The sequence below is a fragment of the Chelmon rostratus genome, chromosome 15, assembly GCF_017976325.1.
Source record: "Chelmon rostratus isolate fCheRos1 chromosome 15, fCheRos1.pri, whole genome shotgun sequence".
Taxonomy (NCBI): Eukaryota; Metazoa; Chordata; class Actinopteri; order Chaetodontiformes; family Chaetodontidae; genus Chelmon; species Chelmon rostratus.
The window spans coordinates 16161643-16223425 of NC_055672.1; the positions used below are offsets into that span (position 1 = coordinate 16161643).

Below are 61783 nucleotides of genomic sequence, written 5' to 3' on the forward strand. Positions count from 1 at the left end.
CCTCAGAATCACCACCAGTTGTCTGGCTGGTAAGCTTTATAGCTAAGCCCCTCCCCGGTCGTTATGATGAAATCACGGGCAGCTGCTGTGTGGCACGGCAAGAGAGGCAACCAAATTCACCAGGGAAGCGCCAAAATGGATGCCGACCACACCGCTCCACCACAGTTCTCTGCTGCGTGTGGTGGGAAACAAATGAGCTACGGCGTGTGGGCGAAGGCTCCATTAAGGGCCATCAAATATTCATCTGCCATACGGCACCGAGCCCTCGGCTCTATCCCCACAGCATCGTGTGGCAAACCACCAAGAAAACTGCTCCTCAAAAACAACAACAACACAGTGAAGGGCCTGCAGAAACAGAAGAAGCTGCTAAGTATGTTTGACTCACACCAGGCAGCCCTGCTGATGAGAGAGAGCAATTTACAAATCACTTAACACACCGATGACAAGCATCGCTAACTTAATGCCTGTTCAATGCACAACAGCTTCACCTGACAAATTAAGCAAAGCAAGCTTTAAAGGGGTGAGAAGTTTGCTTTCTCACCTGCTCACATTATGCAGCGCTAACACCAAGCTAATGGCCACACAGGCATTAATGAGGCTAACAATGACATCACCAGACTGACCACATGGCTCAATGCGCTGAGTTAACTCCAAACTGTCAATAAAAACTCCATCAATGAATCCAGCCAGGCCTATCCAGACTGTGATCAAGTCTTAAATGCGTTTAGTGCTGCTGGTGGGACGGTAATTGCCTTAGCAGGCTAGCAGGCTGGCTGTAATGACATTACCAACCCGTTAACAACCACAGAGGAGCTCGAGTTGTTCCTCTAAAGGTTCTGTCATCCGTCAATTTATAGTCAGTAGCAGTGTTGTTTATCTGCAGTGCTATTTTTTCAGGTCTGTCATGCTTTTGGGTCGCCTTTGTCTTCATCAGTCAGATGTTGGCAGCATGACAGAACATATCAAAAAATGTTTTCAGATAGAGATTATCAAAAAGGCGTGTAATTCTTAAAAATGTGTTCAGTGAGGCCGGGAAACATACCAGGAGCATTAACATTCCAGTTTTCACCAGGGGGCAGCATCAGCACATTTTTCAGACATCAAATTCATATTCAGCCTGACTCATTCATCCCTTCCCCTGTCAGTCCTCCGAGGTTATGTGCCTGATAATTCAAGAACACAGACCGGGCACTGCTGCTGTAGACAGTTATGTTAGATGCCTGTCTTTACATATCTGCACAAAAATGCAAACAGTGCTTACCGCCACTTTCTTTGCTAGGCAGTGTGTCTGCAATTTGTTTAGCCCATTTGCATCACACAGGCCTACAGTATACACATCTAAACCCTGTGAGAATGACAGGATTTGCATTTTACATAAGGTAAGTAGCAGTGAGATATAGATTTGACTACAACATGTACCAGAGAGAGAGAGTGGAGAGGGATTAAGTACAGAGGAGTAGATTGTAGGATTAAATGTAATTGCGATCAGTTGCCTTATAAACATTTCTAAGTAAATTAGCAGGCACATTGGTTGTCTTTGAAAAGTTGTTTGTAGTTTTGCTGGTATTTGGTTATAAATCAAACGATCTGACAATGGTGTTAGATTTGAGGTCAGGGGATCAGTTATCTTGCCATCCATCTAAATATCACTCAAAACCACAAATGTGAACTTCATGGAGGCCCTGGAGGAAAAGTCAGGGAGTCCGAAGAGTTGGCCTACTGGAGAGAAAGGTCATAGTACAAAGACCCAAAGCCTAAATGCAATGTACAATTGGAAAAAGTAAGTTCAAAATAAACTATATCCTGTATTTACCACGTATTTGTGGTCCATCTGGTCATGAGAATACAGAGATGCGAAAATTAAATGCCTGAATACTGTAAAAGAACAACAAATTCTACAGTCCTTCATTAGAGGACCACTGAGGAGGAATAACAGGAAAAAAATGCTTTGAAAGGGGAAAAAAACTAATATTTGGATGATGGTTTCAGCAACATCTATGTTCAGACCTGCAGGTACACTTCACTCCAGTCCATGGCTAAATGTGGCAGCTTGCCAGCTGTTTACTGAGAAAGCAGACACGTTGAAGAGGACAGGCTTTCTTTGCAAGGCAAATCAGACAGGACATCAGTGGTATATCTTTCAGTGGCATGTGATGACTGTAAGGTGGATGCGAGTCAGTGTGGAGAGTGACAACGCAGATCATCGCCTTCCACAGGTAAAGGAAGCTTTAATAAAAATACATATATCTTTAGGTCTGATAACTTCATCCCATACCTCACGCTGTCTTCACTGCGCAGGATGATGTTTCTCCTGGATGGAAAGTGTCGCTGGATGTTTGTAGTGGAGGTAACAGTCCTGCTCTGTGGGATATTCGTCAAGAACAGCATATGTGAGTGATCAGGTGACTTACCAAAAGCGAACCCGAAACAGTAATTCTCAACACAATTCAGCATTAGCACGTATGTTAGAGCTGTCATTTTGTGTTCTTTTTTACAGGCACAAATGAGTCCTGCAGACTAAAACATATACTGCTTGTCAGCTCCAAGTGGCCAAATGGTACATTTACTGTCTCAACAGGTAAGCTTGAGAACACTGTAGGGAGATAGATGCCTGCAGCTGATAACAGGAAAGATCATTCAGAGTAAACGGTGGTTTCACATCATATTTCAGAGGTCTATCATGATGTCAATGGAAGCAAAATCTGTTTCAGTGTCTATGGAAACAATACAGGTAAAATGAACTAACTAATAGCTTGATTTGAGCCCACTGGAACCATACAATTCTATTTGTGTCACATTTGATGAATGTGGTGTGTTGTGGCTTGCATTTTTAGACTGTTGTAACACAAGCGAGTTCAACTGTACCTTTGAATTAAGGAGTAATCAAAGCAACACCTGCAGCCTAATTGTGGATGAAGAGGTGCTATCGAAACAAGATATTGTAGTGATGAGCAAACCCGATGGTGGCTTCAATTGCATGACATCGCTGCTCCACAGCAACAATTCAGGTATTGTTGACAACCCCCTTCGTAATGTTAACTCTTAAAAAACACACAACCAGCACGTTGTCAGGCTGAGTTAATCTGGTCACGTCTCTATTTAACTTGTGTTTCTCATCGCGCAGTTAAGAGATACTCATGCAAAATAGAACATGATTCCAAGTAAAGGCTGTTCACACAAAGGGAGGCGTGATTGAAGAGTGAATATTAGCACGGAAGAGCAGTGAGAGACTGCCCCCTATTGGTTAAAGAGGTTTTTACTGAAACAAAACAGCAATGCTTCAAAAGTCCTACATGCAGTGAACGTTTGCTCTTTTTTAGATTTCCGTTCTAACATTACCGACTGCTTGGAAACAGGTAAAATCACAAATCTACCTCAGCTTTACTTTCCCTATCAGCACACGTCTAACAGCAGTGGTAGTACTCCTAACAAGACCCATGTCTAATACAACATCTGTAAAAAGAGTGCAAATTATGATGAAGAAGCTTGCAAAGGTATCATTTGTTCATTGCATCATATTATCTCTTAGTTATCATTTTAGCAAAATTCAAAACGGCTATGAAAATCAAGCATCTCTGGTGTGTGTGTTTTGATATGCAGGTTTAGCAGAAACAAAGTACAAGCTCACCATCCATCCACATGAAAAGATACACTGTGTGTCATGTGAGCCACCGAGAAAAAATTGTACTGATGCCCCCCCGATTGAGTGCAACAACGTCAGCAGTAGCCTAGAAAACGCAGTGTAAGTATCCAACTTATTGATGCAGTAATGCCTCAGTGGCATGCACGCTACTGGAGTCAGATGCTACATGTTGGTGTGACATTGTTAGGAGGTGCGATGATGACTGTAGTTTGCAGGAAATAATCCATTATTTGTGTTTGTGTTTGTATTGTGCAGAAATATCATGTCGAATCTCGCCTCCATGCAGAAAACGATGGGCAATTCCACCACAGCAGCCATTCAAATAGGCGACATTAAAGGAGTGATCACTAAACTGTCCCGCACAGACCAAACCAACATCAACACTGGCATTACAACAAATACAGATTTCAATGTACGCAGTTTGCCAGGATACAAGAGTAAAACCCAGCATTAAGCAGGGTCACCCTACTTTTCTGGCAGTCTTCTTTATTTCTTTCTTTATTTGTAGGTTCTCAAAGAGGACACTGATTTGGCGACAGACTACTCTAGAGTCGTGCACATCCCCAGAGAGGCCTACAACATGGCAATACAAGGAAAGGGTTCATTTGCAGGTGTTCTGCTTTTTCAAGGAATCCATCAGGTAAAAGTGAAGTTGACCTAATAACTTGCTCTTCAATCAGATTAATAATGATTGCAGCCATTTTTCCCTTTGCCTGTCACGATTCTAAACAGGATGACCCCAGCAGTTCTTTCCTCAACAATGAGATGATAGGAATTGAAATGGGAGCAGAAATATTCAATCTCTCACACACCATAGACATTCATTACAAAAAAGTGGACAAGGTAAAAGAGATGACAGCTAAAAGACATATTTACAGGTTAATAACAATTGGCTATGGATAAAATAAGTATACTGATTGGTCTTTTTTGTTCTAATACAGAAAGGAAACATTGCTTCTTGTAGGTCATGGGACGGCAAAGGTACTGTGAAAATGTTCTTTTGGTACTTTAAAGCAGCGTTTAAGCAGGACTTGCGCCTCACCTCAGCCATTAATGTGAAAAAGACCTTGGGTACTTTCATGTCTTCTGCCTTCGTAGGAAGAAAACCAATCTGGGTCACGGATGGCTGTCGGACAAATGAGGCTGATGACAGCATCACTTGCCAGTGCTCTCATCTAACGTTTTTTGCCATACTCATGGTAAGATGATGGCTTTACAAGTAATTCCGGTTTTATCCTCTCACAGAAAACCTAATACGTCTTTCTCTAAATCAGTCACCTCCACCTCAGAACTTGAGCTCTACAGATTTTACAGCTCTTTCCTACATCACGTCAGTCGGCTGCGGTCTGTCCATGTTCTTCCTGATGGTGGCTCTCTTCATGCATTGTCTCATCAGGTGAGGAATCACGTAGCAGCTTTTATTTCTAACCTCCCATTTAAAGGCCTTTGCTGACGCAAAACTGACTCACTCCACAGAAAAATAAAAGCAAGCCAAGCAACTCTGCTCCTGATCAACCTCTTTGTTGCCATGTTCTCCCTGAACTTGTCCTTCCTGGTAAACGAGAGCATTGCGGGCCTGGGGAACTTTGCCGCGTGTGTGGCGATCGCGGCAGTCATGCACTACACTATGTTGGCCACTTTTACCTGGTTTTTCATACAGGCTCTGCACCTGTACTTCAATCTGTGGAAGATCTCGACCGAAATCAAACATTATATGACCAAGATTTGCATCACTGGATGGGGTAAGACAGCTGAACCTGAACAAAACAATCATATGTGCCTAAATTCATAGTGCAAACAGAGCATTTATGCTCCACTGTCTTTCTCTTCAGTCACACCAGCTGTGGTGGTGATTGCTCTTCTCGCCTTGGGAAAATATGATCACATGGTCACATATACTGATGATGGGAATTCAGCTAAAATGTAAGCGACTCTTACTGACTGCACGTCTCATTCTTATTCACAGACTTCAGTTCAGTTACTAAGTGGGTTGTTATTTTATTCATGCTTTTCAGGTGCTGGATCTCTGATACCGTTGTCCACCAGGGGGTGAACATTAGTTATTATGGTATAGTGTTCATATTTACCTTTACCGTATTCATCATAACTGTACGGCAGATTGTTTTGTTAAAGCCCACGGCAGGGAGAGGCCAGGACATCAGCTCCATCAAGACAAACTCCACCTCCATCATGGGCCTGCTCCTCCTGCTCGGCTTGACCTGGGCATTCGCTTTCTTCAGCTATGGACCTCTGCGCATACCCTCCTACTACATCTTCACCATCCTCAACTCCTTTCAAGGTAGACTAGAAAACTGAGGCGAAGGAATGATCAAACAGTCTAATTTACCTTTCAATATTTTAAATTTCATTGACATGTCATGCTCAATGACAATGAAGAAATCTTGAATTAAGCACAAAAGTCAAAGAATGGTGCAATGTTTGTGAGCCAACTGCCCCGTTTTTGCAGGTTTCTTCCTGTTTATCTACTATTACAAGTCCAGCAAGAGTGGAGAGGACAGAAACGTCACAGCCAGCAGCAGCAGCACAGCTACATCAAACACTGCTGTCGTATCTCCATATCAGTAAAGCTTTGCACTGTTCTAAGATGATCCTGACACAAGAGGGCAACATTTCATTTCATGTAGTCCAGTATAGTTCTCATTCTTCCTGACTCTCATGCCCCCCGCCGCTATGAAACGCCTTGTGCTCTGGGCCACCCTGACCAGAAATAGCTAATCTAGATTACCTTCATTGAGAAAATTGCTCAAGCGAGCAGAGCGCTGACAGAGGAGACGGAGAAGCCACTCGTGCCGATGACTGTGTTGCAACAGAGGCCCCCGTCTGACTCACTGAGAAACTCTGCAGAGAAGTTTGTGATTCACTCAAAACTATGTCACAGAACGCTTAAATCAAAGCTTCAGTCATACACTGGAATGCAGGGTGTAAATGTTTAAGAAGAAAAATATTGCCCCTTTATGACTGATGCGGTTGTCATATGCACTGAAGATGGCAAGACTTAGCAAAAACAAGGTGAAGGGAAGGCTTGTCCCTCACATGCTTCACAGTGTCGGGGGCCGAGCTAGCCAGCTAGCGCTTTGCGTGCCTGCAGATAATTACCTTGTGCCTACAGAGAGCAGTATCCACTGTGCGTGGAGCCTTTACTGGCTAACAAGAAATGAGCTCATGGTTACCTAGTGATAAGAGGCCTCAGGGCATGCCATTATGCTGAAACTATTCTCTGAAATATGAATATATTTAACTAGCGTTTATACCACTTAGCAAACTGGGATATGGCAAATAAGGGAAACATGTAATTTTTTGTGTTGTTATCCATTAATTTGTACATTTTGTCTCTAAGCCTGACATGATTAAGATGTGTGTTCAATATTCTTTTTAAAGAGTTTTAAAGTTCATTACAGTTTCGGTCTGAAAACATTTACCATGTTATGTAATGTTTGAATGCATAGATATCAACCTTTGCTGCTCATTCATTTTTCTTCATTTGTTTTATACTGGCCTTGGGAACAGAGTCTCATCTTTTGTATAATTACGTGTGAACATGGTGGCTTGTTGAGGTTTATTCTGATGTAATGTTTTAAGGCTTGCATCTCAAAAAACGCAGACCTTCAGTTAAACATGTAATAAATTTTATGGTATCTTAAGCGGACACCAGAGCAGTCTCCGCTCTTGCAGCGCTGTGGGTGCGGCGGGTTGGGGAGTGATATTCAGAGAGCAAAGCCTGTTTATTTATCTATGACTGATTAATCTTCTCAATGACCGCAGCGTGCCAGCCCAAAACTAGGGTAATTACTGCCATACACATCTGATTTGTGTTGCCCCCAAAAAAAGGCCTTTCATGCAGAGCACAGCAGGCTTCTATGATGTACCTGTGTGCGTCCATACGTTCTCTAGGTAAGCCACAGCACAGCCTTCAGCCAGGAACCAACGCTGATCTGCAATCACACATCACAGCACTGGGGCAAATGATGGTGAAACACGCTGTAGAAAATAGACAAGAAAAAAAAAAGAACTAGAGATTTCACAGCTCAGCATGTGGCTCTATTTGAACCAAAGATCAACAAGACTGCTTTTTATTCATTAATTTACAAACTCAAAAGTCAGCAAATGTTTCCCTCACAGAGATTATGATTTGTGGTGTGTGGTTTAACAGCTTTTCTAAAACAAAATTAAAAAAACTAGACATTCTAAGAAATGTGTGAAACGTATGAAAAGAAGCTCTCATGCTGCGTCTGGGAACATTTTAATAAGTGTGTCAATCTTAATGGTTTCGAAGTCATCCCATAAAAAGTGTCTGTTCAGTGAAGTGAAAATGTGGCCACCAGAGTAAAGTGCTTCTTTTAGTGGAGGGAAAATGAGAAAACACTTATTTGCTCTCAGTCTTAAAACCACAGTAGTGGATGGGAGAAGCACCAACACATTGGCATGCGTCTTCAGATTCTGTAAAACCAATGTCATAAAACACTGTCCCTATAATACTGAAATAAAGGTGAAGGAAATCATGGGTGGATTTCCCCGCTCCGAGCGCCTTGGAAACATGCATGCTCAGATAAAAGCAGTTATGTTACGCCTAAGCAAGGGCAGTATTCTTGGAAAAGTGCAAAATTTCCACCATGCAGCCCTTCTAACCTCAGTTTCCTTTTGATGGGAGATCATTAGTCTTCAGCAGAACAGGAATAATAATACTAACACTGTTCCTAATCACAGCCAAAGTGTGAATCGGCTTGGTTTTATGATTGGCGTAGTTCAGGTGCAGGAAAAGACACATCGGCTTTGCGTGTGTTTTATTAAATGGAGTCTGGACTGAATCCTGGCCCATAAAAGCCAAATTGCTGATCTCAAATGACCTATAAAGCCTGAGGTCTTGTTCCTGGAACCTTGTGCGTCTGCAGGAAATCTGAAGAGTCAAATACAGCTACCCGCGCACCTACATGTATCCTTCATTTAACTTAAAAATAATGCACGGCTATATAACTGCCTTTTACCAGCATGGAGTTGAAGATCTAAATTTGACCCCCCTTGCATTCTTAAGTTCTGCGAAGGCTAACTTGGACTTTAATGCATGCACCCCTGTTTTGCCATTCTCTTTGGGTCAAAGCAGCACACTTCCAAGCAACCCCCCTTCTCGTTTTTCATAAATCCCCAAAATGATTTATTTCCTCCTAACTTTGCTCGTGAAATTGATGTGGACCCAGGGCCTTTGCAGCGTCTGGTTTCCCTGCTGGCTGCAGTAAAATCGGGCTGAGGTCCAGGCGCGGGGCAGCGCTTGCGTGACTAAGTGGCCCCGCCTCCTCGCATGTCACGATGTGGCCCCCGGACTCAAAGCACTCAGGCTGATAGATTTGAAGGCCATACTTAAGTGTGCAGATTTATGACTGGCGGTTGCGGCATGTCAGAGAAACTGTGTTACTTTTGCAGGGAGCCCAAAATGAGGCCTCTTCCTGCAGGAAAACGGGGAGAGAAGAGGAAAAAAGCAATCCAACGTGCTTTCAGGTGACTCGCCGTGACTTGGGAACTACGCCTGGGAAACCCTCCAAACGACGCACCGCCTTATGTATCGGGAGGGGTGGCCAGATGGCTGCAGACACTCACACAAAGCACCTGACTGAGATGAAGCGTCTCGCCTGAGAGCTGGAAGTCGGCTCTAGCTCTGTCTTTGCTGTTCATCAACATCTTTCATCAGGTGGGAAGACGACACGGTGAGAATGGAGGGGTCACGAAAGGGGAGAAGAGGAAGGGAGGGGAGGTGGCCGGGGGCACGACCTGTTGAAAACTTGCCTCTCTCCCCTTCTCACGTCATGTGCAACAGCAGGAAGGATCATTCCCCGTTCACGTCACGAAACAGGGTTCTCTCTGTCCCCCCGTGACCTCTCCTCATCGCTCATTCGGCGCTGTGTGGGGCAGAGGGCCCGGTAAAAGTGGGAGAGCTAAAGACCTCTGACATCCAGATCTGCCCATCAAATGCACCAGGTTTATCACAACCCCTTCATCATGCAGCTGACACAAGTATGAGGTTTTTGTTGCACGCTTTTGCATGCAACAGTGCAAAGAATGCTGTGGTCATTTCTGCTCAACCATCAGAAAGGACAAATAATAATAGAAACAAGATGAGAATTTATGATGTTTGTTACTGTACGCTGTTTGAATGAAACCACTAGCGAAGTAACGTTCAGTGGCAGCAAGAAACGTTGTATTTCACAATTGCAGCGGAGCCTTAAGAGCAGGCTGAATAAATAAAAACAGTTGTCAACATCTAATATTGATCACACATGGGATTAATCTCTAAAATTTCCTCAGTAATTTAATCTGTAAGAGATACATGTCATTGTATCATTTTTGGTTCACTGTTGCCAGCATTTCACTCTTAAGTATTTCCTCATTCAAGCAGGATTTAAACAGACCTCATAACTACCAGTTTGGTCCCACACTTTCTAGACATGAAAGCTTATGGTTAAGAAGCTAAAGCTGTCTGGATTCACTCACGCTGCCCCTAGCTTGCTTGCTATTGACTTGGCTGCCGTTTGGCCTTTAAAATTCACACTTGGTGAAGTTGTGGTATTCGCTTCACACAAATGGTGCAGGCTTTCCCACAATGCTGAAGAGTTTACCGCAGGGACTGATTCACCCGCTGGTTTAATGCTGCAGAATTACAAAATCTTCACAGGTAGAAAATGAGCAGCTTAACGGCAAAGTTTTCTATAGTGGTTGCCGTCAAAGTTGTTAATGTCTCCAGTCTGAAATCTGAAAATAAAAGTAAAATAAAGCAAAACAGTTCTGCCAATTTCACCCAAATTTAAAGGTGTTCTGATCTATATTTCTGGCTGGACTACAGCAAAACAGGCCAACCTCCTCTGTAGGTGCATTTTTCTCACTCTTTCTACTGCGTCACTTGTCTTTAGATGACTCTACCTTGCACATTGAAAAGTGATGCTAAAGGTGCAGCCAGTGCCTGAGAAAGTGACACCAAGGTGTCCTGAGCATGTGACGAATTGGGTTTGAGAACACGTTGACTAAAACTGTGTTGAATCGCAGAGAGAGTGTGTATGAGTGTGTGTTTCTGTGTCTCAGTAGTAGCAAGTGTGCGTGTCTATGGCATATGTGCACAAAGGGATCTGATTTCAGTTAAGCTACACTGTTGCCCAAGCGTGATAAACTCTGTCTGCTTCCTCAGCCTCACTCCACAGGGAGCCCTTAATCACCCTATAGTGCTTCCCTCTACACATCCAAGTGTGAGAATATGTTCCTTTGTGTAAATAAGCCAACCAACATCACATGAGGAGACAAATACGGAAGGCATCCACTCTCGTGCCAGTCCTAATCAAATCTTGTTTGTATCTGTGTGTTAGCATTTGGGTTAGTGGTGGTTTAATGTGAGGGACCACCAGAAACGTTTGTCTCCTGGAGCAGCGGAGGAAGGTTGTTTTTTCATCTTCTCCATGGCTCATTTTTAGTGTCTCTTGTTTGTCATTTATGGCAGCCTCAGAACATAAAGGATGTGGCTCTTCTAAGTGATTCGTGTATTGTCCCAATATGTGGTCCAGCTCTTTCACAAAATAGTATTGGACAAACCGCACAATTTAGGCTTGATGAGTGTTCATTTGGAAAAAATAAATCTTCTTAACATGCTGCTTTAATGTGTCCATTAAACGCATACAATAAAAGACGGGCTTTTACCCCTGTGATGCAGCAGTCGGTCAGCAACAACGTGTTTAAAAATCATCATCATGCGAAAATTTCACAAGTCTTTGCCGGGAAAATACGTTACACAGACCCAAGAGTCCCAAGTGTGACTCGGTGGGCTCCCTCCTGCTCCACAGCTCCTCGTTAGAGACTAGTGTCTGTGTTTACAGCCAAAGCATGACTTCCAGCTTTCAGAGCAGACAGCTCCAAGTGATTCCATCCCAGCAGAGGTATTGACTGAAGCAGAGGTTAATCTGGAACATACTTGAGACGATGTCGGCCTGTGTTAGCCCGCTGTCCCGACATCCTGCTTGATTTATGGGCCTCATCTTGCTGCTGTTCACTATGTCTCGTCTCTGATTTAATGGATTAGTGGGAAGTGACATCAGCTGAAGTTTCCTGCCTCTCTGGCTATGCTCATAATTTTCAGAAAGGTCTGTGTGTCAAGGTGTCCATATGTAGGTGTGCGTGTTTGTGCGCGAACCTGCACCACGTGGGATTAGATCCAATAGCTCATGCAAATCATTTCCCACACCTCCGCTTCGAGATAGAACCGTCTTCTCTTCCAATCTTGATATGCTGTAATGATGGTCCACTAAACACTGTGGAGAGTAATATCAACACAAGCAGTGAAGCTCAGTCCGCATCCAGAGAATTGGGACCACATGTGCCTCCATGCTGTTTTCTCCTGCTCTCGGTGTCTCTATTTATTTAGTTCTTGCAAAATTGAAAATTGCCCAGGGCCTATGCATGCTGACTGCTCTCGTGTGTGTGTCTTGTCTTGTGCTGTGTAGGGTTTCACTTCCTAAATTGCCTATAAGAGACAACTCAAGCTAAGTCGCGTCAGGGATAAGACAATAGATGTATTAGCAATGATTTACGTCTAATGTCATCGCTCAACACAGGTGGAGTGCAAGCAGAAGCGCACGGCAGAAAGCATGGACGTGGAGATTGGAGTGGTGGACGGGAGTGTTTTATTTGCCATATCCACAGATTTTTTGTTCAGATGTAAGATAAAACAAAAAAAGTTGCCATTGAATATAATCCTGGGTTTTGTAGGATTGTCTAAGAAAGGCCTTCTTGGTTCACTAAAACACAGGTAGCCAGTTGATTGGGGTTGACCGGAGCTGAATCAGAGCACTCGACCATGTCCTGGCAGTGGAGGACCAAATGTGTGAAGCCCTGGCCCATATATGGCTGCCAGACTCGGATGGTTTTTTTAGGGGGTGGGCACTTGGGATGAATCAGCTCCAGTTGGCAGCACTTGGCTGGCTCTGGAACAGTATCAACCCCGACTCTGGTGCATTATTCATCACTGGTCTGGCATAAGTCTGGAAATGAGCGGCTGGGTCAAGCCTTTTTGGCTACCTGGGAAACGACAGGCCATTGGCATCACTTACACTGTACGAGAAAATGTCCTTCATCCTCCATAGATTCTGTGTCTGTTTTTCTGTAAGATCTTCAGTTGTTTTCTACGCTTTCTCTTCTGGCTTTTGTAGCTTCTCATGATTTCAAGAATTGTGTGATAATAAGTTTCGCATTTAAGCAATTCAAACATTTCTTAAAAATAATATTACATTTAAAAAGGACCTGTTCAGTGCTGTGTCCTGTGGTCCTTGGACCTCGACTGATTTGCAGAATAAGTTACACAAGGAAAGAGTTTTAAACTTGAATTTGGAGTGAAGGCTGATGTTGAGATAAGTAAGTTAAGTTACTGTTACGGTCACCCCAAAGTCAGAACTCAATATGACACATTTTTTTATAATGTGATTCAATAACTTCAAAGATGTTTTACATAAGTTTTACTCCCCCCGTATCATCACAATGTGTTGTGGGACTGCAGAATCTGTACAGGTTCAGCAGCGAGTGTGGGAGAAGCCTCTGAATGCAAACCTTGCACGAACCCTACTGTGCAGGTTCGTGTTGGTCCCGTCCCGTTGCTCCTATCTATATTGGTATACCCACTCAGAATACAATGGAGGAAATTTGGCAGGAGAGAGAATGCGCAGGGACATGAATGTTAGCGTGAGCATTTGCTGGATTACATCAGTGGGAACAAGCGAAATCTCCACACACTCTCTATGGACGGCAACCAGGACGGTAAACTCTGAGTGACCTGCCTGTGCATGCCATTCCTCAAAAGCAGTTACAGTGGGGCATATTTCCCTCTGACCAGGCAGGGATGTCACACACTCAAATATACCAGCCACACGTTATCACGCACATGCAAAGCACAGAGCTCTTTCAGTCGCTCATCCCACCGCCCCCGCTCAGATTGTCTCCACCTCCACATACACACACCAACACCTCTGCCGTTGCTCAACTCTAAGATGACCCCTCCCTGAGCGTGGTCAAAATGTGCCTTTCACACGTTCGGCTGGCCAAAGCAAATAAACCAGCCACATGCCAGCTAACGAGGACATGAACAGGGTCAGAGGGGGGTTTGCCGGGAGGTGCCAGGAGTGACAGAGGGAGGGACATGGTCACGCAAAGAAAACAAGCCCAGCAAGAGCGAGCCAGCCTTCTCACGCAGGGGCCCAGACATGTGTCTTGTCATGCAACAGCCACCCCATCAACCCAAATTAGGGCTGACGGAGGTAATAAAGCGAGGGAGCAAAGGAGGAGAAAAAGAGGAGAGGAGCAATCCCCTCCTTCTCAGTGAGTGTAAAAGTGAGAGGGAGGATATATTGTTCACCTTGTAAAAGAGTCTTACAAAACAACTCTGCTGACCTCAGTGTACCTCAGAGTGGCAGGCTGCCTTCATGGTAAAGCCTCAGCAGTCAAATCTGTCTGTCTCACACACACCATGTCCTCAGCTAACCTTCTAAAAAGAGCAAACTTAAGGAACACAACAGCCTGCCACATCATTCTTCTCAAAAGCGCTATGGAAAACTTTGGAAAAGCCCATTTACTTGACCATATGCAGCCGCTCCACTCTGAACTCTACTGTCAGCAGTTATCCCTTATATTCAGTTATATCATAGGCTATACATAGCCACGCCGTAAATCCTTAATGCAGAACTTTGCATCCACCTGTAAGAACATGTGCCATGCTCTGACTCTTTTTCCATCCACGGAGGCCAGAAGAAATGTCAGTCCATGCTTGTATTTTCTGTACCCACGTGGAACTGGCGCAATGAAAGGCTGGGACACATTGTGGACAGGTTGTGAGAAACACACGGAAAGACAAACACTACGTGGGAGTGTGACCAGGTATGAATGGGAGCATCTATACTGTAAACAGCTCAAAGGCCCCTTTCAGATGATTTAGGGTCATTAGTTCACCTCAGTTGCATGTCTTCAGACTGTGGGAGGAGACCAAAGGACACGCAGAGGCAAGCAGAGCCTGAGATTCAAAGACAAGACCTCTTGCTTTTGGGGTGATGTGGAAAGCACTGAGCAATCATCCCATAATTTCTTAAATAATAGATGCGATGCCACTTACAAGAGAAAATGTTAGTTAAAAAGTGAAAATCCATTTCCCCCGATCATAGCTAGATAAATCCACTAACCCTGGATGTCTTTAGTTTGGAAATAGTCACAAAGATCAGAGGAGGAGGAGATCATTGAGGAGGCCAGCTTCCTTCCACTGAGAGGGAGCCAGTCTGATGGTTTGAGGAGGAATATGTCAGCTAGCATAGGTGGTCTGTGCCAGATGTGAGGTATGGGGTGCCTCTTGGCCTCCGAGTGAGCATATGGAATACATTGTGCACGGGGGACTCCTTCAAGATTGGGTTGTGAGGCAGCCCATGCGTTTCCCTGCAGAACCTGTGGGATTTAGAAATGTATCACCGTCAGTGGAGGGTGCAACGAGGAGCAGGGGTTCGGCGGAGCACGTAGGGGGGGCAGGGTAAGAAGGTCAAACGTTAGGGTTGTTTGTGTCTGGGTCTGAATCCATGGGAAGCCTGCGGATGGTAGGGCTCATGTCTCAAGTTACACCATTCATAAATCTAGCTATAGGCCTGCTTTACATACCTTATTACATGACCTCTTTATTTGGCCATCTCTGTGTTTGTCACAAATATGGGCCCCAGTCTTCACGTCTGCCTCAAATGCAGCCCCTCCCTGAGGTTTCTATAATAATGTCAATGAGCTACCAAAGCATATCGAATGGGAGGAAAAGGCATATCATCCCATATGAAATACAGGGCCAGCATCCGTCCTCATTGCACTTCCCTGTGAAATTGTTCCCAAACAATGACAGAGCGCCACTCGAAGCATCTATACCTGCAGGGCTCATTAAAAATGCAGTAACCCCCCCCCCCCCCCCATTGAACTTTTTCGGGGGCTGTTCTGCAAATTAACAGGAATCCAACAGACTCCTCAGAGAATTTGGACTTCTTCACGCTCTCTAATGAAAATTTACTACCACCTCCTCCCACTCTGTCCACTCCGCTCAAGAAACAAGTAAAACATATCCATCTGAGAAGATGCAGAGGAGGGAAGGAGAGAGGCGTGAAACCCGTACGAGATAGTAGTGCTTCGCTTCTTCTGCTGTGAAATCAGGACAACCATATCGCTCGAAATCATCGACAGTAGAGAATCTCTGCTCATGTCAGTTCAGACACTGTCTCCTTTAACAATAGGGCTGCTAATAGCTATTAGTCTGCTTACAGCTATGTGTTTACATTCCCCCATAAATGACTGTAACACTGAAAAGAACACGCCTTATATAGTCAAAATCCACAGACTGTAGCATTTGAACTTGTCCCATACCTAAACAGAGGATATGGCCGAGATACAATCACTGCAAATGCATTTTTTCTTCCTCCAGCATGAAATTCCTGAGACTCTCAGGCTGACTCTTCATGAAAGGGAAGGTACAGAGATATAAGAGCTTCAAACATGCTGTCTGACCTTGTTACACAAACAGCATGTGTCTCTGCGGATGTGAGCGACTGCTTGAAAGCATCCTTATGTCTGCTTGCATTGCACACATACATATGCATGAGTGTGCGCGCCCGTGCAGCTTGTTTCGGCCAAACAGCTGAACAGGTCAACGCTTCCAGGTTATAATTCCGCGTGGGCCGGGCCACAAGGTGCGCTGCAGGCCGACAGAGAGGATGTGATGGAGTGCAGTGCAGCTGGGACTGCGAACATGCCAGAGTGAAGTAAAGTCTGGAGAGTAAGTGGTGATTTGTATGAAATGATGCACAGGATACATGTGCTGCAGAAACTGCATTCTCCAAGACATTAATCAGATGTCAGTCCTTATTTCTCCTCAAGAGCCAGACTTACTGTCATAAAAAATGTCTGTGCAGAGCCGTCTAATTCACCCAGGTTGTAGCCCTACGTCAACTTACAAAATGCCCACTTCTGAATCGTTTTTCCGATTTATACAAGAGTTCAGTATAGCTGTATTGCTCAAGCGGACAAACTAATCACCAGCAACGAAACCACAAAAAGGAGGCAGAAAATTAGGAGTATCTGGGATTAATTTGTTACTTGTAAATCAGAGGATGTTAGTTTATATTCTAAATCATTGTCTATGCAAAACAAGGAGAGAAGAAAGGGTCCGCAGGGCAGACAAATTCATGAAGTAAATCATTTTAGAGCCACACGGTGCTGTTCTCTGCCTTTCTGCTGCACAAAAATGCTCTCTGACGCAGAGGAGTTCAGACCCCTTGGAAACGCGAGGCACCCGTGGCCGTCTGTCACCCGAAGCCAAACATGACCACTCTCGCTCCTGAAGAGCACCGGTGGACAAGAGGCCGCTGCAGCTGTGTCATCTCCGAGGACTGCGCTGCTATTTCACATCAGCTCGCGCTACAAGATGTAATCACGCTTTCTGTATTCGTAGACAGAGGCATAAGCACTTCAGCAGCTTGTTCGAGAGATCTCTGCTCGTCAAGCAGCGGCCAGGAGAGACTTGAATGTCTGCAGATCACATGAGAGATTCAGTCAGTGAGTGAGAACCGAAGCAGAACTAATAAAGATGAACTCTGATAAGTGAGCTGACAACCACTGAAAGCTTTATGTAAAGATGGAACAGCTTCCCTCGCTGAATCTATGCAGCACCAATCAAAAATGAGGGAGCGTAGATAAATAGAAGCAGGCGAGTTACACAACGCATTTTGAGCTTTGAGACAACTGAAATGTCGATCAAGCAAAAGGAGCTGCGGCGGTGTCAGGAAGAGGGCCTCAGCTGCCCGTTCAGTGCATTTCTGAAACTACCGTCACGATGCAGGGACATGACGAAAGTTGGGAAATCTGGAAAGCCGCTGTCAGTAGCCATGATTTAAGGTCATTCCTGGTAATTCCCTGGTCTTGGTATCGATTCTGTCCCACAGTAATTGCTTCACAATTTGCAATCCCAGATTGCAGGGATGTGGTGTGCAAATGGGGCTTGTGGTACATAAAGCACACAAGTCCAATATATTAGGAGACACGCCGATTTCACACTCTGCTCGCAGACAGCTCAGAGCACAATGACTGTCACAGATTCTCAGTGTTTTTCTGTGAATATATTTATGGTTTATAACACAAAGATCGCTTTTATCCTCAATATATTTAATTCTACCCATATGGCAATAATTTTTGACATCTTGGATGAATTAAATTACAAAGAAAGCTAAATTTTCTGCCTTAATATTGAAAATATAATTGCACCAGCGAGACTAAAGCGGGGCAGTGGATGAACTCTGCCCTCTGAGGTCTCTGTCCCGCTGCTGTGGCGATACCATGGGCTCATCTGCAGAATTGGAGCAGTGAAGGGGGGTAACCCGACCGCTCGCTGACCCCGCTTCATTTTCAGGATACTAAAATGCACCGAGCTGCTCAAGCGGAACATATGGAGGTGCCAAAGAGAGGGAATCACGGAACATTATCCGCCCAATTACACAATGAGAAGAGCAACCCGCTGGTAGTATCCATACTGCACGTAATGTTCAGTGTGCCTGTGGCTCAGCCCCGATCAGACCAGCTCGGCCTCCCCACCTGCAGAGATCCCAGCCTGGGACAGTCTGTCTCCAAGGGAGACAGAGACAAAGCAGCTCATAAATATGTGAGTCAGTAAAAAGTATTGACAAGAAACAGGAACACCTTGTGTCATATCCCCCCCAAAAAACCCTACTAGACGTCCTATCACAGCAAACTGAACAGATGCTCTGCAGATGATTTGATTTCTGGGGTATCAAGAGACAGAATGCTTCCATGGTTAACCATTTCCAAGTTGAATGGAGAAACAAAAGCATATTCGATGTTCTAGCATGTATCGTATTGCAAGAGTAAACCCAGCAACACTTTGCATGACTCATCCTTCTTAGTCGACATGAGAATACCAAGTAATCCTCATTCTTACTCAGCAGGGGTGCAATGATCCGACAGATCACGACAGAGACTCTGTCTTGAATGACCTGCACAGAGTCGGCCGATGTTGAGAAGGACTTGCATGCATGTGTGCAGAAACTTGTGCAGACTGTGTACTTCTTGACAGATACTTTAAGCACTTATTGTGGTGATGACTTTGGTGAGTCTGAGAATGATCAGCACTTTAGTCTGACCTAATTCAAGGTTGTTTTCCGGAGCTTTCAGCCACGTTCCAGTTTGTGCAGCTGTAATGGACATAGCTTGTTCATTCTTAACCTTGGGAACAGATGTTTCCAAGGTCTTTAGCATTTAAATGAGCCCTTTATTATAAAACCACAATCTTATACAATACTTTATTGCAGAATAATCAACAACATGCTGGATTTATCCACTTTATTAAGCCACTTTTTTCATGCTATCTCTCCGATATACCACCCACGACAGCAGCAGTAAGCGGTGTTGGTTGGTACACCCATCCAAGCTCGAGGTGCCTAACATGCTGGATTTTGTTGTTGATGTAGTGTTTGTATTAAATACTAACATACTGACACACAACAAGCAAGTTACCAAGGCCACAGTCCACCTGCAGGGGCAGTGCAGGACTAACCATCAAAAATATGGAGCAAAAATAGAACCTGGATGTCAGTGACGTGTCATACTGCAATATGGTAAAGTTCAAACAACAGTGGATAATGACTGATGACAGCGAGAGAGCGGAGCGACTAGCAGTGCAGACAGGTAGCCACATCTCTGGAAAATCACTTTGAGTACTTTGTCCCAGAAAGACGGTAAATGATCTGGAACAATTAACCCACTGGCTTCTGAATATATACGTTTGGCCCTGCAACCTGGAAAAGCTTTATCACATACAGCGCAGCGCACAGACTTGAGCCTGAGGTGTCATCTTTCTGCTTAAACCCTTTCAGTTCTGCCCTGCCCCGAGCCTTGAACATGACCTTCAGTATTTCTATGTTTCTTGTTTTGTCTCATTTGGTCCACAAATGAAAAGGTTTTTTTGAACTTTTTTACCAATTCTGGTATGTTGTCAGCAATGAGGGTGTCGAATCAGCTTTTGAAATGAAAGTCAGGAGGACTCCTCCCAGCCATCACTGAAATAGCTTCAGAAAACATAATCGACGAGTGGTGTCTTTCTAGTTTCCAGCTGCATAAGAAATGCATCCATGTGCGAGTGATTTATTTTTCAAGGTGGATTTCCACTTTTATTTCTTTGTTTTTAATGACCCAAAACACACCGTCTTTATGAAGTCACCCATGTGTTGCAAAGCCAGTAAGACAATTGGAGAAATATAACTCTGATAGCCAATGACTGACAGTATGACTGTGGCCGAATTACGACAGCATTATTGAAGCAGGTGAAGCAATGCTGTTGTCAAGATTCTGTGTAAGATTAATTCTTAAAATGTGAGTTTATGAAATGCAGTTCTGCGCTGTGACATTATCTCAGCACTTTAAATGTGATGAATATTAAACACTTTTGCAGTGACTCAGACTGGGCTTCCATGAGCCTTCATGCATTATGGAGACCTCAGTGTTAATCAAAGGGTTCGGGTGACTCAGAGAGCAAAGTTTAAGCCAAACTCTTACTGGTATGCTGCCCATCTTCTTCCTCCTCTGATTAAACATTAGCATATTAAAGGCTCTATTTCATGGTCGATGGATGAAAGATCTGAAATTTGAATTTTACAAACAGGAGCCACGTGGGCCTAATCTTCTTATCAGTTTTAACGCGGCCTATCACAACAGGCTGAAATGCCAAATTTGAGGTCGAAAAAGAAAATTACCCACCAATAGCAACACTTGATATGAAAGCAGATTTAATGATGTCTCTATATACTCTTTTTGCACCTTGGAAGCACTGTGATCGTTTCCTGGTACTATCGTGAGAGTACGACACCAAAGCTGCCACATTTTCAAAAATGAAGTTTTCTTGAACCAAACAAAATGTTCTTCCAAAACCAGAATATGAAGAAATTTGGATGAAAACAACATAAACTACAAAATGTCATGATACACAGCCCACATCACTTCGCAAAGCTGCATGGATGACTGAGCTGAAAAACGCAGAAGAGAGTGAAAGTTCAAAGGAGGAATTTGAGTGGCATGTCACAGGACAATTTCAGAACGCTATCCAGCTTTAGTTTGACTCACTTTTTCTGCTGTTTTAAATCTGGATGCAGGCTAGCCCCACAACTTGTAATACTGCTACGACGGCGGTTCCCTTTATTGGACAAATAAGATAATGTAGTTCTTCCACGGGACAGGAGGTGGGAAATGTGCCCTACCGATTTCTCCGCCTGTCTTAGATGAGCTCACAGAGTCGGGGTCATCTGGAAGCCATTTCTACTTGTGCTTTCTCCCTCGTCTCATTTTAATCTCTCACTGCAGCCCCGCACCTCCTCCTCCCCCCTCCCGCCCCCGCTCCCTGGGGAAGCCGGAGTTCAGTGACCGAGCTCCGCGCACGCCAGGCCGGCATGGCACGCAAGCTCATCCCCGCTCTGCTCCCCTAGCACGCAAAAACTCTACGGGATTAGAAACAAATATCCCTATACTGTACTACATAATACATGGCTCCTGTCCTGGGTGCCACATTAAGTGAAGATCTATCACGCAGCCTGCACACAGTGAAGAGGGAAACTGTCCAGTCCAGGAGGAGTGTGGGAAAAGAGGAAAATAGGCTATTATCTTAATAAGTTACTGGATTAATAATAGAAGATCTTTGTCTGGCTTTGTCTGCAGTTTAATGCATTATGTGAGCGACCTTACTGAACTCTCTTATGATGCAACTGAATTTTCTCACTCACTTTACTTTCACTAGGTTGTCTACTTTTACTCAAGTACTGTACTTAAGTAGCTCTTAAGTAGTTAAGTAGTAGTACTTAAATTGTTACTTTTCAGATTAGAACCTTCCTGTCTAGGAAAAACCACATCTCTCTATATTTGGTGATTTTGATTGTGAATGTTTGTGATAAAATGAGGGGTTAAGTGTTCCTTTATGAGTCGAGAAAATTCTCCTACTTCTTAAGATAAATAAACTATTTAGAAAGCCCCTCGGATGAGCTGGAAAATGCTGAAAACAGGCTGTTTTTTTGTGCTCATGAAAAACTGACTCTTTATGCAACATGCACACGAATGAATGAATCCAAAAACATCAGATATAATAGTGAAATGCTCACAGGGACCAGTTTACTGCAGAATGAGCACTTTTTGCAGATATTTCTTACATGCTTGTATTTTAAAGATTTTGAATGCAGGACTTTTGCTTGTCGTGGAGTATTTTCTTTCACAGTGTGGCATTGCTACATTTTATTAAAGTAAAGGATCTGAATACTTCCACCACTTTGTATTCTAATGTTTTTGTCTTACATGCATGCAGACACCTGAACTAAAATTTGAAGTCGATCTGGGTAAGTGCATGCAGGCATAACTTTCATTTCCCAGGATTTATAAAGAAATGAGCGTGTGCCGCTTTGAAAAAACATTTCATTCTAAAAAACGTGAAATGTCTGAAACCCTGGATAATTTTTTTTACGTTAATATGTCACTTTTGCTGAGTTTCTCAATACGTGCAGAGTTGTAAGAAAGTGTGAAACATGTGTAGCGTGGGTGGCCACTAGGTCGGATCAAACCCCCGATCTCGAATACGTTTGGGCTATATTCAACGAAAGGACCGCATCAAAGTGCAGTATGTGTGAGAAAATATTGCGCTAAGGTTAAAAATCATAGTTTTGTAAAGGGTCTGAAGCCATGTTTTCATGGTTTTAACCAAGGGCCTTAAATCAATCCAGGGAAGCATTCTCCAAAAGTAGCGCTCTCCTCTTTCATGTGGCCTGCTTGATATTTCCCTACAGCAACACATCTTTTAGCACAGCAGGTCAAACACAACAGAGCTATTAAAGATAAATCTCCAATATACTCCAAATCTAAATGACCCCTGGACACCGGACCTGCCGTGACACTGTGATTCAGCCCATCTCACCTCAGGTTGTCTGTGCCTCCGCTCTTTTGACGGTGAAGCAGACTTTTAGACGAGCGACCCATGGAGGTTTTGACAAGTGCACAAACAAGGAATTGAATTCTCAATAATTCAATCTTGTTTTGTGTGCCTGGGGTTCATTGTGCTGTATGTGGTGAAATGCATGTAACACAATACACGCAGAACGGTCATAGTCTACAAATGCTTTGTAATTTTTTACTTAGCCTGTCTTTCCTTACAGTATCGAATATGGATTTAGACCACGATTCAGTCTAAGTATGGATTTAGACATTTCAAAAGTATGACTTTTAACCACAGCACACTATTTTCAGTTTTAACCATTTGGATGCTGGATAAAATCATCAGTGTTCTACTTTTGGATTTCAGTTATATTCAAACATTTGTAAAACAGGCCTTTTATAAAGGAGCATTTCTGAATGGTTAACCTGTGTTACCTGATGCTGCTGAGCACTCATAAAGACAACACTGACATATTATCATGTCGCTATGGAGAACGTGTTAGCGAACGGTTGCCTATTTTAACATCCGTGCTTCAGTTTGTTCTACACATGTGCGAAAATGCAGCCCTGGAACGTAAGCAATAAGACATACGTGGAACGAATCGGGTTTCCGGTACGGATCAGGCAGTGGCAGCACCGGCCAGGTAACATACAGTGGGTTTATCTGAGAGCCGATGCAGACGCAAGTGAACCAAAACAGCCCAAACAGAAAACCAAAACACTGAGCTGAAAGAGGCTGAAATGTTCTGTAGAACTGAGGGGAACTGCAGTCAGGTGATCGTTCTCTAATGGCTCATCAGTACGAGCAGCACCTTTCACATTACACAGTCATTTTATCCATTGTTGATATAAAAACATTAATTAGTGCAGCTTTAAGTGAACTTGTGTCCTTTTCACTCTTTAACATAATCAACGCCATGTGAAACGATGACCTCTGAGACTTAAGAGCTGAACTCAGTTGTGTAGAGTTGAAGTGCATCTTTTTTGGTGTGTGTATGTGAGAACACAGCTTACTTGCACCGCTTTAACCACCAGCCCATTTGGTATCTCCCCGTTGAAGTGAATTGTGCCTTTTCTCAGGCTTTTTACAAACAAACAACAATCAGGTCTGACAGTGACAATTTTTCCAAGTATCTCTCTTTCCTTCGTATTGTGGTCTGGCACGAGAAAGCGCCCTCATTTCAAACATCACCATCTCTAACTAGCAATGTCCGGTGGTTACCTCCTGGCTGCCCGAGATGGCGCTGGCCCAGAGGATGTTTTTGTTGGTCTGTTTACTGGTTTGTCGGGTTGTTTTTGGCTGCAGCTTTTTCAGTCTTGGCTCACCTTTGTTCTCTCAAGTAAATGAAAAAAAAAAAAAATCTTCGCTCAGATTCCTGGATTCTCTCTGCTCTCCCCTTTCCCAAGTCCCACCAGCTCCCCAACTGCCTGTTGGACCCCTGGCTTTCCTCTCCCTGCTGCCCTCCTCCCTCACACCCTAAACCCCCGCCCCCCTTCCCTCTTCCTTCCTCCCTGTTGGTGCTGTGCGTGACAGTAGCTCACTGAGAAGTGGAAATGAGACTAGTAAACAATGATTAGCTCCAGAGCCGGGGCAGCCTGGTCTACCATTGGTCCTGTCTCCGCACAGCGAGCGCCCACCCGCCAGCGCATGACATGCAGCGGCATATAGACCCCATCCCCGCCTCCGCCCCGCCGACTACTCCCCCCTCGGAGTCAACGCAGGGTCAGGGCCAACCTTTCACAGCCAGGTTACAAGGGGTAATCACAGGCAAACACGGCAGCCACACGCAAAACGCACACACGACACCCCCTCCCCTCCATCCCGGGCCTCCACCCTCTCCCACACACATACACACAAACTACCCCCCCTTACCTCCCGCCACCCAGCCACCCCCTTCCTCAGCCACAAACCTGGCTCTGATTAGCGTGATGGGGATGCAAGTGGCCACATGTGTATGTGGAGCAGACTCAGGCAAGGAGGAGGAGGAGGAGGAGGTAATGGTGGTGTTGGTGGAGGTGGAGGAGGGGGGGGGGATTCCCCCTATAGGAATAGAGAAGAGAAGAAACAGTCATCCCCAGTGCAGGCAGTGTATTCGAAGACATTGCTATGTCTCTGGTTAACCGAGGAATCATTCTGGAGGCTTTGGTGCTCGGCCACACCGCATTTCTCAACACAAACAGCTCTCAGGCAGAGCTCTGAAGCAGCGAAACTCTCGACATCTGTAAGAGGCTGCTCAAGGACCATTATTGTGAAAGAATGACACATAACACATAATGCAGTTACACTTAGGTTACTTTTATTGTTGCCTTTCTGTTTGTTTTCACAATTTAATCACGCCGTGCCTATGAGACCTGCTATTGATCAGTTTATTAAATCAGACGCTGTCATATATCACAGTTTGGGAGTGTATGGTTGGATTTGAGGGTGTAGCTTTCTTTTAGATGTACTGAAAATGTTTGCTTTGCACATCCTGTCACTTAATCTAAGCTATAAAATATTCACGGCCACAGAAGCAGTCAGACTTCACGGTGAAATATACGGACGGTGAAGAGTTAACGTTCTGCTTGACGAATGCGATATATGTGCTGCGTGACTTTAACTTGACTCTTTGTATAATAATAAATTCTCCAGCCTCCTTATCTTTATTTGTTTCTATAATAGGGTCATGAATGTACTCACGGAAAATGACGCTCATGTCATAATTGCTGTAAAACACATTTTCCAGTGTCAATCCTATTAGATATCATTTTCAACATTTGCCATCTTCCTCCCCCGTTCCTCACCCCTCCTCCTCCTCCTCCTCCTTTCCTGCTGATAATGACGGTCTGTGCTTGTGTGGTAGTGAAACTTTCTGTCCCTCTGACTTTGCTTCGGAAATGTTTTAGTACCTTCAATTGGGGTCATTACCTCCCTGCAAAAATAAACTTCACAGCTGGTGGGAAAACAAGAAACAAATTTTGTCTTCGGCACAGAGAAGGGAAACGCTCCGGCTCGGGAAATCACCTCACTTTGAACTGAAGGTTTAATAGAATCGACAGAACAAGTCTTACTTAATGTTACAGATCGGCATCTCTCCATCTATCTGTCTGAAAGAACATTTAAGACTCTTTGGCTCGTACCTTACATGATTGTGCAACCGTAAAAACACAGAGCTTGTGATTTATTACCTAAGGTAAAAAAAAAAAAAGTTAAATATAACCAAGATTTGGCCTCAGATTTTGCTTTGTTTGTCCTCACTTCAGTGTGTGTTTTCTTTTTTCCTTCCTGAATTTTCCCCCCATATTTGTGGGGACTGCAACTTGAAAGGTGGGGGTTGGAGGCGCAGGGGACGCGAGGGCGGAGGGGGCACCTGAAGTTTGTTGTGGTATGATGTAACCCAGAGTGTCATGCAAAACTGCAGTTTATGTGGTCGCCACCAGTGTTGGAGTATCAATATTTCATAGCTTGTCCACACTGAGTTAGTTTGTTATGTGTGAGATTTCAGCGAAATTATTCTGCCTCTGTCAGATGCTGAGGGGAGAAAGAGAGAAAGAAAGAAAGAAAGAAAGAAAGAAAGAAAGAAAGAAAGAAAGAAAGAAAGAAAGAAAGAAAGAAAGATTAAATAAATGCAGTATCATATGGATCTTGATAGTTACACATGTAATATTTTACAATGTAACATTTTATCTGATGTTTGATTTTTCTTTCTTTTTGAAGCTATTAGTATCTTCCGTGTTAATTCTAAAACTTGGAAATTAATGTCAGATTTCTCCTTTTTTTCTTCTTTAAATAAAGCCGTTTAAAGCGCTTGAGTCCAGTATAAAACGCGCTCGGCTGCGGCTCTTTGGAGTCGGGCTGTGTGGTGCGCAACTTTCTGGCAACTTTATACTTGACACTAATGACATTTTTATGACGAACTATCAAAATGATCATTTGCGACACTCAACCTACAGGACTTTTGGGCGAAGAATCAGAGGGTAACACAACAAAATGACAACATTTTCACTGAATTGATCGTTATAGACAAGCATGTCATTAAAGACACGTTGCTCCATACAGATGTGCCGCAATTCACTGACTCCAACTTTCCAAACAGAGGATGCATTAAACTGGGAAATTACTCGGGCTGAGCATGCAAACTAACTTTGAAGCGGATCAAAAGGCTAATTAAATAAATAGAGCCACGTTCACTCAACTGAAAATAGGACCACGCTCAAATAGATTTCGCACAGATGTAATTAAAGCATTAAAGTCAGTTTAAAGTTGGACAAACCGTCAGCAAACACTTTTTTTTCTGGCCAAAGTGCGCCCGCCGAGTCTTCTGCAGCCAGAGAGTAAATCATGTTGGAAAGATGCACTTTGTAATGTGCAAACTCTGCCAGTCCCGCAATTAGTAAAACAAATTGGCTCGACGCGTTTCCTACTGGATCGGTCACCAGTTGCTGAGTCTTTTTTCCCCGCAGTGGACAGCTCGTTCGCGCCGCGCGCTCACGGCGTCCCCCGACGCTCACAGGCGCGCGCCCCTCCGACAGCGACCGACAACGGGGAGATAATGTAGTGGGGTCTGCGGGGCTACCACAATGGGAGGAGTATGAAAGTTACCCTGAGCCCTGCCCACCAACTGCAAAACATATAAGACGCTGGAGTGGAGCAAAAAGCAGGCACTTAAGCCTTAAATCTTGATGAAAAGACCGCAGACAAAAAACTTCACCCTAACTCACTTCTTTTATCAGTTAATTTGAGGTTTTTTATCATTATGACCTCACTAGCGTTTGATTGACATATCTTAAATATTTTTTATGTGTTATGGATAAACAAGAGATGTATTGATTTTTTTCCCTTCCAAAAACACAACTGAAAACAGTCTTTCTGTTTTTTTGAGGAAGAAGTGTGCAGAGTATTTGTCACAATGGCACTGGACACTGAGTTTGGTGTGAAGGGCAGCAGCATCATCAGGGAGTGGAGCGGACAGGTCCAGCCTGCTCTGGTTGCCTCCTTCGTCTTCCTCTTCTGTCTGGAAGCCTGTCTCTGGGTCAGGAACCTCCGGCTCAAGAGGAGGCTGCCGGGACCCTTCGCCTGGCCCGTGGTGGGCAACGCCATGCAGCTGGGCCAGATGCCCCACATCACCTTCGCCAAGCTGGCCAAAAAGTACGGCAACGTGTACCAGATACGGCTCGGCTGCAGTGATATCGTGGTCCTGAATGGGGACAGGGCGATCCGTCAGGCTCTGATACAGCACAGCACAGAGTTTGCAGGCAGACCCAACTTTGTCTCTTTCCAGATGATCTCTGGAGGCAGAAGTATGACATTTACTAATTACAGCAAACAGTGGAAAGTGCACAGGAAAATAGCTCAGTCCAGCCTCAGAGCCTTTTCCTCTGCAAACAGTCAGACCAAAAAAGCCTTTGAGCAGCACATTACAGCCGAGGCCATGGAACTGGTGCAGGCATTTTTGCGCCACAGCACTGATGGACGGTATTTTGACCCTTCTCATGAATTTACAGTAGCTGCTGCGAACGTCATGTGCGCTCTGTGCTTTGGGAAGCGATACGGACATGAGGACCTGGAGTTCAGGACCCTGCTAAAAAAGGTGGACAAGTTTGGAGAGACAGTAGGGGCTGGCAGCTTGGTAGATGTCATGCCCTGGCTCCAGTCCTTCCCTAACCCAGTCCGCAGTGTCTATGAAAACTTCAAAAACCTCAACGAGGAGTTTTTCACCTTTGTGAAAGATAAAGTGGTGCAGCACAGAGAATCCTTTAACCCCGACGTGACCCGGGACATGAGCGACGCCATCATCAATGTGATCGAGCACGGGAAGGACAGCGGGCTGACCAAAGACTTTGTGGAAGCAACAATCACAGATCTAATCGGAGCAGGTCAAGACACGGTGTCAACTGTCATGCAGTGGATCGTCCTGCTCCTGGCCAAACATCCTGACGTGCAAGCCAAGATGCAGGAGCTCATCGACAAAGTAGTGGGTCAGGACAGACTGCCGTCGATAGAGGACAGGAGCAGCCTGGCCTACCTGGACGCCTTCATCTACGAGACCATGCGCTTCACCAGCTTCGTCCCCGTCACCATCCCGCACTCCACAACCTCCAACGTCACCATCGAAGGTCTCCACATCCCCAAAGACACGGTGGTCTTCATCAACCAGTGGTCCGTCAACCATGACCCCCTGAAGTGGAAGGATCCACATATCTTTGACCCCTCACGCTTCCTGGATGAAAATGGGGCCCTCGATAAGGACATAACCAACAGCGTGATGATCTTTTCAACAGGTAAGAGACGCTGTATCGGCAACCAGATCGCCAAGGTGGAAGTGTTTTTATTCACTGCCATCCTGCTGCACCAGTGCAGCCTCGAGAGCGACCCCTCTGAGCCCCTCACCCTTGACTGCTCCTACGGGCTCACACTGAAGCCCCTGCGACTCTGTGTCAGCGCCAAGCTCAGGGGAAAGCTGCTTGGCTTAGTTTCTCCAGCATGAACAGCATGTCCCAATACTGTGACTCCAGGCCAGCAAACACTTTTCCACCAATGACATTTAACAGTGAGTGTCCACATACAGTACCTGCACTAAATCCTACTGTTGCGAGAGTTTCATATTTAATACTGATATTTAAAGGATATCTTTACTGACTGGCTGTATAGGAAGTATTGTTGGTGCAGGGATAAGAATATAATATCAAAGGTGTCGTGTCAGCTACAGGTAGAATTCAAGGTTGTGGACTGCTGGGATCAGGACAAAGGTATTACATTTCTGCTTCACAAAATACTCTGTACTTGATCAGATTTTGTACATAATCCTGAGTTGTGTGCTTATTTTGCATCCACTATTGAGCATGTACATGTATGGTGTGTGGGCAGGAATTAGCTTCTTTCTTTAAATGTCAATTTAAACTAATATAACTGTATATGGAATGCTTGTGAATGTTACAAAGTCACCTGATGACTTATTGTTCTCAACTGTAATATGTAAGAATATATTTAACCTTTGCCACATAAAGCAGTTATAAGATATTTTTTTATAATTTCATATTTCAGGTATGACGACAAGTGTAATGAAATTTAATGTATTTCACTATCTACTGTACTCAAAGCGTATGAACACATTAAACAAAGAATGCTGATCAAAGTGTGAGAAGAAAAGGGCTGGCATGTTTGTGAGGGAGGAAGTCTTTCATCAAGGAGCATCCATCACAGTCTTGAGGATGAAGAGGAGACATTGCCGTGAACCGTGAAGACGTCACAAACTTTATGCACCCAGGGCTCAGTTTTACTGTACAGGCACTGCCGCGACCCAGCGCCAGACACACAAGTCTCACCAGTGCAACGAAAACACATGTGCGGCAAATTTCTGTCACTCGCGAGGCATTCTCGAAAACATGTTTGTTTACAAAGCAACCTTTTCAAAGCTACATGGATGTCACTGCACTCTCTTTAAGCCTCTGCATTCAGGAATTGATGTTACAGTACCCAGGGCATGTGTTTCTCTGTCGGTGTCAAGGCAACAAATTAAACTCAGTCGGCCTCGAATGCTCAAGCATTCATCATAGAGGGTACTTTATCAATGTGTTGGCTTTATATGATGGAAAAATAAGCTATATCTGAAATGAATAAAGTGAATTGTCAATAGTCTGTGTGTCCCGTTTATTTGTCACTTTTGCCTTTAGAGTTTTAGACCTAGCTAGAATCTAACAACACTCCTTTAAACCTTCTAAGCTTGGTGTACATCTTTGGCTACAAACTGCTTCCTCAGTCTCAGTGCCAACAATGTCATATTAGGCACCAACATTATTTAGATGTCTGTCATTACTCAGTGTTTCAAATATAGAAACCTCTAGAATACTAATAATAATTCACTTGTGGCTGAATATCACTTAAACTCAAACTTTTTTTTTAAGTTCTTCCTTTTGTTACACAAGCACCCACATAAGCAGATTTATAACTAAACTCCTCTCATTTGACTGTTTAAAGGGCTATGATGCCAACAATAACTTTGTATATACATTATTATAGAGCATAAGAAATCATGCTGTTTGTATCTGTTCAGTGCTTGGATCTGAAACCCACAGCTTTCATGGTGATATCCCAGAGCCCTTCTCCCTGTATGGTTATAATTACCAGCTTGGCTGTAAATAACAGAAACCAAGTCGGCCAAAACGGCCACGGAAAGTCCATATATGAAACAGCAAATTCGTCTAACACCAGCGGAAAAGACAATTAACTCCAGCTTATAGTCCATTACGTCTTACACTGCATGCTACCACACAGCCAGCTCCCATCACATGCCATTCCTTCCATCGCATTGCTAAAGTGCATTGTTTTTCAGCATTCACAAATTTACAGTGGATATTTTTTGTATGTAGGGTTGTTTATGTTTTTTAGGTGTCATCGTTATATTCTCTGATTATAAAACTGAGAATCTGCAGCTTTTGGCAACAGGGCCTATTAAATAGTTGCTCTCCTTTTCCGTCATCCTGCAAGGGACGCTGCTGGACGGAGGCCTGAGTGGGAATCGGACTAAGGTCTGCTTGCTGTGGTCAAAATGGGAGGGGAGAGATAATAAAAAAACCTGAGTCGCTGACCCCTCCCACCATAGAGATACATATAAGCGAAGTGTTAAGGCTTGAACCTGATCGAGTCCTTCTCACAAGCTTCTGTAGAGGAGGGGTGAGACCGCATGTGAGTGCTGCTTTGTGTCCTTTTTTTTTGTATGACTATTTTGTCAGTCTGATTCTAATATAGGATGCAAATAATTTGTATTTTAACATTTATTTTCAATGTGCAAAGAGGGACCACTTGATGTGGTTTCCTGTTTTTGGTGAAAATTGCCTTTTTACTCGACGCCGTAGATCATAGACAAACTAACACAATGGCTCAAATGGACGGAGAGTTTGGTGTGAAGGGCAGCAGCATCATCAGGGAGTGGAGCGGACAGGTCCAGCCTGCTCTGGTTGCCTCCTTCGTCTTCCTCTTCTGTCTGGAAGCCTGTCTCTGGGTCAGGAACCTCCGGCTCAAGAGGAGGCTGCCGGGACCCTTCGCCTGGCCCGTGGTGGGCAACGCCATGCAGCTGGGCCAGATGCCCCACATCACCTTCGCCAAGCTGGCCAAAAAGTACGGCAACGTGTACCAGATACGGCTCGGCTGCAGTGATATCGTGGTCCTGAATGGGGACAGGGCGATCCGCCAGGCTCTGATACAGCACAGCAGAGAGTTTGCAGGCAGACCCAACTTTGTCTCTTTCCAGACTGTCTCAGGGGGTAAAAGTATGACTTTCACCAATTACAGCAAACAGTGGAAGATGCACAGGAAAATTGCTCAATCAACGATCAGAGCATTCTCATCTGCCAGCAGCCAGACCAAAAGAGCCTTTGAGCAGCAAATTGTGGCTGAAGCCACAGAGCTAGTTGAGATTTTCCTTCAACTCAGTGCTCAGGGCCAGCATTTCAACCCTGCCCATGAGCTGACAGTAGCTGCAGCGAATGTGATTTGTGCCCTGTGCTTTGGAAAACGTTATGGACATGATGATGTGGAGTTTAGAGCCTTGTTACACAGGGTAGATATGTTTGGACAGACAGTAGGGGCTGGCAGCTTGGTTGACGTGATGCCATGGCTTCAGTCTTTCCCGAATCCAGTCCGCAGCATGTTCCAGAACTTCAAACTCCTGAATCAAGAGTTCTTTGGGTTTGTCCAGCACAAGGTGGCTGAGCACAGAGAGACATTTGACCCACAAATAACGAGGGACATGAGTGATGCCTTTATCGGCGTGATTGACAAGGCTGACAGTGATAACGGACTCACCAAAGGCCATGCAGAGGGGACGGTGTCAGATCTGATTGGTGCAGGTCTGGACACCATCTCCACCGCTCTCTGCTGGATTCTGCTCCTGCTGACCAAACACCCTGACATGCAAACCAAACTCCATGAGCTCATTGACGAGGTGGTGGGGCGGAGCAGGCTGCCAACTGTCGAGGACAGGAGCAGCCTGGCCTACCTGGACGCCTTCATCTACGAGACCATGCGCTTCACCAGCTTCGTCCCCGTCACCATCCCCCACTCCACAACCTCTGACGTCACCATCGAAGGTCTCCGCATCCCCAAAGACACGGTGGTCTTCATCAATCAGTGGTCCGTCAACCATGACCCCCTGTTGTGGAAGGATCCGCATATCTTTGACCCTTCACGCTTCCTGGATGAAAAGGGCTCCCTAGACAAGGATCTCACCAACAATGTTATGATCTTCTCAGCGGGGAAGAGAAGGTGCATTGGGGACCAGATCGCCAAAGTTGAGATATTTTTGTTCTTTGCAATTCTCCTCCACCAATGTAGCTTTGAGAAATGTGCCAGCGGTGACCTGTCCTTGAACTGCTCCTACGGTTTAACACTGAGGCCTTTAGATTACAAGATCACTGCCAAACTCAGGGGAGAATTACTTATAGGCCAGTAAAAAATCTCTCCCGTTAAAGAACAGCAATGCAATATAAGGTATGTGTACTAATATAAATATCTATGTCTTGTATTGGAGGATTTTTATGTAATAAGCTTTAATTAACCCCAAAATGCAAAAGATAAGCTCGCCGCTGACACCTAAAATTGTTGCTGTTATTTCACTCAGCTACTGCCAGGTTATGCATGTAAAAGGCATTAGAAAGCAGGCAAGTTATATCTGAACTCGACAGGAATTTCACTCCTGGACTCTAAAGGACTGTGACTGACTGAGAAAACCTAAATATATCTGTATGGCTCTGCCACAATGTGTAAGAAATAAAAAGCTTTGATGTGTCTGCCCAAAACCACAATTCACAATGGACCTTAAGTATGTATTGTTATTTATATGAGGGTATTTAGCCGAGTCACTCTAAATTGCAATATAAACCGGTGGTGATGAATAAACTTCACTCAGAGCACTTTGTTTTTTTTCGCTGATGGGGAGAAATCATGTGCCAGCTGTGTGGTCTCAACTGAATCCTCTGTACAATTATTCACTCAGGCACCCATTTATCTTTGTGTGTATCGAACTTTTTCACATTTGAGTTTAATATGAATCGAGTGTGCATGTCAACTGCATTCATGTAGTCTTAAATCATGCATAATACTGTTTTATTTCGGTAATAGCTCATGTCACGTGCAACATATGTCTAAAGGCCTCATATTTATGGTTATAGTTATACTGTCTTCTTCTTTTAGTACGTAATACACTGTGCAAAGTGACTCTTTAGACATACCACATTGTCTGAATAATCTGAATAGTTAAATAAAGTTTTCATAATAAACCCAGTCTGATACTGTCTGTTTTCAGCTAACTGGAGCCTTGGATGTAGAATGTTGCATTGATCTCTAACTGAATCTGTGGGGTGCATCTGTCAGAGCAGCCAAAGTGCTGAGAATCACAGAGGCCAGAGAGGTCAAAGAGATAATAATAGACCCTGATGTCTGGTCTCAGTGTTGTTGTGAAAGATTAATATGGGTTACAGGCCCTGCATGTTCTTGTTCTCCCCCCTTTACAAGCAGGCTGTGACTCAGGACATCAGTTCAGGCAACAGTAAGCAGCCACAAGCTTCACTCGTCAATATTTAACACGGAGCGCGCTGTACTCTTGACTGCTGTGTCATTTGTTTCTGAACAGAAATGCTTTCACTTTCAGCCAAGTGAGCGTTACTTCTCATTTATCAATACACTGAGCGGTTTTTCATCCCTTTAACTGACATAACTGATAAAAGGGGGGAAGTAGTAAAGACTTGATGAAAACCATCACATATTGCCATTAGGGAGCAGGCCAAATCATGTCAGCTTAACAAACATTTTGCACGTGATACATTTGAGGCACCTGTACTTTAATACTGCAGTGTTAACACTTTATATTACGGTACAAATATTCACCATTAACTTGTTGCTTATTAGGATGCATACTGGCTCTTCATTCGTCATTATACAGCACTTCAATGCATGATCATATTCTACAACTACTAGGTCAATAACTAAGAGTTTTCCCTCAATAACCTCCTGATTACTGCTTACTGATAATAAGTAAGGAAGTTGTTGTACATGAATTACAATCTTAATAACCTAACCAACAGAAAAAGTCATTAATAACTGCTTTATAATGACCAATAATGAGCCAAAATGCCTCTAATATGCATGCTAATAAGAACCTAGTTAATGCTGACTATGTGTACTTCAATATATAGTGTGACCACTTACATTTTGTGCTACTTAAAATGTCTACTCTCAGAATGAAATGTCGTACGTTTTTACTCCACTGCATTTATCTGACAGCTATAGGATATAGTTAATGTGCTTGTCAGATTAAGATTTTATGTATGAAATAAGATGTTTGCCCATGTCTGCCCAAGCCAAACATCTGTCCACAAATATTAATATAAAAGAAATTGTGCAAGGGAACTTTTTTTTTTCTTCTTTCTTCTCTAATCATTTTACGTCCCTCAGATTTATCTTGTGACCCTCTGGAGGGGCACGAACCTTAGGTTGTGAACCACTGGACCAAACTATGAACCTGCACATAAAGCTGCTACACTTTGATAAGCTAAAACACTACTCACAAATTGTCATATATGAAGATTGAATTGGAGTGGAGTATTTTTACCTTGTTGTACTGGTAGTTTTACCATTAAAAGGTATGAGTACTTTTTCCGACAGTGTTAGTTGACACGTTTGATACCAAAGCGATGATTTCCAGACATCTTTCATGGTCGTAAAATGCTGCTTCCCAGCATTCAACCTGCCATGACTCAGCTGTATTTCAGCGTACGTCATGATGATTAAGCCTTCCGTTATTTTCTACCAACTGTGCATCACCTGCAGTATTATAGGATTTACAGTCACGTGAGATCCGGCTCTTCCAACAAAAGCAGTCAACAACCCTCCACAGATTCTTGCTCCTGAATGACTTTCCTTATTTTGGGAAAACCAAAACCACCCAATGCTCAACATTTATCCTTGTTGTAAGTATAATACATAAATATTAGTTTAAGTGTGGTTTAGCAGCTTATGATATTCACCCCCTCCTCCTTGATTTTATCTCCCCTTCCTTGCCACATGGGAGCATTTCCTCAGGGAGTGGTCCCGTGCTCCGCAGGCTACCTGCGTACTTGCAGGAGCAGCACTGCGGCCAAACTCTGAAGGACGCTTGTTTTCACTGAGGTTAATACAGAGCAGGCTGGAGACATTCTGTACTGCAACAGGCGCTCTCTCGATCTCTCTCTTTCTTTGCTCTGACACCGCAAGGACCATAGGGGGAGGAATGGGCCGTCTAACCTCCCCCGTTTCCATCACCGCTTCCCAAAACATCCATGAAATGTGTCCAGCTGAAAGGCTCCCTTTCACCCCGAGTCACCCGCTCCACATACCCCACAGCACCTCGGCTGGCCGAGTTTCACTCCTTAAAGGAAAACAGAAAAGTGGACAGACTGACAGTTTTTCAGCTCTGAGGTTCTTCACGTTCTGCACGTACACAGAGCTGCAGGGTGACCTCCCACAAGGTTCTCCACTACCACCAGATACAGGCCGGCACTCTCCAAACCCCCTCTCGTCTGCTAGAGGTTTGACATGCAAACTGCCGTCACTGTTTGCTAGATGACACACAGCGAGGTAGAATTACATGGAGGCAGACAAATGCAGCGCTCCACAAAATCTCTTCCCATGTCCACCGCCATCATCTGCTGAAACACAGCAGAACATTGTGTCAGAGCATTGGCTGGAAACAACCTCATTTTCTTATTCAGCCAGTCTTTCCTATAACACCGCCCTCGACACCAACACACTGACCACAGCTCCACTCTAAATGTTGCAGACAAATAATATGTCTGCAATTTTTGCGTGCGCTTCAATCTGGCCCAAAACATCAAAGCAGATCATTAATCATTCTGTTGCAAAAAAAAAAAAAAAAAAAAGTAAGCATCCCAGTAAATATTTTTCTTTGAATAACAAGAACAAATAGCCAGTGGGGGAAAAACGAAGCTCATGCGAAGTAACGATGAATCAACTTTTTCCCAGAGAACACATTGGACAGACAAAGGTGGCATTTCCAGCAAGTCAAATAGCTGGGATTGACCAGAGGTTAACAAATACTCAGTCTCTCCTCTGTGTATTTACAGTATCATATTCATACCACAAGCATTGCATAAGATATTCTGCCCCTCTGTGGTAATTTGACCTAAAAAGGGAAATGAGTGGCACTTTAATAATGCCAATCCCTCCCTAAACTGATGCTTCATGTTCTAAAACGCTGACATCCTGTCATCAGCGATGTACAAATAACTCAATTGGGGAAACAGTTGTAATATGCATTCAGCTTCATTGTAATATATTCCAGACTTTTTGTGTGATGTTCCATTGGTTCTCTCTTGAAATGTTCCCCCTCTTTTGAAGCCCCCTGTGGAATTATGTCATAGACAAAAACACTTACTGGACTTATAATAATGTTCCAGTTGACATAATAAGTCGTGCCACCTTTAAGTTTGGTGTCCTGCTATGGACTCTATTTTAACACATCACTGACACAGAGTCCAAAAATGAGTGACCTTTCTCTTCATGGTTTGGAATAGAACCTAAGACATACGAAGTGACCCTTTGCAGTAAACAGTTACCCACCTCATTATTATTGGGCGGGACGGTCAGCGTTTGTTGTTTTGTCCTTGCTGGGATTGTGTTTTGGAGCGGTGGCAAGGAGAGGACCTTTGATATAAAATAACACAATGTGCAGTTACCATTTGCCACATTTCTTTCCATAAAACAAACAATTATTTTCAGGAAGTGCACGGAGGAAGTGATCCATGTTGGTCAGTATGAGAGCATGGCTAGCATGTGTTTTTGTTCATGGATGGGAGTTCATGGTCTGAACCAGTCACTCAAACTAACTGTGTTTAAGAGGTCATTTCTGTTTGATATGGAAACCGAGCAACACTGTCTCCTGTGATTTATGTTCAAAGTGCAAAGTTGAAGCACCACGATGGGATGTTCATGGACGAGAGGCCGTGGAGGTGGAGAAGTTTGCAGCTCTCCTCCTCCAGACTGCCTTCTTCCATCACTGAGACGTGCTGATGTGGAGGCTGAGGTCATGTCAGGATTTCCACTTTTTCCTGTGTGCACTGCGGAGAGGTGATGTGGCTCAGACCGCATTTGCACCATTTACATTCTTCAGTGTCTAAACAGCTGTACTTCCTTACTTTCTATTAAGAACAACAGGACTTGGCAAGGTTTTTCTCAAGCAAACACAAAAACTCCTTCTTTATTTGCCAAACCTAGAAAGCAAATTAGATTACTGTAGTATGTCTCCTGCAAATAGCTTGTGATCTCATTTAGCTGATGATGGATCAGTCCTGGTGGACCTTCAGAGTGAGAATCTGGTACTTCCCTGTAGGTCCAGCACCTTCATGAGGCCATCAATCTCGTGCAGCGTCAGAGATAGCGGCGTCTACTCAGACGATAACGAACCACTGGCACCACTGTTGTGCAACTCAGACCGGAACCTCTTCAAGAGGCACGTACACGTCTGTGAGAGGCAGACATATCTGATTTGTTTTGAAAGGGAGGAAATAAATCAGATTATTGCTCCGTGTATTTTTTCAAGCAACATGAGAACGTTGGAAACACTCAGCGGAGTGATATCCCAAGCATGAGTGGGAGAGAGGCTTGAAGATGTGCAGATATTTGCTAATTTAAACTTTTTAATAAAAAGTAATGCCTCTGATGATTTTAAGATTTTTGGCAAGAAACAGATATATTCATATATTTAGACTTTAGAGGTAAAAGTTAATTAGTGATCTTTGATACTGATACTCATTTGTTTTACTACATTGTGAATACACATTTATACCATGTATTGTGCTCTATGGATAGAGGGCGAGGAAGGCATGGCACATGTCAGACAAAGTCTAACCATGTCCCCTTGGCTCAAGACAGAAACTCTTCAACATGCATCGCAGCTCATAATCAAATTAGATCTAGTGGACAAACTGGCATATTACCAGACTGACAAAACATAACAACAAAGTAAACAGTGAGGGATCACATTTCAGCTGAACGACAGAGCCACCAGACTCTTAAAGTTACAGTGTGTGCACTGAAACGAGTGTAATGCTGTACTAGGGCGCCGGATCATATACTCCATAACCTTAAACACAAGGTTGGGATAGGGGCAACAACAGACTGGGAAAGTTGTGGAACGCTCCAAAAACACCTGTTTGGATCATTCCACAGGTAAACAGGTTGATTGGTAACAGGTGATAGTATCATGTTGGGTCTGAAAGGGGCGAGGTTCACCACTTTGTGAACACATGATTGTATTAAAGATATTACTGCGTGGGAACACTTTGTAAAACTGTGTTGGTAAACACAGATTATTTGCAAATTATTAGACAACAGCCAGCCTTGAAATAGCTATCTAATTTTGTAAGTGTCTTATTTGCATAAATCTACAGTATTTGGATACAACCTATATGGCCAAAAGTATGTGGACACGCAAACATAGTAAAAAGGACACCTATACATTACAGGAAGGCTTTCCACCAGATTTTGGACCTGGTTCGTGGGTTGCCAATTCATGCCAAAGGTTTTGGATGGGGTTGAGCTCAGGGCTCCGTGCAGGTGAGTCAAAACCATTTATTTATTGACTTACTTGTAGCATGGGTGCATTATGTTGAAAGGGGAAAGGGCCATCACTGAAATGTTGCCACAAAGTTCAAAAGCTGCTGCATCATTAACATTTTCATTAATTTGAACTACGGGACTTAAAAGGGAAGTAAGAAAAATTGAGTCCATATACTTTTGGCCAGATAGGTCGTAAGAGACGATAAATGGTTAATGTTAGTCTGAAGATCCTGATCAGATGCCAGTCCAGCAGTGTGTGTCTGTGGTCTGAAACAGTGGCCTTGGCGCAGTGCAGCTAGGGTAATCATCTGAATCCACAACGAATAGGCCAACGCAATATTTTATAATCGTTGGTAAGAACGAGAGAGCAACATATTACCATCACTGACATCAAGGCCAGTTGAGATGCAGCCTTTCATATAAACTGTTTCAGAGAAATAACAGAAGAGTACAGCAGAACAGTCTGTGCGTAATCGTCATTACTCATGATGAACAACAGTGGCTGAGGAAAGCGTAATGACCCTCCATCTGTCATAATCTGCCTCAGTTTTATAGTGCCTGTATCTGAAATTCTCGCTCATGTATTGGGGTATGAAATATCTTGTAACCATCTCCCTGACAAAAAGCGTCACATGCTCCCTTGTCAAACGAGCTACCCATAATTCAGCTCTCCGCTGCGGCAGAACCCCTCTCCTTGCTTCCCTCGCTTTTCACGCCATCCCACTTCAAGCCCTCTTCTTGGCAACGCTTTACGCCAGACCAAAACAATTTAGCAATAAGCTATTTGCGTTCGTAGGGATTCATTTTCAGTTGTTTTTACATTCTCCTTTTGTAGTGGGCTCTGATTGCCTGTCAGAATTTCCCCACTGACTGAGAGAATAACGGTTTGCTGGAGCTGACCACTCTACTGAAAATACCTTGCTCTGTTAAGACTTGGAACGGTCCACGCTTGGAACATGTCAGCATGCTGACAGTGTGAGATGTTATATTTCAGTTCCTGTTATCCTAAACGACAATTTCACATAGCCTGCGTGTTGTGCCTATTTTGAGGGGGTTTTACTTTCACAGGGGAAAAAAAAGGAAAAAGTGGAGTGCAAAAGCAACGGAAAGCGTATTTACTTCGAAAAATCTATGGTTCATTTAGGTTTAGGATTCCTCTGCAAAGGCCTGATAAACAAATTCAGCAACAACGCTTTGATGATGCAGCTGACAGATCTGGAGTCAGTCGCTGGAGTTCAGTTCTATTCATGTGGACACACACGTACACAGACACATGCTAAGACAGTGTGTACCCTATGCTTTATTCAGCACTCATTAGCTTCATGACAGCACACAGGCTACCAGCAGTGCATCAGCAGTTCAGGTGTGCTGGGAGAGGTCAACATCCCTCTGACACTTTGTCTCTTTCTGCCCATCTGTGTGTTTTACCCAGCTCTGCTCTCTCCGAAGCCGACCTCTATCGGAATCTGTTCATCATGTGGGTATGCGAGTGTTGACGGGCCAAAATATTACATAAACATTTGTTCCTGCAACACATAGCCGAAAGTGGGAATTAAGCACTTTCATTAGGAGCAAACAGAGTCAACAGCGTGTTTGTTAGGGACACACGCAGGCGCCACTAATATTCAGCGAGACGAGCATCCAACAATTCCTAGAAAACAGATGTCGACAGGATGTCAAGTGTGTGGGTGTGGGTGCCTCGGCTCTGCGAGTTTAATCACGCTGGCTATCAGCTGGTTTTTCCGCAGGACGATGCATCCGGCGGACCCTCGTGCGGGATTCCACACTGTAAACAGGCATCTGAGCGGGTGCAGGAGGCCGCTCGGGACAGGACGAGAGGTCCTGGAAGGCGGCTTGAGCTGGAGCGGAGGTGCGGATCATAAAGAATAACAGAGCGGGGATGAAGGGTGCTTATGGAAATGCTGCGGCTAACGCAAGGTTCCGGAGACACCGTTTACTCAGCCTGCCAGCATTAGAGGACTTGGCTCCTCTCCTCCTCTCGATCCCACACAGGGAAAAACTGAGAGGACACAGAAGCTGATCGTGTTCTGACTGTTTACGCGGTGGCATCGCCTACAATCAGTATTCAGAGGGAGAAATTATTCTGAAATGTCAAAGTCATGGGTTGGCAATATTTTAGATTTGCAAACAAAAAAAGGGGGGATTTTCTGCATCACCTCCTCACACTTGTATGGAAATTTGGAGAAAGCTGTTAGACCTGCTGGAGCGTAAAGCAACACAACTGATGACAACAACTATGTATTACAGCATTAAATCTTTGGTGGGTGATCTCATAGGATTATGTAAGACAGTGGTGCCCGTGCCAGACCCTAAGACAGAGTGCAGGGGAGACATTCAGGTGCATGCCGCTGAGCACGCAGCTCTGCTCTCTGCCTGCCATACTTGGAAATAGTTGGTCGAGCTTGCTCAACTTGATTACCCCAATAACAATCCCATGCCAAGCCTTTAAACAAGGTGGTCTAGTGAAATGCTTTTGAAATAATTACAGCTTTCGTGTTTACAATAAAACCAAATCATAAACTGAAACGCTTTAAAATCACTAAACTCTACAGCATCAGTACAGTAGCTCCTGGTTACATAATTCAGTTAAGGCAGAGAAGGAGTTAACACATCTGCAGTGAGCTACCTCTGTCTGAACCATAGTGGCTGTTGGACCTCTCACACGGGGCTACGGCTCAGCTTTCAAATACAATCACATGTTTGTGCATATTGCACCCACTTGCCCGAACTCTTGCCCAGTAAAATCATTTCAAAGTATCTGTTCCTGACTTCTTCAGATAAATGACTTGAATCCGAATCATAATAACGCAATGGAGGATTGATTATGATTCACCTCTCGTTGCTCTGGTGGCTGCAGAGTGTGACCAAGAAAACGGAAAAGGGCTGGTTAATAAAAATGAAGAAAGGCATCTGAGGACAGCAAGAAACTTTACACCCAAGCACATTCAGACAAGAGTCCAAGAAGCGGCTTGACCAAGAGTGGAAACAACTGACAGGAATTTTACGATCAAAACGGCTTCACCCTGTGTTCTCCTCTTTATGTTACGAGGAAACATCCCAGAAACAGCACCTGACAAGTAGTGGAGAGTGCTTTGGTCAACGGCTCTGTGTGTCTCCAGAAAAAGTGTGCTGTCATCCAGTTGCAAGTGCAATTTCACTCAGGATGTGTACGGCGCAAATCAGTAAAGTGCCATTTGATGAGTCAGAGGAAGGGGGAGCTCTGGTATGAATGACAGCTGGTGAGTCAGACCGCGGCGCACGCACACAGGTGGCTTTGGTTTTGTCAACCAGTGCCTTTCCTGTGACTGGGAGACACCAGAAGTGAGAGAAGCATCCGCAGCCCCTCATCTCACCACCATCCACATGCCAAGCCCCATCACAGTAGGCAGAGCTGGGGAGACAGGAGTCGGGGTGTCTGCTCCAATTCTCCAAACTGGGATCACATAGCAGAGGAGAACCCATTAAGCGAGTCCTGGACTTTGGCTGACTCCCCGGCAACATAGGCCCCTCATCATGCCGCCTCCCCCTCCAACCCTCCCCTCCTCTCTCTCCCTTTCACTCCTCCTACACACACTCCCACCCCCCATTTGCTCGGGTGCCAGGAACAAAGATGTATGGGCCTCTGCAGAGAACCGCCTCCGAGGTAGCACTTCTCTCCTCCGCCAGCAAAAATAAGACGTTCGGCTCTCTCTCGCCTCCCCTGCCCGTCTCAGCAACACAAGTCCCTCGGCATCACAGTGGTCAGAGCGCTGCCAGAAGCTGCAGCCAACAGCTACACTCTGCCTTGCCCTCTGTTCCCTCCTCTGGTTCTGAGAGAAGCTCACTTTGCCCAAGAAAATTTATGTAGTTAAGGGCCTGCCAGTTTTAGGAGGCAGTGTGTGTTCTCTGAGATAGGTTGCTATGCACACAGGAGTGGACCACTTGTTGCGTTTATTGTTGTTAGGTTGGAAATTGGGAATTACATGGGCTGTAGAGTATGTGGGCTTGGCCAACAGAACCAGTCCAAGACTGGACTTTAAAAAAAAAAAGAACAAGGCAGCATGTTTAGCACAGTTCAAAGAAATTGGTAAAACAAATACAAATACTGGCAGATACACTTCGAGATGGACACACACACACTCAGCTGTGGGGACATGTAATTGACTTGTGCTCATGCTGTAACCCCAGGCTCTAATTGTAACCGCAACAATGAAATTCTCTACAGTAATCCTTACCCTAACTTTAACCCGAGTCTAATTATAACTCTGTTCCAAACCCCTAATCCCAGAGCAGCCCCTTTTCAAAATAATGACAAGACTTTCTAATTTTAGAGGATATTAGTTAGATTCTTTTTGGGAAATGTGATCATCCCACAGATTTAAAAAGAAGAAAAACAACACATAAATGTCATTATGGGCCTGATCACATTTGTTGTAAGGAGAAATCCGGACATCCTGCGACCTCAATCGCTTTTTCCTTTACATTGTCTTAACCAGCCCTAACCTATAATTAGTTCAACATCATGTCTTTTAATGTCTGCAAAACTTTACAGACTTTTACATCCAGTGAGTAAGTTTCTAATAAAAGATCTGAGAGCACTTACATATCTGACGTCTTTCATGCAGCCAGGACACACTAGCACCAGCTAACAGGCATGTACGCGTATTGGACATCTGTCTTTGTACTTGTGGTAGGTCACCAATATTGGGGCTGACCAATTTCTTGAATGTACTGAAGCGTGAATGTTCTCTGACGTAATGGATACATCTGTACTTTAGGTCCAGCACGAACATGCGGACGTTTGAGTGCAAAGGGACGGCTGCCTGCGTCCTCCTGAGCGGACCAGCTGAGAAAACACTCCGAAACATAAAAACTACCCCCCACTCCCCCAAAACAATTGAATTCCATCGCTCACATCCCATGGCACCCATTTGGTTTGGCCCGGAGCTGACATCACACCTACTCCTCATTTCATAACATACTGCGAGGGACGAGTTTAACACGCCGTACCTCGCGGGCTGATTTATGAGGTTTCATAAAAGGTAGTACCGATTCTGCTGCAGCGTGTCGGCTTTTGAGTGAGAAAAGGAAGAACGTCGGGTGATTTTACAGGAAAATGTATACTTAACATCACAGTTCGGTCACAACCAATTCGATCACGCAAAGTGGATGACATGGGAAAACGCACTGCAGTGTACAACAGTACAAACTCAGCTCAGAGATGTATTACTAGCCCAAATAAATAATTCATCCTCTCCCAACCTTGGGGATAATATCCCCCCTATATACAAATGGCTCAGATTTTCTAATAAGTAAGTGTTAAAGCGAACTTGAATCAATATGTTTATACTAACAATGGATCAAATGACGATGCATAATGTGAAAGGAGTGGCTAAAAGTGATGAGCCCACAGAGGATTATCACACATCCTTGCCATTCAGCTCCACAGTGTTTTCTTTCAACCAGTTGTTTTGGAACATCAGTCCTGCAAATGTACTTTTTTGGTTCCCTCTCACCACCCTCCTCGGCAGACACAGTTAGCCACCAGCGAGAGAACATACTGCACATGAACATAACAGCTAAAGTGCCAGATAGCTCCCTCAGGAGTTGGCTGAGAACAAACCAGAGCTAAAAGAAGACAGATTATTTGACCTTAATCATTAACTTTGTCAGGTTGCAAGAAACGCAGCTCTAAATGAATGTTAATGTGTCCATGTTATGTTTAAAGCTTGATGGACTGTCCTCAAGCAGCCAAAAAATACAATAATATTGCTTTAAGTCACATTATAGCTAGGTTAAAGGGTTTATTTAAAATGGAAAACATAAAACAATTGCTTGAATTATGCTGCGTGGCCACTGAACTTTCTGAATGCTGATGCAACCTGGCATTCAGCGCAGCGGTATATGTCGCAAAGGGAGCAAGCTTTTACATGAGAAGCTCTGAGCAAGCAAGAAGTTTGACTTGTTGATTGACCCATTCAGCTGTGAAGCAATCGCTCTGTGTGCTTTGAAACATGTGCTTCCCTCTGCAAGCGCTCTGTTGTGTGAAGCTGGATTTTGTGTTATCGTTTGCATGGAATCAAAGAGGTCAGCTCGGGTCTCCGGTATCTGGACGTGAGGGATGAGCACATGCAAGCACGACCATCCCATTAGACCCGGTGAGCTCAAATGAACATTAGTGTTAGCATGCTGTATTGCGCTTTAGCAAAGGCATAGCGGTGAGTGTGCTTCATATAATTTACTGTCCGTTATTTTGGTACGTAATAGCAAAGAAATGCTAAGTAGCGTGGGTCGTGAACAACTTTATAATCTAAAATTTGGGTCCCGATCCAAAAAAGGTTGGGAACTTTTGTATTAATTAGCAGACAAAAAGCCTTGTTTGAAATTAAATGTGCAGATAAAATGTGGGGGAAAAAATATATAATTACAGGATTTATATGATGTTCTTCTCATGGCTGAGCGACGTAGCTTGTGTCAAGAACTGAGATGATAAAGGTGGACAGAATTATAACAAATAAAGGGAGTAAAGGGAGGTCAGATGTCAGCACAGGCTGGAGAAACCCCCCTGGAGCCGATAGGGAGAGCAGGGTGGACATTTCCTGATCGGGGCTTGAATTAGCCCATATATACAGTATACAAAACAACGGATCAAACTATTGTTGCTATGGCCTCACAGAACTGGCCATCAGTACATGACAGGGAAAATACAGTAGAATTTAGTGCAGAAGCTGAGATAGAAACGCTGCCACTGAATCAACATATTGTAATCATCCCTGCGAGAGCTACATATGTTAATCACCACTAGCGTTTGTCTCTAGCTTTCATCCTGTAATGCATCTGTTTTCCTAATGGCTGTGGTGACTTGAGGATGACCATGTCCCTGCTCATAAAGCCTGTGTGGTCACGCAGCGGTTTTAATAGCATGACAGTGATGTTAACCATTATCCCGTGGTCTTATTAAAAAACAGGCACAATTTGACGATTTCAGCTTTTATGAAACACTATCATGTTCTCCAACACACACACACACACACACACACACACATCAAGTTCAAGTATACGGGCTAATTAGAAGCAAAGTCTAATCATTTACTTTTCATTGTGAATACAATGAGCAAAACAATGAAACAATACTTACAGTAACTATAAACAATGTAGACAATATAGCAACGACGAATGCTGTAGACTCAACAATGAATTTAATTTACTTAAAAAATAGGGCTTCAATTGCCCAGGGACGTATTCTCACAGAGTGTTTATTTTTCTCACAGTCCAATATTTAGACTTGTGTCAATTCAGCCTATTTAGAAAAGATTAGTGGCTAAATGGCAGTGATGTAGCGCAGAGAGAGAGAGCAAAAGCATCTCTGTGACTCACCATTATTACCTCCTGACCTTACATCGACTGTAATCAGGGAATTAAGGGGCCAGCGCTCAACCTGCATGCTCGACCAGTGACATGGCAGTCAATAAAACAAGTTTACCAGATACATCGTTGGTTAATATCCATGGCACATCCACAAAGTTCAAATGCATTAAGGTACAATGACCGGCCCTCATGCTTTAGGACTCTTTTTGATATCTCGAACAAAGATAATGCAGTGTTTTGCGAGGTTGTTTCTGTCCTGAGAGTGCACCAGAAAATGGAGGAGCAGGCTGAAAAGAAGAGTCAAAGTATCAGATTTAAAAAAGCCAGGAAAAGAATGCAGTGTAAGGAGAGCCAGCACCATCCTCAGCCCAACACATTTCCGGGAACTGCGCTCCCTCATGCTGCGATTGTGGAAATAAGGCAGACATTTGTTTAGCACAAGGAGTGTTAATTTGTCAGAGTGCTAATTAGATGTAAGCAGACCTTGGTGCTCAGCATGCCAACTATAACACACATGCAACATGGCACACTTGCGCTGAGGATAAGGCTGAGCTGGATGGATGGGATTCCATACAGGCCAAGGACATTTATCACTGGATGTAGAAACAGCTAAACACAAGAGCAGCGTGATGCCAATGTAAGAATCTGTGCAGCCAAAACTGCTGATTGAGTACACGGGGGTTTGTGGAAGAGGACAAGGACGTAACTCACTTGAAAGGGTAAAGGAAAGAAAAAACCTTGAGGCATATTCCACTCTGGCAGGTCCTCACCTTGTCATGTAAGATTGGCGAACCAGCAGGGTTTACAAGAGTCTGGCAACAAGACCAACAAGGCTTTTGTTGGCTTTTTTTTTTTTTTTCTTGTTTTGCATTTGGACAGAAATTCAAAATCCATTCCATCATTTGTGGTCAAATAGCTTGCAATGAAAATATTGTGTGTGTGATTAACTGACATTTTGTTTTATAAGGTATTTTGAGGCATAAAAACACATAATAATATCTTTAGAAAATTACATTATCTAAGTCTCACTGATGTGGGAGGGGGAGCAGCAACTCTTACTCAATTTTCTGGATAAGCTTGTGACATCTCTTTCAGATGAGTGTTGGGAGGAAACAGATAAAGCTTTCCATGTGGCATGTTCTTTTTCTGGCTCCTTCCTCTGCCCGGCTGCCAGAGACCTCTGTTTAATGTAGTTGTACAAGGAGCACGAGGGGGAGTAAATGGAGGAACTTCAGGGGGGAAGACTGAACATGCATGAAGGAAAATGGTCCTCCCAAATGACCGGGATGACTGGGGGACAGAATGTGTACTGATCTGGGCGAGTGGCCAAGCTAAACAGCCAGAGGGGGCAAAGGAGAAGCCATAGTCAGGAAAGGGGGAGTTCAAATAAAGTATACGGAGGGTGGACAGGACAAGGCGAGACGAATGCCGTTACAGTGCAGAAATGAAAATATGAGAAGCCAGGAGGGAACCTGGGAGTTGTAGGAGTGTTTTCTCTGAGGAGGGGACCAGGGTCTGGTTGCACAGCCGTGCGGAGCCACCTGTTTAATGGTGCTTAACGTGCACAAACACAAACATGCTGCTGAAACGCAAACACACTGTACAATGCATGCAGTATCTCTACCACTGCCTTTCCCCTCTTTCTCACACACACGCACACACACACACACACACTCGATGACCTCCTGGGTGCTGTGTTTTCTGCACAACGGTATGTACTGCCAAGTCACACAGCTTGAGCAGCAGGGAGGTCCAGAAATCCAGGGGGAGATGGTACGTGACAGAGAGCAGGCTGTGTACGAACGTGAGTGTGTCGGGTCAGAGGAGTCAAAGTGGATATTTAGTGAACGCTCTCGAAAAAAAAAGTCTGCACGCATGAAGGCATGCGTACGTACGATGAGTGGCAGTGTGTTTTGACAATTAACGTGCATGCCCGAGTTTGATTTCCCGGGATGGAAAGGATAGAAAAGACGTGCAAAAAGACGGAGGGCACAACATCTGATATCCATATGTTCATTTGGCTTAAACCATTTTAATCCTGTTTGTGGCCTCGTGGAGCCAAAGTAGCTGCCTGTAAAATAAAGAATACAACAAGAGGCACACAACATCAGCCATCTCTTTGTGTTGGTTTGTGTGCGTGTGTGAGCGGTTGCATGCACACGTGTATACAAACTGTGCCTGGCTCCACCACAGAGAGGACAGGGCATGTGAGCTTCATGCTGCATCGGCTGCTCGCTCCAAACTCTGAAAGTGATTTTCTCACCGTATCTCTGAGGAAATGATTCATTAGGCTGTGGCCCAGTTGGGATCACTCTGACATGGAATAAGAAGCAGCCACTCACCCTAGGCTGGTGCATTTGGAGCGTGCACCGAGACGGAGGGGAAGATGGGAAGCAGCCCGTGAAGGACAAGATAGATGGAGGAGGGAGGGGGTTAAAATGGCAGGGGTGGATGCGAGCCGAGGACTGGGAAGGCAGAGCTGGAGGAGAGGGAAGGCTGGAATGAAGGAGATAGGGGAGGAGATGGAGGGACGGAGAGGGGGAGAGGGGAGCCTCTGTGGCTTTGAGTCAACGGTACAACGGCTCCCAGACAAGCTCGTCTTTCCTGGAACACCACAGGAGCGCTGAGCACGAAACAGAATAATGCTATGTGCTAATCCTTCTGAGGTCATCTTGCACACATCTTTGTCAATTGTTTTAGTATCCTGTCTCAGCACACGGGGAACTTATGCCAACACAGTGCACGTCAAATGATTATATTGTGGCTTGATTTAAGATTAAACCAGAAAATACTAAACAGAAATGCAACCGCTGACTGCAACACAGTTAGTTTTCTCCCCTGGCTGGTTGTGTTTGATTGTGCGTGACCTGCCCTCCTCGAGTTTTTGTTGCATTCCACTTTTGGAAACTCAGAAATAAATGTAGGAAGAATCCACAGCGTGGCCTGTTAAGGTGACATTGCTAATCCGATATTTCAGACATCGCACTGCGTTCCGTTTAAAGTCGGACGTCGGAAGTTTCCTGTTGAAATTTCTGACCTCTTAACTCTGTGATCCCCAGCGTCTGGGCGTACAAGAAACACCCATGCAGTGCTGAACAGCTGCACTTCCCAACCAAGGTAATGTCTAAATTAAAAGAATAATCCAGTTTGGATTACAGGTTTCATTACTGTGCCACGAATTTAATTAAACAATGCATTTCAATATAAAAATACATACAGAGACAAAACACAGTAATGCCCTCCTACTGTAACTGTGGGGTAGCTTAGTATGTGCAGAATTCTGGGTAAAACTGATCAACCAAAAAATGCTTGTGGAGAATTAATCAGCCTTTGCTTTGTCTTGGGAGATTTGCCCCAGTTGCCTGGACTTCATAGCTCCAGGAAGCCAAATCAAGGAAACTGCCATCACTCAAGATGTTCCAACAGTCCACTAATTTACTGCACTTGACAGCAAAATTTAACATCCTTGAACTAGAAGCTCGATGATTGCAATTCCAACCTCCCAGATTGAAGTGTAGATGAGTTCACAGAGCAGCACAGCAGAACGCAGAGCTCCGTCTGGGACATCCCAACATCCTGAAGTGACCCACCAACATGAGCGATACGTGGGATCTGACTTATGTGGAATGCAATTTGATTAAAGCTGAAAAGGGGAGTGCTGAAGATAACCGGGACTTTTCCTAGAAGCAGTTAGAGGTAGGAGGAGGAGTGAAAATGGAGAAGAGAACAAGCAAAGATAAGAAAGGGAGGCCTGGATTATATGTTAAGCTTCATTACTCAACCTCCCACTCAGTTTAATACAGTGGGAGACAGAGCCAGACAGAGAAATAGAGTGAAAATGCAAACATATAATAGCACGCAGCATATGTGTGCGTGTGTGTGTGTGTATGTAGCAGTGTGGGTGTCCATGTTTCCCCCGTGACCTCATGCTTCAGTTGAAGCTTGTAATAAAGCAGCAAATTATGAATTAGATAAGTGTCAGTGAGCTATTGGTCTGGGAACACAGAAACCATCCCAACCACACTACATTTAAGAATGCGACTTTCTGCCCTCAGCTTCATCTATCATCTTGTAAAACCATAACATTTCCACTTTCCACTGAGTTACTCACGATAGTCACGCCAGTCTCAGCGTACCTCAAAACCCCTGAAAACGTGTTAAAGGGTTAGATTCCGGATGCGTTCCCTTCATGGATTCAGACCCGAGATGGTAATTTACTTGTTATCTGTCACAACAAGACAATAAAATCACACTGCCAGATGGTAATTTACTGTCGTCCTGTGTTGAAGTGGTGTTTTGCAACGATCCTGGTGATAGCTTGCTTCTAATATGACGTGTTTTTACTGATTCGTCTGCAGTTTGTGAAATTGTTTGTGCATGATTTGTATGTGTCACCTGCACTTCCAATCACTGTCAGTGTGAAAATCCATTTCTGGTGTTTAGGATGCAGGGCACGCAGGATAGCAAGGGAACCCCATCAGGCATATGGCCTTGATCAGAGCCAGTACTACTATGACATCATTGTCACATAATTGACTCTCATCGCCCGTCGCTCTCTTTCCTTCTTTGTTGTCAGGCGAGTGGAGGCCGCAGCTATTGAAGTTTTCCTCTTTCACGTGATTATACTGTTGACTGCGGGCTGCAGTATTAAAGACCACTATGCATCTGGATATACTGTTCATGCAGTTCTTTCCCCACCGGATATTTAGCAGACAGTCAGGCTCTTCATTTCAAGGATCTCCTGATTTATTCATGGAAAATCATGTTGGGCCTTAAATGGGACAATGTAATGTCTGCTTCTGTAGCTGACGCACGTATGCATTTAACTGGATTTAAGCAAGGATTTAACCGCCCTAATAAAATCCAACACTTCAGCCCGGACATTAGGTTGAGTTATGCATTAGATAGCAAAGCAACCATGGCAACAAGTGACTTGATATCAGGGTCACCGCGAGTAAGGTGAACAGAAAGGAACACACAAACGTGGCACAAGCTATTGCTAAAAAAAGCTAGTCCAGCTGTCCTCTTGCTAAATGGCAAAACAAGGTGACTGAAGAACAACGGAAGCTGAAGTAGAGGACTATGAGGGAGACACTGAGGAGGACAGCGAGGAGGACTGTGTTTATTAAAGGACCAGTGTGCAGGATTTAGGGGGATTTATTGGCAGAAATGTAATATAATATTTATAGCTATGTTTTCATTAGTGTATGATCACCTGAAAATGAGAATCATCGTGATTTTGTTACCTTAAAATTAGCTCTTTATATGTACAGAGGGAGCGGGTCCTTTTCCACAGAGTCCGCCATGTTGCACCGTCATGTAGCAACAGTAGCCCACAACGGACAAACCACACACTGGCTCCAGAGAGCAGCTTTCATGGTTTTCATGGCCACCATAGGGGAGTGTGATGTGAGGTATTCAGTTGGTTGCAATTTGCAACCTCACCACTAGATGCCACTAAATCCTACACACTGGGCCTTTAAGACACTGGGCCTGTGTATCGGGTGACTCCTAAACACCATCTCAGAGTACCTGACCAAATACAGTCTGTGCACCCCTGGCTGTGACACACATCACTCAGCACCATGCGTTTAAGTTTCAGTGTAAACCAGCAAAACTCCTCAGAGCTCCCCGTTCAATAAAGGGCAACTGCCAGGGCAGCTATTGTGCAGTCTTGCTGTTGTTGTTGCACGTTAAACAAAGTCAAGCTGTCCCCTTCGCTTTTGCCAAGCTCATTGTCGTACCGCACCCATTCCTGGTATAGTCAAGATGCCTTCATACACAGAGCAGATTACCTCTGCCGGACTTGTCCATAAACAACAACCACATGCTGCAACATGTAATAAAAAACATGATAATAACCACAGGCGTGATGGGAATGATGATGTGACTCAGTCCCAGCGGTATGCATCCGTGTTGTCATTCCTCTCTTTGTCTGTCCAATTATCCATGTCTCTCAGACTTAATATCCATCCCCGTCCCTATATACTTCTTTCCCGACATATGGACACGCTGTGATGGCTAATAAACTGGTAGTTACATTAAGTTAAGACTTTAACGCACATGCAATTTCTGCTGCTAGGAGTCTCCCAATGAAAACGGTAACAAATGTCGGAGTTTGACGATGTTGTGAAGTAGCATGGGATCATGGGAGTTGTCTTCACAACTGCTGATGCAAATAACCAATCATGCTCCATCATGGGTGAACAATACACACAATAGTAAACACTTCAGTGAGTAGTTTGAGTTTAAAGCAAACTTTTGAAATGTAGCAAAAAAGAAAAAAAAAGAGGCAGGTTTCCAAATCCGATTGATTTGGAGAAAAAATAAACTCGGCTGCCGGTGGTATAGTCTATATTAGACATGGCTATAACAAACAGGCTAGAAGAAGTAGCAGACACAAACCAGAAACAAAGGCAGTTGTTTGCCAACCTCCAGTAACCTCAAAAAGGAAGAGGAAGAAGAGACAAAACCAGTCGTCTTGAGAGAAAAATGGAGAGAATTTCAGGAATTTCTTTCAATTCTGCTTCTTCTCTCAGAGCAGAAACATCTGCTCAGTCATTAGAGTTAAAGTTAATTATGCCAAAATGTATTCGGAAATTATGCTTCCTTTGCCAATTAAGTGCATAAATCAACCCAATAATTGAGGAAAGTTTTTTTTTAATTTTGCCCTTTCCATCAAGCTTTTCTAATACACTTCAAACTGCACATAAAGATAGGTTGATAGAAACAGGGCTGGGCGACCAAATGAAACGCAGCATCACATTGAATAAACTTACAGATTTCTCTGGGTTTGAACATGGATGGAAATATTTGAGATAATGTAAGCACACAGCTCAACCAAATAATGTAACATAGGTGTAATTATCTTTAGACATTTTTAATGGTGAATGGTGCATATTATGCCTTTGAAAACACGCTGGCACAATGTACAATGCATAATGTATTAACACACCTGTTAAGTAATCACATTAGTATTTGGCACTAATGAAAGGATAAGTAATCACCCAAATCTAAAACATTTACTGAGACAAAAGCTCTACAGTATGTAAAAAGTCTTCTTCAGGAAAAAAAAAAAGTGTATTTAACTGGGAAAAGTACTTAATTCAAGCCATAATAGTTTAAATAGTTTTTTTTTAACCCCGAGGAAATTGATGCTTACCAGTATCATCACTGTACAACTAATTTTCTTTTAATTTCATGTAATTTCAGGATATTCAAACAAAATGTTTGACTTTGGGGGGGAGGATGGCAATGAACACTTTTATGATCTGGTAATGAGAGGAAATAAAACTTAACGAATGAGCTGTAAAGTGGTGGTCAGGCTGGGGTAGTTCAGATTTTTAGGAAGCCTGATTCTTAAGAACTGAGAGTCCTTTCAGTCCGTAGAAAAACTCTCCGCCAGAGTTTTCGCATTGAAACCAGTGGGAAAAAGCAAAAGCTGGGCCGAACACTCACGGTGACGTCTGAACTAGAACGTTCACAAAGCGATCTAATCAATCATGTTGTGACACCGTGAACACTGTTTGGATGTGCCTGCTTTTTAAATCCTGCATTTATAGCCACTGATTTAACAGGTGTTCCCGGAGCTTTTTCGATGAACTGAAATGACACCCCAGGTCAAGATAATTCACATTCAACAAAATGGATCATTGTTTTGTTTTTTAATTTTTTTGGCTCCTTTTTGACGGGAGCATCCAGAGTCATCTTTACTGTATCCAAGCAGTAATAATTAATCTCACTAAATGGACATTGCTGTGGTCAAACTCAATGGGCTGCAACACAGACAAGGATGAGGAACGCCAGCCAACAAACTAGGCTACATAGCCGATATATTCAAGCCTTCTTCAATCCCTTCTCTGTTCCTCTGTGTTTATTACGCATCATGTTGTTTCCTGTAACTAATAGCCCAATCGGTCCCATTTGTGGTAGCCCATAGGGACATTGCTTCTTGCACCAAATCCAGCTCTGAATCGAGGTGCTGAGAGAAAAGACACACTGTGTAAGAACTTGTCATTCCAAATTTCTGATGACATTATTCTTAATCACCGAGAGAAAGTCTCCCTAAACAAACCCTTCCAGTATGCGCATAACCACGGAAACCGCATCCTGGTGTTTCTCAACAAAATGTGACCCGGTGACAGCGTTTGAAATGTTTCACTGCGATGGACATACGGCTATGATGAGTTGCGTAATTCCTAAAGCCAGCGGTACCATCTATCAGTGAGCGCAGCAGGGAAAAGTCAGAAAAGAGGTGAGCTAAGGTGAAAAGAAGAGACAAAGAGAGGAGGGAGAGAGGAGAATTTAACCTTGCTAGGGCTGCTGGGTAATATCTCTGCAGTTTGAAGACACTTTATGTAAGCTGCTGGGTGTAATCTGGAAAACAGCAAAAGGGAAGGAGGTCAGTGATGTATCTCCTTGCAGAGGAGGGACTGTGAAGCTCCTCTGAGGGGAACTGCGCTGCACAGGCAGATGCAGACGCGCACAAGTGTAAGTGCACAAGTAGAAAAGTCTCTGCAAGAAATGCACAGCTCAACAGCGATTCATCAAAATTAAGCAGATGTAAACCTATACAGAGTGTAACCCTAACACCCAATCTATCAGAGAGCTGCCTCTTGTCTCTGCTCTCCCACAGTTTAAATCTCTCTGCTGTATATTGGAATATCACTGCAACACACACCCACAGTAAATCATGTCTCTCTCTTTCTCTCACACACACACACTGGCTGCTGCTGCTGTATAACTCATTCCTATGCAGTCCCCACTCAGTGATTTAAAGTGATTGCTTTAGCAGTGCGGCCGTCCAGCACAGGTCTTCACCCACACACATTCACAGCAAGTAAATCCGTCAGACATATTCATCACAGAGAACTCGATGTTGTGTGAGCGATGTCTGAGGCGTTATGACATGAAGTCTCTTTTTCAAGAATGATTTGTGTTCCTGTGTTTCTGTTCTGTATACACAAGTTAAGTGAGTTGCCCTGCGTGGAATGCAGTTCAATAATTAACTGCTTTTTTCCCACTTTTTCTTAGTGCCAGTGTTTTATTTCTTTAGTTAAATCATGCATTGTGGGTGGATATTTTATGTTCTGAGACCCAAATCCACTCCTGAGCCTGTTGTAATTATATGAGAATATATGACGAATTCTGCAGTATTTGCAGTGGATCTTGCTATTTATTCATCGAGTTTGAAGGGCTCTGCACACACTGCAAAAACACAAAATCTAATAAGGAATAGCTTAAATCAAGGCAATATATGCTTGTTTTTTCTTTGTCTGGAAAGATATATCTTCTTACCAGGCAGGTTTTATGTTAGAGCATTTCACATTTTCACACTTTTTTGTTCTTAATTATCTTAATAAGATATTATAACGTCTTACTGAGATTTTAATACCGGTTCTGAGGAACTGAAGGCTTGAAACTAGAATTTCCAGAATTAAAAAAATCTGCAACAAAACTGCCTTGTTGAAGTCCATCCAGACAAAAGTACTTGTTTTTTGTCTGGCTGCACTGCGTTTAAGATAACTGTTGGTTCTTTGACATTAGATATTTTTACTTGCGAAAAAATTCTTTCCTGTTCTGCTGGCAGATCATTTTGCTTATTTTAAGTAATATGCCTCCCATTGTATTGCTTTTTTTGAGAGCTGAGTTTTTGCAGTGGAGCTAAAGTAACACAGCTGTCATTGCATTTACATTTTTTTTATTTTTAGGAGATTCTTTACACGACACTAGTAGTTCATTTGACGGAAGCGTTCCTGCAACAGGCCATCGCACTTCAGCTGAGAAGGTGAAGGCAAAGGCCTCATCAAAAGATCAAACTGCTTCCTGTGGACCCACCAGGGACGAGCTCCACTGTCACCACAGGTCACAGAAGAGGTGACCCTGCACGCCAATAACCAGCAGCAGATGAGCCAGCGCAGGAAGACACTGCGGGAGTCCAGGAAGTGGCTCGGGCAGGAACATGTTTGGAGTGAGCGTTCTTTTGGCAAGAGGGGTGGTTCTCTGGTTTATTTTTGGGGGCCTCAGCGACAACCCTGCTGCTTTCCTGTTTTCTTTCCTGAAGAATAGGTCTCGGGTTAACAGGGACAGATAAAACACAAGAATAGAGACATTCGCCAGGACAACCATCTTTTTTTCACACCACGAATGATTCATGTGGAAGCTTGTCCATTTCATGGAGTGCTGAAAGAGAACTCTAACCTGTCAATCAACAAGTGGATGTTTTCCAAAGAGGAAAGCAGTGTGACAGCCTTTATCAAAGTGTGTGAATGCTTTTTACCAACATGAAAGAGAAAAAAAATGAAAGGGACAAGCAACACAATCTGGATGACAATGATTTTGGAAGCCAGTAGGTGGCAATCTTCTCAGCTATTCTCACCAAGCACCTGCATCCTTCTGAATGAAGGGGGTACAGATTACAGGCTGTAAGTCACTTCAGGAGGCGGTAATGACACTGTCGTGGCAGACACAGTAGGCAGTAAACAAACAGTATCCATGCAGTCTCACATGCAGATACATGATATGTATAAAGTGTAGCAGCAATGTATGGTAAAATCTCAACAGAGGAAAAAAAAAAACATCTTAAAGTGGTAAACCACCAAGATGATGTGTTCAACATGAAATTTCTGAATGAGCTGTGGATTGCTCGGATTCACGTCTGCCTTCCATCACAGTATCAAGCTGCAATCAGGCTTTACATGATCCTTCCCACTCAGCTTGACATGCAACGCCTAACTGAATGTCCATCAGGCTCCTCCAGCATCAGTGGGACATTACATTCATATTGCTGATTTTATCAGCGTTCCCTCCATTGTTGTTTGCCTGTGGTCTGTGTCTTTCATTTCCCTCTCAGTCGCAACACTGATCCAAAATTATTATTGTTGCGCTGAGGAGGAAATTAATAAATCTCTGAGGAGGAAATTAGAGTTCCAGACGGTGTGGGCTCAATGTGATACATGCATGCACACAAATATCCTACTTTTTTTAAGCAAATGTATTACATAAACCAAATCTGTGAGAATTTATGGACAGAGTGAGCAAAATTGCAGAGCGTCAAACAAATGTGTATAAATGTGTATTTCTTTACACAAGGCATGAAATGTGGCCTGGAATAAAAGGAAATGCTCAATGCGTTTAGTATAACTCTTCTGCTTTTTTGTAAACTGAAGCCTTGCAACTTTTGGTTAACAAATCACTTAACATTCATGCAGGTTAAAACACTGGGAGAATGTCTGCACTTTCCCAGCCACAGAATGATTACAATTTATAGGGGACTTCTGCACATGTGTAATTCTGAAAAAACAAAACAAAAAAAGGCTGAGTAATAAAACTGAATTATACACTCTTTCTGTGAACTCCTTTCCTGTGAACATCCACATCGGCCAACTTTTCTCATGTCAACAAACTACTGATCACATCAGTTGAGTAAGACCTCATGCATGGAGCAGGCAGTGCTGTAAACAGATGCTGAGAGAGGAGCTGTGATTGGTCCGTCGCGGTGGGTGTTTCCGCATTCCGCACAGAGCTGTCAGCAGAGGCGCAAGTTGGAGAGGGGACCGTCGCGTCTGTGCAGAAACCTCCGCGGTCATTCCCAGAGGAATAACGGTCCATCGCCAGGGAGCAGGGATGCCTTACATGTTCATCAGCACGCAGATCCGACTGGTGTGTATCCCGCATCTGTGTCATGCTTTCAGAAGAGGCGCGCTCGAGTTGGACATTCAGAGAATTATTGATTTGGCAGAGCAACACGCATACTGCTAATCAATCAAGTTAGCAGATTATAGTTATGCATTGGCCTGTAATATTGTGCATGCTGGAAAACAACAGCCAAGGCTACAAGCGGAGCAAGCAGCGTGCGTATGATTGTGTTTTTTTTTTCTTTTTGCCATGGTTCCCTAAATTAAAAACAGATGTTGCCCAGTTTGTTGCGCATGTTCATTCTGTTGTCTGCACGACTCGAGCAACCTAATTCTAGAGTATTGGATGAACTATTTTTAGGCCGTCCACTTATTAGAGATTATGATCCGCACCTGCCAGAGGGCTGCAGGTGTAGGCGGTGATATGCAGCTAGATCCTGGACAAATAACGGACAGCATATACTGTCGCAGCAAAGCAATAATTAGTCTAATAATTAATCTTAAGAAAAACTCATCAGCTGTTCAGTTAATATACTTAATTACTTCTTACAGGAGAATGGTCCAACAAATGTGGGAGACGAATATTCTGATCCAGCTGTCATGAATTACCTGGGAGCGAGGAAAACGACTATGCTGGGAAACAATTTGTGAGTATTGCGAATAGGGCGATCACTTATTGTAATGGGTGGTGATGAAGTAAATGTGGCAGGTAACCAGTCAAACTCGGGCATGACCATTTGATGGGAAGTAAAGTGAATGATTTGGAAGCGTAGTTCGGCTCAGGGTGTCATCCACACAGCCACCAAGACTTAAAATGTCCCTCACAAGATACTGATTTGATCATCTATAAGAAACCATCTCCACCATCTTGCAAACAGGGAGTAGTAAACTGTACTGTGTAAACTGTCCACACACACATGCAGAATGGACTCCCAGGTGTACTGTAAATGTGCTCACAGCGGGCCACATTTCCGTATTTAGGCGCTTGGTGTTTCTTTCATTTTGGCAGCTAACGTGTACATATTGACCACAGAGCTGAGATCAGGTCACATGGCTGAGGAGAGCTGCTGCTCTGCAGATTTCGAATAAACCACTGAAGCTGATGGAATACAGATCAGGGAAGTGTTGTCATTGGCAATCTGATTCAAATGCTGCTGGGAAATGAACCAAGGTGTGGAAGGAAGTGAACAAGCACCAGAACAATTAACAGCGTCCTATGGTCCAAGCAAAGTTTACTGAAAGACAGAGAAACCCCACATCTGTGGAAAGTCCACTTACTTTGTGTTTATGCTCATTTAGCTCTGAGTACCACGTGGATGACCCCCCTCGCCTGGTGTTGGACAAGCTGGAGAAGATCGGCTTCCGCGTGCTGGCGATGACGGGGGTGGGACAGACGCTGGTGTGGTGTCTCCACAAAGAGACGGCGTGATGGGAGTGATGACTGGATCAAAATACCTGTGGAAGCCTTTAAAAGGATGAATGAGTCGTGATGATGAACTTTGTCAAGTCCTTTAAACCTTTGGTTCCCAACCCCACGCGGACATCTTGTAAATCAGGCTTTTGCCGAGTGAAAATAAAGTTCTTAAATTGAGATTATCCCAGACATAAGGTTTCAGATTACCTTCAATAGGTGACTGGCCACCAGTTTCAGGGGAACACTGAATTACATTCCAGAGTTTTACAAGACCCCTTGCCCATATTGTTTGCTCCTTACTGCTGGTGACCATGTGCAGGGAGTGAGGGCCAGTTTAACTGTTAATTTGTCATTTGGCAGAAGAACTTAATTAAAGGCATGTCTGTGAATTCAGCCTGCAAAAGGCCTCATCCAAGCAAATAAAACTCAGTGCTAGATAGATTTGTATTCACAGCACTGTGTAAAGATGTTTTTGTAAGTGTATCATATGCTTATGATTAAATGATGTAATGATGTGGATTGCTTGTGTCCTTATTAATGAAAGAAAGACAATTTGCGATCCTTATTAGATTTACCAGAGAAACAATGGCACGCTTTCTGGTAATCCATAAAACAGACACTTAACAATGATCAAATATAAAAAATGCTAATTATTGTGAGCCATCACAGCTCTGTGGCACCTTACAGGGATGATGCATGCACCAAGATGAGGCATCGGCACCGCAGGCACACAGAGTGCAAGAGGTCCGCCTGTGAGAGCCAGCGAACGCTGGGTGGTTCCATTACAGCCCCAGGTCTGCCAGCGCACGTCTGGGGCCAGCCCGGATCACTAAGCTGCAAACCAGAAACTTTGCCAGCCAGCTCGAAGTCATACTCTTACCAGTCCTGCTGCTTCACACATGATTTCACTTCCCCCTCCGCACCGATGATCAAAAGTTGCCGGTGCTTCCCACTTCTGACACCATGGGGATTCCAGACACTGTTTGCACGAAAACAACTGACAGGTCTGACCCTGACAATGTAAGGAAAACGACGGAAGAAGATGCAATTAAGATTCCGAGAATCTGCTGTAATCGTTGATAGGACGGAGCCTACATCAGGCTCATCCTCCCATCCTGGTTCGCATGCAGCACAAGCCACTGTGGGCTCATGGCAGGGTTGGTGGTGAATGTGTTTCCTGTAATTGTATTTCCTCTGTTGTCATTTGGACAGAGTTTGTGTGTTCCTGGGCTTTTTTTTTTTCACATTGCCGGGATATGAAAAGGGCTACGCATAAACAAAACCATGTGATGAGGGGATTTTGCAGGAGGAGAGGAGCAGATGTCTCCCACCGCACTGCACCGCTCCGCAGCTGGACATTGTGTAACAGAGCCACGGCGCGGCAGCGCAGGACTCGTGGAGAGATGGATGACTGGCCTGGATGTTGCGAAGCTGCCATGTGGCTCCTAAATAACACACTGACAAGAGAAAGCGTCGCCACACAGGCCCACAAATACAGACACACCATTACGCCATAGTCCCCCAAGGGACAGGAAAATAATACGATTTTGATGGATAGATGTTCCACAGGCAGAGGACCTTGTTACAAAACTCATGCTAACCGCAACAGTGTGGCACTGTAGTGTCTGACTTAATGTGGGTCACAGTGTGGTGGCGTGTCATTTTAGAGAGCATAAATAAGCAATACAGAGCAACTTCTAGGTATCTGTTACATAAGCCTATTGTGAAACAGCTTAGGATTGAACACAAGACAGTCTTTGGAGCAAGTGGCATGTTCTTCAGTTGAAGCTGGTCCATGGCCTGTGACAGGATCCACCAGGATCAAGGGTGGAGTGTATGAAATGGAAACATTGGGGTGGGTAGGTTGCCCCAAAACAAGTACACCCACTGCTGCAACAGAAACTTGGCTTTAAGTATTCCTGCAATATCATGCATGAAGTAAACATGGATGTTCATGCACTGTTCGTGCTTCGTGTGGCAGTTCTCACGGCGTAGAAGTCATTTCAGAAAGAAAGAAATGAAACCCTTTCAGTTGGTGATTAAAGCAATAGTTCTTTGCTTTTGCAAAGAAAAAAAAGCAATTTGCTTACTTGCTGAGCGTTAGATGAGAA

The 61783-nt window shown here is 44.0% G+C and overlaps 4 protein-coding genes across 5 annotated transcripts; all 4 read left to right on the forward strand.

Moving 5' to 3' along the window:
* Positions 1-3577: 3577 nt before the first annotated feature.
* On the forward strand, positions 3578-7130 carry LOC121618844 (adhesion G-protein coupled receptor G2-like). Of its 2 annotated transcripts, XM_041954472.1 has the most exons (11): positions 3578-3742; positions 3899-4055; positions 4152-4283; positions 4376-4486; positions 4585-4624; positions 4742-4842; positions 4918-5039; positions 5120-5385; positions 5476-5566; positions 5659-5942; positions 6111-7130. In XM_041954472.1, the coding sequence occupies exons 2-11, from the start codon at positions 3906-3908 to the stop codon at positions 6227-6229; spliced, it is 1416 nt and encodes a 471-aa protein (XP_041810406.1). In that variant the 5' UTR covers positions 3578-3742; positions 3899-3905; the 3' UTR covers positions 6230-7130. The 2 variants fall into 2 exon arrangements, with proteins under 2 accessions (XP_041810406.1, XP_041810405.1); XM_041954471.1 differs by having other exon boundaries at positions 4585-4842.
* Positions 7131-27517: 20387 nt separating this feature from the next.
* Positions 27518-33908, forward strand: LOC121617976 (cytochrome P450 1B1-like). The gene is made up of 2 exons (XM_041953198.1): positions 27518-27574; positions 31544-33908. The coding sequence occupies exons 1-2, from the start codon at positions 27553-27555 to the stop codon at positions 33091-33093; spliced, it is 1572 nt and encodes a 523-aa protein (XP_041809132.1). The 5' UTR covers positions 27518-27552; the 3' UTR covers positions 33094-33908.
* LOC121617975 (cytochrome P450 1B1-like) lies at positions 27553-30269 on the forward strand. The gene has a single exon (XM_041953197.1). It carries the CDS (start codon positions 27553-27555, stop codon positions 29128-29130), a length of 1578 nt encoding a protein of 525 aa, XP_041809131.1. The 3' UTR covers positions 29131-30269.
* A 24177-nt stretch (positions 33909-58085) lies between the features above and the next one.
* gchfr (GTP cyclohydrolase I feedback regulator) lies at positions 58086-60184 on the forward strand. Its single transcript, XM_041954407.1, is given in 3 exon segments — positions 58086-58283; positions 58811-58905; positions 59558-60184. Coding segments are annotated over 3 exon segments (423 nt in total). The 3' UTR covers positions 59688-60184.
* The last annotated feature ends 1599 nt before the right edge of the window (positions 60185-61783 follow it).

Coding starts and splice junctions, on each gene's coding strand:
- LOC121618844 (XM_041954471.1), top strand. CDS start 3,906: ATGTCGAATCTCGCCTCCATGCAGAAAACGATGGGCAATTCCACCACA. Junction 4,284..4,375: donor TTTTTCAAGGAATCCATCAG/GTAAAAGTGAAG, acceptor GATTCTAAACAG/GATGACCCCAGCAGTTCTTT. Junction 4,487..4,584: donor ATTACAAAAAAGTGGACAAG/GTAAAAGAGATG, acceptor GTTCTAATACAG/AAAGGAAACATTGCTTCTTG.
- LOC121617975 (XM_041953197.1), top strand. CDS start 27,553: ATGGCACTGGACACTGAGTTTGGTGTGAAGGGCAGCAGCATCATCAGG.
- LOC121617976 (XM_041953198.1), top strand. CDS start 27,553: ATGGCACTGGACACTGAGTTTG. Junction 27,575..31,543: donor GGCACTGGACACTGAGTTTG/GTGTGAAGGGCA, acceptor ACGGAGAGTTTG/GTGTGAAGGGCAGCAGCATC.